The following is a 60,948-nucleotide window of genomic DNA, read 5'->3' on the forward strand; positions in this document are numbered from 1 at the left end:
GCAGTATGCCAGCATATTGGAGGAAACTGAGTCAGACTTAATCGGATGCATGGAATTGAGATGTCCATGGCATCAGGCATATAGGAGGGAGCATAGAAGCCAGGTGTAGAAGTGAGATGGGTGGGATCAATACTTCCAGCCATCTGTACAATATTGTGGGGAAAAATAAAATAAAATATTAAACCAAGAGAATCCAACCTCAACATTTGTCAAAAGCCGTTCTCTCAGCCATACCTTGACTTCATGCATGTCTCCCCTCATGTGACAGTTCAGTGTCTGCTCTTGCATGTATTCCTCTTGTGATTGGATGGCACCTTGGCCAACTGGCATCTGATAACTCAGAATAAAGGCAATTAATGTCTTAAATGATAAGTTCCCATAATCCAAGTCTCATATGGATTTAAAAATTGAGGATAATAAATGATTGCAAAAAATGTGAATACATCTTGACTCAGAATATAATATATAATTATGCAACAATTTCAAATGATACCCCTTTTTTTAACTTAGTATACAATTACTTTTTTGAAAAATCTGAACATATTTAAATACAAGTTAAAGCACAATACAATCTCAAAGACAACTTTTACAAATGTTCCCCTCTTTTTGTTTTTTGGAATATGCTTATCAAAAATAATACTTCTAGAATCAATTTACACTTGCCATGGCAAACAATTTGCTAGGGAAATGCTTTAAAGAGTTTGATCAAATAATCAGTTGAGAAAAAAATAACAGAAACAAACAACTCAGAATATGGGAGCACAATACTCCTAGAATTAACATTGTATTATGAAATCAAAACCATCTTGCAATGTTTCAAAATTAGATAGACAAATGAATAGAAGAAAATACACATGGAACAATAAAAGACAGTGAAATTCAAACTAAGGAAATCTAAATGAATATGAACTTAATATCAATAAGAGTATTATAAAATATAAACTTGATCACATGACTATAAAAAGCTTTTACAAATATTCTCCTTGTTTTAGAAACTAAGTATAAGACACAATCTCAAAAGCATTAAAATCTCTATGAAAATAAACCTATACCATTAATTCCAAAATGTATATGTAATAGCATAGAAATCCTATGTAACCTCTGAACTGACATTAATAATCTGAGTGAATTCAGAACACTCTTGATTCCGATATCTAAAATCCCCAATACTCATATCAATACCTTGCTGCTTACTTCTACATTTCTGTAAAATATATATCCTTCCATGGCAAAAGAAGCAGAGTCTTGAACTATGTTGATGATTGTCATTCTTATTCAGCTTAAGTTTTTCTTCTTTAACCCCTCTATATTGTCTGTCAGTCTTTTCACCATACAAATGCTTTATAAGATTACTAATGAAAGACAAAAGCAGGTTAGCAAAATTATGAACAAAACGAGCATATCTGGAATTTAAAGAGTTTTCTAAGATTGTCTCAAAAGCACAGCCAGGGCGGGGAAGGGCTGAGCCTGAAGCTGCAAATGCAGGTAGAAAAAGTTGAGCATGTGCACCAGATCTCTGGACTTCCCAGGCAGGGGAAGCTATGGGCTTGGCCATAGGAGGAGTAGAGGGTGGAGTCTGGAGAGGGGGGAAGGGACCAGCGCAATTTGAATCAGACTTGATTTTGAACTCAGGCCTGGATTCCTCTTCCCCCACTTTGCCTCCAGGTGCTAGGGGATTAAAAGCTTCTAGAGGGTGGGTCTTTGCCTCCAGGCATGCAAAATTAGAGCAACAATTAGTGTTAGAACTGGGAAAAGCTGCGGGAATCTCTTCAGGTTTCTCTGAAAAAGCATGGTTGGGAGAGGGAGAGAGATTTCCTTGTGTGAGTAAGTTGCTGGCTCTTTTAACAAAAATAAAAAGAAAAATAGAAAATCCACAAAAACAAAGCATTAACATGATCTTATCTCCCATTTGTCTGGTTAAACAGACTAAAATCAAAAATAGGGTAATTAGGGAGTTTAAAAGGTCCATTCGAAAAATTTTAAAGGGAAAACACAGCCAGTGCGCCAGTACTTAGCAGTTTAAAGGGAGAGGGAGGGGAAATTTCTTACCCAACCAGAAGATCAGAAGAAAGTCTTCTGAGGTTTAGCTTTCCTCTTCGTGGTCAGCCATCTGTTAAGGGCTAAAATTCTAGCTAGTCTGTCTAAAATATCTAATGAGTGGTCGCCAATAAATTATAAGCTTTAGCAAGAGTTAGGTTTTTAAGCATTTATTAAGGAGAATAAGAATTTGGTAAAGAAAAAGAAAGGCCTAGATTCCTATCTATTAAAGGGAGAGCACATTTCTAGCTCCGCTCTCCGCCAGAGTCCAAAAGGAAGACCCCCTCCGTCTCCTCCTTCCTCCTCCCACTAGTCCGCGTCACTTCCTGATACCAAAGACTCCTGGTCTTGCCCTCAAAGACCTTCGCTTCATGGGCAGAACTCTTCTACAGTTAGTATCCAGCAGGTGGCGTTATTCCAATCGTTACAAGACACTTGACACTTACTAGCTTGTGTGACCCTGGGCAAGTCACTTAACCCTCATTAACCCCCCAATAATAATAATTGAATATGGTTATTTCCATTGATAAACCTTTTAAATAATCTTTAATGATGTTATATAGATAAGAGATTTCATTGTAAGAAAACCCATAATAAGATGGTGTTCTTTTATACCAAATCAAATTTTTTTTCATTATCAACAAATAATAAGCACAGTAGAATCTTACCATCTACAATTTCCAGTTAATTGTGAAATGGAAAAGATGTAATCTCCTGTTGAATATTAAATCCTACTTTTTTCCTACTAATACACTCATTGAGATACCATTGATTTATATAGATAACTCTCAAATATTTATATATATAGGAGAGTGGGCATGTAGGTCGGTACTTATTGTTTTCTCAATACTCTTTTTGGGGGTATTAATAATGTTAGATTTCCCCCCCACACCTTTGGTATCTTCCTTTTCTTCAGATACCTTCTATAACAGTCCCTTAAAACCTTTATGTTTTTCCTTACCTTGAGCCTAAATCTGTATCTCTGTAACTTCCATCCATTGTCACTGTGGTACTAAGCAAAAAAAAAAAGTCTAATTTGTTTTTTGTATGACAATCCTTTAAATATTTGATGACAGCTTTTATATCCCTCCAATCTTCTCTTCTTTGGACTAAACAATGTCAGTTCTTTCCTTCAATTCCTGTGTGGTAGCATTTCTAGTCCCTTCACCCTTCTGCTTGTCAATGTTCTTTATACATCCAGAAGTGAATATAATGCCTCAAAAATGATTGTGGGACTATCACCTTCCACATGATATGTTGGTTTTATTTTTTTGATTAGCAAAATTGTTATGGTATCACATTTTCTTAACCAATTGTTTTACTATCATTTTTTCTTAGCCTAGCATAGAACAGTGGAGTCAAGTTTTCACCCATAACCACACATAATATGAAAAAATAGGGAAAACCATTTGGAAAATGTCATTAGTTAAGGTAGTTAGGTTAAACTGAATTCCTATAAATTATTTTATTATATCCTTTTGAATAAGACTATAAGAAATAGCTGTTTGTTCCCCAAAACTGTTAGCCCACGGCAGTTTTCATAAGAACGGATATTATCGGGGGCGGCTAGGTTGGCGCAGTGGTAAAGCACCGGCCCTGGATTCAGTAGTACCTGAGTTCAAATCTGGCCTCAGACACTTGACACTTACTAGCTGTGTGACCCTGGGCAAGTCACTTAACCCCCATTGCCCTGCAAAAAAAAAAACAAAAACAAAGAACGGATATTATCGGTGTCTTTGAGATAAATTTCTCAGCTCTGGTTAGAAGCCTTGGGAGCTCAACCTAAATATTAACAATTTAATAAAAGATGAGTTTACTGCCTCTCTTACCAAATAGTTATATTGGCATTCACTGAAGATATACAAAGCCAAATATATATTTTGTTGTCTTATTATATAGGTCTGTTTTTTCTTTAAGCTTTTACAAAAGGATATTTACTGCAAAAATCTACGAAAAATTGAGGTTACAAACATATTCCTCCAATAGCTATAAGGCACTCTCCCATATAGCAGCTCTCCCCTATCCTACCTCAGTCCTTAGGGAGAGCAGACTCGGGGTAATGTAGTGTCTACAAAGCATTTGCCACACCTGTCCTTTTCTATTCTTTTTAGGGGGGGGGGAGGTAGGCAGGGCAATGAGGGTTAAGTGACTTGCCCAGGGTCACACAGCTAGTAAGTGTCAAGTGTTTGAGGTCAGATTTGAACTCGGGTCCTCCTGAATCCAGGGGCTGGTACTCTATCAACTGCACCACCTAGCTGTCCCATGTCCTTTTCTATTTCAACACATTAGTGTAATCTTCCTTATCCCACTCTGTTCACTAACAGTTAATAAAGGCTATCCGAAAAGATAGGCAGAAACAGCTTAATCATGTCTGCAAAGGACTAAAGTTTGTTCTTTATCATGTGAAGCTAACATTTGATATGAAGTATTGTGACTATTAAAAAGCTGTACTATTTAAAAAACCAAATAATTAAAATATTTTATAATAAGTCAAATTTACTGCATAAATCAAAATAGCTAAAGCTATATAATTTTATTCATTGTAAACACGACATAACCTATGATTTCACCACAGTGGTCAGGTCAAAATTCACTTTGCTATCTGAGAAGCAATCTTTACTGAATGTCATGAAGGATGAATACATATAACTTTTATGTAATTTCCCATTACATTATTGTTTTCACTATTTTAAAAAATGGATGAAATATTTAAAATTTGACATAATTTTTCATTAAACTTAGGGTTTAATGTGCACACATTCCTTTACACAACTTCTTTCCTCAAATCTCTAGATCTATTGTCCAATCTTTTTTGATCATATATCCCAATAAGTAAAAACATTTGGAGCATTTATCCCAAATATATATGTGTAAATTATATACATGAATTATTGTATGATATATGCATTATAAAGCATGCAAAAATAAAAATTAGATAAAATAAAGAGGAAATAAATAATATTTTAAAATAATTTTTATTTTATGGAAGTGTGTAATTTAAGATTCTAAATGTGGATTCTAATCTGTTCCCCCAGTTTTGGGGGAAACTGACTAAAATCACTGATAAAACGAGTTTAGGTTTTTAAGGGTTTATTGGAAAATAGAAAGAAAAAGATTGAGAACAGAATTCCAACAGCCTGGCATTCCTATCTTTCCTCAAATTTCCTGTGAAGTCCTCTGCCACCACCACCATCAAGTCAGGAACCCAAAAAGTCCCAGAGCTCTCCGAGCAGGCTCCCTTTCCTCCTTCCTGTCTCCTCCCAGACCATAGGAGGCTCCTCAAGATGATTGGCTGGTAGCCTTGATAGATAGCACCCATGAGCAAACATCATTTCCTGACGCCAAGGAAAAGCCACAATGCCTCTGAGGCATTTTCCTCATGGTGGAGCTTTCCCACAGCAAGTCTCCAGTAGATGGCATCATTCCAATCATTACAGAAGAAAAATCTTTTATGATTGAATATGATAGAATATGATTCATTCATAATTTTTGAAAATATTGATTTACCACCTTATGATAAAACAAGATGAAACTCTGGTTATAAGTTCAGTTTATTTCAATTGCTTTTAATTGCTGTCATTTATAGGTGAGGTCCATAATTTTTGGCAATAGAAAATTAGTTTTTGTCTTGTTCATCATGACAGCTTCAAACTATCATTAGCTAATATCTCAAGGTATGACATATCTTTAAGGTGAGGTTCAAGATTAATTATAGTGAATGTAAATTCCTATTTCAAATATTTTCTTGATAATTAAAAAATTTTGTGGGGGCCAACTTCTTATCAAATCTGATTAGATTTCAATTATGACTTGTGTTAGGAGTAGGTGTCCCTTTCTTGTTTGTTTATAGTTGAATCAGAAATAATATCTCCAATCCATGGAGGAACATCTTTAAGACATGTTTTGATTTTGTTCAGTTAAAGCTAGATAATATAATCTACAAATTTACTTACCCAGGCACTAGTACGTTGCATTATTTCCCAATACCCTGAAAGTGAAGGAAGTTACTGTAAAGCCTTCCTTGTTTTGGAATACTCATTCTTCTCTCAATACCTCAGGTGCCATATATATGACCACCTGACAAATGGACAGAGTGAGGGTGCTGATAACAATCCATACATTAAATGTTATTGAAGTTTAATTCCTTTCTTTTCCTTTTTAGATAAAATAAATAGAAATCCTGGTACTTTCTTACTACTCTCCAAAAGTTCCTCTCCTAAATTTCCTGTCTACATTCATACCACTTACCATTTTATAATTCACTCCTCTGGGCCTCTCTCATTACCATAGTCACATTTATTAGTTCATCAGGGTGACTGGGGTTGGGCTCGACTCCTGTATCAGCACAGCAGCTCCCTCCTTCTGACCTTCCAAGCTGTTCTTGGTGAGAAGATGATTTCAGCACATTCTTCTGTGATTTTTGCTGCTCTGGGCATTTTCCTATGGTATTATTTGGATGTTTTTTGGAGCAATCGTATCATGAGTTTGGGAGTTCACTGCCTTTCCAAGATTTGGGCTTCAACTGACAGCCTTTCCAAGCCAAGAGTGCGTTCCAAGATGGCAACAGCCTGGTGTAATCTTTTCTATAAAGAATGGCAGCAAATGCCCTCTTTTCCTAAAACAGAATAAAGATTTTTATTCCTTCAAAGTGAAATCATGCGGGAAATTTATGTAAATGGTCTGCTTGGCTCCCTTAAAGTTTTTTTTTTTACTAAAAATATTTATAGTATTTCTTTTTGTTGTTCTTGTTGGGGTTTTTTTGTTTGTTTTGTTTTTGCAGGGCAATGAGGGTTAAGTGACTTGCCCAGGGTCACACAGCTAGTAAATGTCAAGTGTCTGAGACCAGATTTGAACTCAGGTCCTCCTGAATCCAGGGCCAGTGCTTTATACACTGTGCCACCTAGCTGCCCCCTCCCTTAAAATTTTGATTAAAGTTCTCTAAAGTCAAGTAAATTTTTCATTGTCCTTTTTTCTATTCCTCTCTGCCCTTGCTATCTTTCCCTCAATTTCACACAAATAAAGAATGCTGCCCCATACTGGGTGGCTCCAATCTTGGGGCAACGAGGTAGCTCAGTGGATATAGTGCCAGTCCTGGATTCAGGAAAACTACTCTTCCCAAATTCAAATCTGGTTTCAGAAACTTACTAGCTGTGTGACCCCAGACAAGCCACCTAACCCTGTTTACCTCAGTTTCTTCACCTGTAAAATAAGCTGGAGAAGGAAATGGTAAATCATTCCAGTGCCTTTGCCAAGAAAACCCCAAATAGAGTCACGAAGGGTCAGACTCTAATGTAGACTTCAGAATATATTAATGTGACTCTCTGTTTCTTGTCTACTTACCACATGGTAAAGAAAAAGAGTTTTGGCTGATTGTTGAGCTGGAACTGTGCATGATGTTTTGTTCCCTGGCTTTGTTCAGGGAGGGAGAGACAGAGAGACAGAGAGAGAGAGAGAGAGAGAGAGAGAGAGAGAGAGAGAGAGATTAATTTGATGAGTTGGTGCCTTTACTAGGGAGTCTCATTTCTGGTTCAAGCAGCCAATCAAAAAGGTCTTTTCTTCATCTCTTATTAAGCAGGAAAGAAAGAGTCAGTGAATATCTGTGCATGCCCCCCACATGGGAGATTGCATCTGGCAGAGCAGGCTGCACATGATCATAACAACTGGGCTCTCATTGGCCAGTCCAGCCAGTGACATGTGGCTCACTGGATTTTAGTTAATTTTCTATTTCTAATAATTTAGAATAAATAGCAGTATATCACCTCCCCAAAGAAGATTATTGCTGTGCTTCCTATGTCTCTTAAGACCTCACTGGAGGGGCAGCTAGGTGGTACAGTGGATAGAGCACTGGCCCTGGAGTCAGGAGGACCTTAGTTCAAATCCAGTCTCAGACACTTGACACTAGCCGTGTGACCCTGGGCAAGGCACTTAACCCTCATTGCCCCACAAAAAAGGAAAAAGAAAAAGAAAAGACCTCACTGGAGATCTTCAAGTAGATAGATCTTGGATGACCATTGCCTGGCACACAGAGAAAAGATTTCTGTTTGATACAAGTTAGATTTTATGGTCTCTGAGAATCTTTTCCAATTCCTAGATTATATGAATTTGTATTCTACATATGACAACAAAGCTTCTGTCAACAAAGTTTGTATCTGGAATGAATCTTTTTTTTTTTGGGGGGGTGAGGCAATTGGGGTTAAGTGACTTGCCCAGGGTCACACAGCTAGTAAGTGTCAAGTGTCCGAGGCCGGATTTGAACTCAGGTACTCCTGAATCCAGGGCCGGTGCTCTATCCACTGCGCCACCTAGCTGCCCTTCCTTGTAGACTTTTACTGATAATACATCACAGTAAATCTTATGTCTTGCTACCAGGTTTGGAAGTAACATTGAGAATGTATTATATATATTATGCAACCAATAGCGCAAAGCCTATTTCCATAAGACTCTCCTCATTGGTGAAGAATGATTACTCAATTACCCCTACTTGAGGGGCAGAGTAGGTGAGAGTTTAAGAGAATAGAAATTCTGGTCCTCTGGCTTCCAGTTCAAGAGAAAGACTCCCTTCAGGTTGTTGAAGGGAGAAAATGTCTATGGGAAGAAGCTGACATGTGGAGGAACCAGTACTGATCACATGTCTGCTGCTGCGAGAGAGACTTTAGGGAATTTCCCTGTGGGAGAGATCTGGGGCTATCTTGGTTGAGCTAAGATATTTCCCTCTCAATAGGAGGGCTCATTCACTCTGTGTTGTTTGGTATATATTCTCATCTGTAAGAGATTCTCTGATTTTTGTTTGCTATTGGCATGGATAAATGAGTTTATTAGTTATGTATGTTCACTGTATAATGGGCATTTGGTGGGAAAAGAGTTGAACCTTGGATATACAGTTTGGGGCAAGACTTCCTCATAAAGGGATAGCAATCAGGAGCTCAGATTGAACCTGAAAGTCATTTCCTCCAGACTAATAATATTTAGGGGAGTTGATATGAACTCTACGCTTCCAAGCTCTCACGAACTCTGTACTTCATGCAAGGGTGGAACATTGAGCAATCATTGTCTACCAGTGAGGACAGTCTTATGTAAATGGGTTTGAAGCCACAGGTTTTTACACACACACACACACACACACACACACACACACACACACACACACACACACACACACACACATATTTTAGTGAGGCAATGGGGGTTAAGTGACTTGCCCAGGGTCACATAGCTAGTAAGCGTCAAGTGTCTGAGGCCAAATTTGAACTCAGGTCCTCCTGAATCCAGGGCCTGTGCTTTATCTACTGTGCCACCTAGCTGCCCCACACAAGTTATATTTTTTAAAAGTAAGTTGTTAAGTATTAAGCAACTTACAGATTCACATACAATTATCTTTGTATTCTCTTCTTCATACTGCATATTAAAATGCTATTTTTTTCCTTTTGGTGTTCAAGTGAATAATTGAAAAAAATTTAAAGAAAAAATGTCCCACTTTAGTTCTCTTCATGAAAGCCATTTAAATTTCTTGGCTTTCCTAGAGAAAAGGGATAGTGTCTTTTGTTTTATGCTGCACTTGACATAGCACTGTCTGAAAACAAGTACCTAATCGAAACTTTGGATAATGATTATGCCCTGTATCATTCTTATTTTGCAAAATTTCTTTTTTCCCACTTAATAGTATTTTATTTTTCCCAATTACATATAAAGATAGTTTTTAACATTCATTTTTAAAAATAGCATTTTATTTGATTTTTTTCCAATTACATGTAAAAATGGTTTTCAACATTCATTTTTGTAAGATTTTGAGTTCCAAATTTTTCTCCCTCCTCCCTTCCAAAGCCAGCAAGCAATCTAATATAGGTTGTACATTACAAACATGTTAAAAATATTTCCACATTAGTCATATCGCAAAAGAAAAATCAGGACAAAAGGGGAAAAAAACACCAGAAAGAATAAAAACAAAAAAAGTGAAAATAGTATGCCTCCATCTGTGTTCAGAGTCCATAGTTCTTTCTCTGGGTGTGGAGAATATTTCCATCATAAGTTTTTTGGAATTGTCTAGGATCATTGTATTGCTGAGAAGAGCTAAGTATCACAGTCGATCATCACACAATGTTGCTGTTACTGGCATAATGTTCTCCTGGTTCTGCTCACTTCACTCAGCATCAGTTCATTCATGTAAGTCTTTCCAGGTTTTTCTGAAATCTCCCTGCTCATCATTTCTTGTAGCACAATAGTATTCCATTATATTCATATACCACAACTTGTTCAGCCATTCCCAACTGATAGGCATCTTTTCAATTTTCAATTCTTCTTCATCACTTTTTATACAAGATTAACTTGTATAAGCCTTGTTCTCATTGTGGGAGAACAGATGAACTCCAGAATCTTGTCCTTAATCATTCTGCCTTAGCATTAGATGTATAGCCCAGCACAAAAAGGATAAGTGAATAAACTGATCAAGAAGCTATGTCTGGGGGCGGCTAGGTGGCGCAGCGGATAAAGCACCGGCCCTGGATTCAGGAATACCTGAGTTCAAATCCAGCCTCAGACACTTGACACTTACTAGCTGTGTGACCCTGGGCAAGTCACTTAACCCCCATTGCCCCGCTTTAAAAAAATTAAAAAAAAAAAAAAGAAGCTATGTCTGAGGCAGCTAGGTGACGCAGTGGATACAGCACAGGCCCTGGAGTCAGGAGGACCTGAGTTCAAATCCAGCCTCAGACACTTGACACTTACTAGCTGTGTGACCCTGGGCAAGTCACTTAACCCCCATTGCCCCGCTTTAAAAAAATTAAAAAAAAAAAAAAGAAGCTATGTCTGAGGCAGCTAGGTGATGCGGTGGATAGAGCACAGGCCCTGGAGTCAGGAGGACCTGAGTTCAAATCCAGCCTCAGACACTTGACACTTACTAGCTGTGTGACCCTGGGCAAGTCACTTAACCCCCATTGCCCCGCTTAAAAAAAATTAAAAAAAAAAAGAAGCTATGTCTGAAGCAGCTAGGTGACGCAGTGGATAGAGCACAGGCCCTGGAGACAGGAGGACCTGAGTTCAAATCCAGCCTCAGACACTTTACATTTACTAGCTGTGTGACCCTGGGCAAGTCACTTAACCACAATTGATTCACCAAAAAAAATGTAATTGAGAAATATTTAACAAAATAAGTGAAAACAATTAAAAATCAGTCAATCAAAGAAGCTATGTCTGACATCTCAGCTGACTCAGGTCTTATAGTCATATGGAAGATTAGACATAGCCATCACCATTGCTCAACAAAGGGTTTTTCGGGGGTTTTTTTTGAGACAGTAGGAGGGCAAGTAGTCTGAGATGGAAAGAGCACTATCTATACTGAAAATCAAGAGACCTGGCTTTTGTGATCATAAGTAGCAGAGTGGAGGTTTTAATCCTAGGTCTTCTAATTTCAAATCCAGTACTTTTCCCACTGTTTCATATTGCCTCTGGACCTGGTTCTGCCACTAACTTGTGGTGTGACCTAGGACAAAGCTCTTAATTTTCCTGAGTTTCAGTTTTCTCATTACAGAATAAAGGAATTGATCCATCTAGTATGGAAAGGAATTGGTATCATCTAGTGTAATGATTGGAATGATGCCATCTACTGGAGACTTGCTGTGGGAAAGCTCTACCATGAGGAAAATGCCTCAGAGGCATTGTGGCTTTTCCTTGGCGTCAGGAAATGATGTTTGCTCATGGGTGCTGTCTATCAAGGCTACCAGCCAAGCAACTTGATGAGCCTTCTGTAACGATTGGAATGACGCCACCTGCTGGAGACTTACTGTAGAAGAGTTCCGCCCATGAAGTGAAGGTCTTTGAGGGCAAGACCAGGAGTCTTTTCTTTGGAAAAGGAAGTGACGTGGGCTAGTGGGAGGAAGAAGGAAGAGACTGGCGCTCAGTCTGGCTCTCTTTCCTTTGGACTCTGGTGGAGAGCGGAGCTAGAAATGTGCTCTCCCTTTAATAGATAGGAATCTAGGCCTTTCTCTCTCTCTTTACCAAATTCTTATTCTCCTTAATAAATGCTTAAAAGTCTAACTCTTGCTAAAGCTTATAATTTATTGGCGACCACTCATTAGATATTTTAGACAGTTTAGCTAGAATTTTAGCCCTTAACACTCCTATGGTCTGGGAGGAGACAGGAAGGAGGAAAGGGAGCCTGTTCGGAGAGCTCTGGGGCTTTTTGGGTTCCTGACTTGATGGTGGTGGCGGCAGAGGACTTCACAGGAAATTTGAGGAAAGATAGGAATGCCAGGCTGTTGAAATTCTGTTCTCAATCTTTTTCTTTCTATTTTCCAATAAACCCTTAAAAGCCTAAACTCGTTTTATCAGTGATTTTAGTCAGTTTCCCCCAAAACTGGGGGAACAGATTAGAATCCACATTTAGAATCTTAAATTACACACTAGTTACAAGTCTATGATTCTTGTTCTTTCTACACTGTCTAGTCAGCTAGTATTCCAAAGAATTTGTGAATTTGTTTTCTATTTTAGTGGAATATATAGATATAGATATCCATATATATGTGTACACATATATGGCTAAAATGGATATACACACACACATACATATATATAGCCTAATACACATATGGCTAAAAAAAATGTACACACATACAAGCATACATATATATATATGTGTGTGTGTGTATGTATATGAGCCTCCCAGATAATAAGGGTAAGTCACATGTAATCATTTTCCATAGAGCTTGAAAACATTGGGAAACCATCAACTTATCATTGTGAAGAGTATTTCTTGGCAAAGTTAATGGATTTGCCATTTTCTTCTCCAGTTTATTTTACAGATGAGGAAACCGAGGCAAACAGGGTGAAGTGACTTGCCCAGGATTTCGCAGCTATTAAATTTCTGAGGCCAGATTTGAACTCAGGAAAATGAGTCTTTCTGACTCCCAAGTCCAGCACTTTATCCGTGGCGATACATATATATGAATGCAAATATATATATATTTAAACCACGGCTATGATTTAATTGGTGAAAGGAACCATCAGTGAAGATCTTTCTGTAAAGATTCAGATGAGCACCTTCAATGCCAATTATAGTTAGTTGAGTGGGGCACGGAGAAATTAAATAGCTTGTTCATAGTATGAGTATGAATCAGAACTTGGGGCTTCTCACACTCCACAGTCAGCCCTCTACTCCATTACAAGTTACCTCTCATATACAAAGTAAATACAAACACCAAACCACATGATATGACACAAATCTCTTGGAGATGCTTGTACTGCAAGCTGATGTCCGGTTCTGCATTAAATAGAAATTGTATATGATTAGTATCTTTTGCCGTGATACTGTTCAGCCTACTGGGTGATCAGTTTGTTTTATTTCTCTCTGTCTCTCTCGCTCTCTCCAAACGCAACTCAAGGGAAACAAAGTTTTAAAAGAAGGCAGTTTTCAGAAAGTTGGACCCCACGGGAATCAAAGTGGCATAACAGAATTAGCACATTGCTTGGGTGAGAATGATCTGAATTTTGAGTCTGGCTCTGAACTGAATTTTGAGTCTGGCTCTGAAATTTACCACCCGTATTACCTTGGGTAACTCACATCCCCTATGTAGATCTTAATTTCCTCATTTGCAAAATACGGGGACTGGGTGAAATAACCGATCAAGTCGCTTACACAGCTAACTTCCTACTCCCGCAAATGTGGAAGTTCAGATAAAATGGGTATGCAACTATATCAAAACGCTCAGTTTCCAAACCTTCCCTTTTCCCCAAGTTCCACCTACAGCGCCCCAAATCACCTCCCAACCCGCATGCGCTGTGGTCAAGGGGCGGAGCCGAAAGGAGAGCAAAGTCTCGAAGGAATTGATTGGCTTCGTTTCTTGGCGGGCCATGACGTGTCCGTGGGTTGTGGTCACGTGGTAGTCCTGGGGCGGGCCCCTAGCATTCTAATCAGTATTTAGTGTCTCGAGCTCGCGGGCCGGCTGCTTTGGTGCTGTCCTGGCCTCTCCTTCCGACGCTGTTTCCGCACGCCTGAGTGTGCGCCGCCGGCCCTGGGCTCCAGTTTCCGGTGAGTGTATGTAGAGGGGAGAACTAGAGGGAGAGGCCGAGGGCGTTTCCCGGCTGCGGAGTGGGAGAACTCTTCTAGAAACCTCTTGTGCTCTTAGCCCATAGCCGCCTGCGAATGGTCGTTGGATGACGGCCTACGTGTCAGGCAGTTTATTTATTTATTTTTAAGGAGGATTCTTTATGGGGGGAAAGGGGAAGTAGTTTAAATGGTTGTAGGTACTGGGAACTGAAGAGACGCGCGAGCGAACCTCGTTGGTTGGTTGGTTTGGTTTTGGCGCGTTGGTCTGTCCGAGCCTCTGATTGGCTGTCTGGAAGCGGCGCGCGGTAGGGCCCTCCCCGAGGGTGGGCTCGCGCGTGCGCTTGCGGCGCCAGCCCCCCCCTCCCCCGAGCATCTATCTCTGTGTCCCTGCCGCTGATCCAACCTTTGGAGGGGCTGTGGTGGAGTTCGGAAGCCTGAGACTCCATTGATGCTTCCTGTTAGCAGCGCAGGAGTGTGTCAGTGTTCTTGGAGGAAGGGCTGGAAGGTAGCATAGGCTCTTAACCAGGGAGCTGTGAACCTGATTTTGGTAACTGTTTTCAAGATCCTTGATTATCTCATTTGAGCATTTAAAGACATGCTTCCGAGGAGGGCTTCGAGAGACTTCCATAGAGGTCCGTGAAGCAAAGTAGGTTAAGAACGCCCGATATTGGTATCCTAGAATGGTAGCCCCGAGGGTCGTGGATCTAGATCTGGAAAGGACCTCAGAGACGAACTCATCCAGTGGGAAACTAGAACCCAGAGACAGAAAAAAGTGACTCAAGTAGTGTCAGAACCGAGCTCTTTAGTCTTCAAGTCCAGTTTAGCCCAGCTGCTTTCTGAGTGGTTCTTATAGAAGGCACCTTTCTTTATCTTGATAATACCGATGGTGGCACTACTTTGATTCACTCACTGAGGCTGTTGACACCTCCTTTGTGCCCAGCATTCCTAAGGGTCCTGTCATTTCATTGAAGGCTGAAGGCCTCAACAAGAGAGGGCTGGGATAAAACCAAAGCAAACTAAACCGAGGCAAGCTACGAACAGCTTCCTTTGTGCCAGAGGAGTGGTGATGAAAACTGGAAATTGAGGGGATCGGGTATTTTGAAAGATCCCTTCTAGATTTTAGATACAGTGTAAAACAGCCAAAGGTGTGGGCTGTAAGGTAAAGAAATTCCGTATAAAATGGGGTCATTGGGGCATTAGATCAAATAGGCTCTTCCTCTTTTGCAGAAATAGACCTGCATTGGAAAAGGAGGAAAGCTCTTTCTACCCAGCAAAGGAAATATTCTTAGTGAAGTAGAAAGTATTATATGTTGGGGAAAGGGGGGGAGGATAGAGGAAATCCTTAGAAATGAGTCTTACTGATGTCCTCTAATTTTCTAGATTTCTTTCCCCATAAACTTTCCCCTAGCTTTGTATCTGTCCTTTCAGTTCATATTCGTTAAACACTGTGGATCACTGAGTATCTTTTCCCCAGATTATAAAGAGCAATCAGACTTGAGCCTGTTATTCTCTAGTATGAGCCAACTTTGGAATACCAGGATTGCTAGAAGTTCTCTTTGTATTGAATTATGACATGGAATCACATTTAATTAATTATGTGTATCTTGGATTCCATGGTGATCATCTTCCTAGACTTTTGAGACTCATTCCTATATGAATTTAAGATTATTATTCCCAAATCTTTGTTTTGTCTGTAGCATATGCTTTTGTTTTAGAAGTAAGTTTTTGTAGTAAAAGCTTTTTAATATGGGTAGGGTAAATAGATATACACCAGAAACTGTTTCTTTTTATTAACTGTCATAAGGCTAGACCTGACAGGTCTGAGAGAGAAAAGAGGAAAATGTCTAGTTGGTAAGAGGATGGTAATTCCACCAAAAATTTCCTTAGGTTGTTTATGGTATTATTTATGTCATGCATGTCTATGAAATGTTATAAATTCAGTCTTCTTAATTTAAACCTATTAAATGTAGACTAGACACTGTTTAGTAGTTTATGCATTTGCTTTAAAATTGTGGGTTAAATTCTTGACATACATTGCTCTTCAGAGTTAGCTTGTTTATGTGGAATACATACTTTTTTTGGTCTATTGTGAATTGCTCTTCAGGTTTTATTGATCAGAAATTTTTCTGACCTTTTTCAGCTTTTTGATGAGTTCCAGAATGAAGCAGACAAAAGAAGGGTCCAAAGGAACTATAACGGTATTTGATAACTTTATCTGTAACTAAGTTGTAGATAAGTTTAGAAGTATTTTATAACAATAGTAACTGATGTTTATATACTTATTTACATGGTCATTTGTTCCTCTGAATAATACTGATATAGGTAATTCGAGTGTCACTCCCATTTTGCAGATGGGACAAAGAAAGGGCCCATAATGTCACAGGTTTTCTGGCGAGGGCTCAGAAATATGGTGAACATTAGGAGAAGATGAGAAGGGAAAAATTACAAGTAAGAGAAAACTGGGTCATCATTTTGTCTACTGCTGATTAAGTTTTCCAATCCAGTTTCACTAAAGCAATTGAAGTAAATCAGATAGAAGCAAGTTATAGGAACTGGAAAGGGGGTTAGTTAAGTTTTGGCCCTTTCTGACAGAAACTGCTTATGTGGGTCAGTGAGAATAGGAACCCAATAATTTTAAAGTCTTATGCAACAAATTAATAGACACCAGTTTTATCAGTTTAGAAAATTAAAAATATGCATTCTTGTGAATATATATATATATATCTAATATAATTCTGGATGATAAATTTTATTTTAGGAACAGTTCAATATGGAGGAAAGACTATTAGACTAGAGGTTCTAATATTAGCTCTGGCATGATCTAGAAGGATAGGAATTTAGCATGTAAAAAGGGAATGGGAGGTAGAGTATTCCCCAGGTATAAGGAACAATATGAGCAAAGGTAGGATTGCATAAAAATGTATTGCATGCTTAGACAGAAAGTGATATACTATATGATACCCTCTACATGGCCTTTAAGGTATTTTGTACTTTAGATTCAGTGTTTCTCATTCCATAGTAGTATTTAATGTGGGTCACCTGGGATATGTGGGAGGTTTCATTTTTTATAAAAGTATAAATTTTCATTTTGGGAAATAGGAAGTAGTTTAATCCTTTCCTTCCCTCCCCTACACCTTCAAAAAATTAATGGAACCGCCTTAGAGGATCTTTCTGAGTATAAAGTATATATGGGGCATGATTTGTTATAACAGCTTAACTTGGATTGTGGTGATTAGAGTTAGAAAAGGGACCATGGGGATGTCCTAGTTCAGTTCTTTAATTTTATAGCTAAAACAACTAAGGTTCACAGAAGGGAAACTACTTGCCCCAAGGTCATAACAGATACTAAGCTGCAGAGTTGTCATTTCAAATACCACCCTCCCACCCCCCTACTCCAAATTTAGCGTTCTCATTCCATTTGGACCTGGGGTTTGCTTGTTTTTCTAAATTCAGGACTATTAAGGGTGTTAATGATATTGAATGGCTTTTAAATCACTTTTCAAACTCAGAACCCATCTCAAATGGGTCAGGTTTCATTATATGTTTTATCTTCACATAAATATACATGAAAGAACAGAGGAGAAATCAGTTTACAGGAATGGACTAAGTGCAATCAACAAACAGCAATGAATACCCTTTGATGGGTTCACTACTTTATTTTATGCATTGAATTAGAGTCAGGACCCTAGAATATACTAGTTAGGAGACCTGGATTCTAGTTTAGCAATGTTACTTAAGTCTCTTTGAGATTTTTCCCCAATCATAAATTATGGGCAGATAAACTTTTGATAATCTTTAAGGTTCCTTGTTATGGCATTTTGTGATATTCTATGAATTGTATAGCATGATGTAGGTAATAACAAGAATCTTAAACATTTCAGTATGATGGTTTAATAATGCACCAGCTTCTTTTGGATGATTTAGAAAGGTTAATTTTTAGTTAGCTAACTGCTTCTAGTATTTTAGCTTTCAAACTTAAGCTTGCTATTGACTAACTCTTGAAATTTATAGTGTATCTGAAATGTTAGTTCCCACAGTAGCTGGCATTTTCAGTTGAATAGTAAGATAATAATCGACTTCAGAAACTTTACCGTGGGAAAGGTGAACTCTTGTCATGTGAAGTACAGTGCAAATCAGTAACTTTCTCACGCTGGTATAGTATCATGTTCTAACTAACCTTGTTTGACTATCCAACATTGTTTGCTATCCCCTGGTGGCAGTATAACTAATGATTTTTTTTTGAAAATAAAAAGCTTTTAGTCCAGGAAATATACAGGATATTTACATTCAACAAGGAAGGTGATGAACACACTGTTCCACAAAACAATGGCTTGGCTGGATCAGTGTGTTTTAACTGTGCCCCAAGCAAGGAAATTCTAGCAGTCTTTTGATTAATGGGTTTGAAGCAAAATTGCTTGTATATTTAGGTAACTCTTGAAAAAGTTTTCTAAATAGAGATTTTAAAAAGGATTTACCTTATTTTATTCAGTAGATAATTCTTTTAATTGTACAATTGGATTTTGTGAAATCAAAAATTTTAAAATACACTAAGGAAATCTTGCTATTATAAATGGGAAATAATAGATATTAAATCATATACTATGAATATGTGAGAAAATCCATAATGAGTCCTTTGTAAAGACAAAACACATAAACAGCCTCTTATACTTATTTCTAATTTGTTCATTGGGTTTTATTTAAAGTGGGATATGTATGTGTTAGGATAGGATTGAGCTCTTTTAAGTTTAAAAAACTTTCTCGCATTTCATAAAACCTATGACTTTAGCCATTTTCTCATGGAGGGAAATATTAGGTTCTTCTACCTCCTTCTTTTACCCCTCTACCACTACTTCCGAGCAATCTATAGCACTATAAATTGAAAGTTTGAAGAGGATGCTGGCTTTAAAAAATGAGAATGTTGCTTATAACTATATTAGAATATCTCAAGCATACCTATTGACTAAGGAAGTATTCTTAATTTGGTTGATTTAGCTTGTGTTTTTAATAGCCATGCAAAGCACATAAATCAGATATGATGCTTTTCTTGTAAGAAATTTAAGGATCATTTCTCTTTGGGGAAAAAGTGTTTTGACAAGACAGTGTCTTGCATATAGTAGGCACTTTAAAAAGTTTGTTGAATTAAATTTAAGATATTGAAAATTCCTTTCATTGAAAGAGTTTCCCAGTATAGAAAGTGAAAATTTCTCACTCATAATTCCAAGAAAAATTGATGAAAAACTTAGGATTTTCTTCTCAAGGATAACATATCAGCACATCAGTTATTTTTTTTTTCTTTTGTGATAGGCATGATACTAATTAGAAATATAGTTATTTAATAGACAATCTATCTCAATTTGTAGGATTATTTCTTGGACAACACAGATGGCAGCCTTATACCAAGACGAACACTCAAGATGATTCAGCCTTCTGCATCTGGTTCTCTAGTTGGAAGAATAAATGAGGTATGTAGTGTTGGGGCAGGATAATGTAAGTAATAGGAGTGTGGTTCTGGTATCTTAGCCTAGAACTATTTATTATTAACAGGGATAGTTGAATAGTAAAACAGTTATTGTTCCTAGAGTAAATACTGTTGACAACCTGGTATGGGAAAATTTGAAATCCTAAATTGAGTCAAACTCTGTAGTTCAAGAGAATATCTTAATAAGCTGTGAACATATCTGTTGTAATGATTGGAATAACGCCACCTGCTGGAGACTTACTGTAGAAGAGTTCCGCCCATGAAGCGAAGGTCTTTGAGGGCAAGACTGGGAGTCTTTTCTTTGGCGTCAGGAAGTGACACTGGCTAGTGGGAGGAGGAAGGAAGAGACTGGGGCTCAGTCTCACTCTCTTTCCTTTGGACTCTGGTGGAGAGCGGAGCTAGAAATGCGCTCTCCCTTTAACAGATAGGAATCTAGGCCTTTCTCTCTTTACCAAATTCTTATTTTCCTTAATAAATGCTTAAAAGTCTAACTCTTGTTAAAGCTTATAATTTATTGGCGACCACTCATTAAATATTTTAGACAGTTTAGCTAGAATTTTAGCCCTTAACACTATTAATTTTTTTATCCAGTTGAGAGTTGAAGAAAGTATTAAATAGTACTTTAATAAACATAGTAGGTCGCATTTATATAGTACTTTATACTTTACAGCATAACTTCCTAAAAGCAGTTGGAGTATTATTGTGTCCGTTTTTCCGACGAGAAAATTGAGGCTCAGGAAATTTAAATAGCTTGTCCGTGTTCATGCCAGGTAATAAATGGTAGGGCTAATATTTAAACCTAGATACAATCTCTGCATCTGGTGCTCTTTCCTGGCATACCCATACTTGGGCTTTTTTTGTCCTTTGAGATTCTTATCCATGTCCACCCATAAATCCTAGAAATGGGAATGGTCTGACACTCTGGAGCTCTTTCTCCTGCGTCTTTTAACATTTTTGAGAATACTGGGAGAGCCATTGTTAGCTTTTGTTTATGATATATGACCATCTGCCTCTTTTTAAAAGTTCATGATATATGATGGCTTACATGCAAGTCATGTTTAGTAATGTGTTGTGACCTACATATGCCCAGTATATTACTCCATTGCAGGGTAACCTGCAATATTTTTTTTCTTTGTGTCTTTGTCAAGCATTTTATTTTTAAATATTTTGATTTTTGAGTTACATGTAAAAAGAATTTTTAATATTGGTTTTTAAAAATTTTGCATTCCAGATTCTTTCATGTTCCGTTCCCCACCCCCACCCCCTTAAGAAGGCAAGCAGTTTGATATAGGTTATATATGTAGAATCATGCAAAACAATGCTGTGTTGTCATGTTGTGAAGGAAAACACTGGCAAAAACTAGAAAAATAAAGTTTTTAAAAATATGTTTCCATATTCTGACTCCATCAGTTTTTTCTCTGGAGGTAGATAGCATTTTTTTGTTTGTTTGTTTTTGTTTTTTTTGTTTTTAGTGAGGCAGTTGGGGTTAAGTGACTTGCCCAGGGTCACACAGCTAGTAAGTGTTAAGTGTCTGAGGCCAGATTTGAACTCAGGTTCTCCTGACTCCAGGGCCGGTGCTCTATCCACTGTGCCACCTAGCTGCCCCTCGGTAGATAGCATTTTTCATCATAAGTCTTTCAGAAAATGCCTTGGATCATTGTATTGCTGAGAATAGCTAAGTTATTCATAATTCATTATTTTGTACAGTGTTGCTATTACTGGGTCACCTGCAATTTCAATTCTTTATAGATCATGCTGTTCCATGACATGGCCATATAGTATTCTCTTTTTTTGGGGGGGGGGGGAGAGCAATGGGGGTTAAGTGACTTATCCAGGGTCACACAGCTAGTAAGTGTCAAGTGTCTGAGGCCAGATTTGAACTCAGGTCCTTCAGAATCCAGGGCCAGTGCTTTATCCACTGCTATCTCCTATATGGTATTCTTTTTTTGTTTGTTTGTTTGTTTGTTTTTTTATTTTTTTAGTGAGGCAATTGGGGTTAAGTGACTTGCCCAGGGTCACACAGCTAGTAAGTGTTAAGTGTCTGAGGCCAGATTTGAACCCAGGTACTCCTGACTCCAGGGCCGGTGCTCTATCCACTGCGCCACCTAGGTGCCCCCTATGGTATTTATAGATTATTATATAGCATCTGTGGGAAAATATTGATGTTGAAAGGGGTAGGTTTTTGTGTGGGATATAACTGAAAGGAAATTTGTAGCTAAGATATAAACCATACATCTGTAGTAACTATTGCAGATAATGTGGATCACATTTAATTTTATTTAATAGAATTTAAAATGGCTTTGTATTCATAGAATTGTAGACACACTAAACATGTGTATTAATCAATACTTAAGGGTTAGGAGCTTAACACTAGAAGGTTAAGTTCTTTGTTTTGAGTTAGAACATAGCTAAAAGACTACCTACTATTTCTGGTTTTCATATCCATTCAATCAAAATTTGTAATTGTTACCTAAAATTTCGGTCACCTTCTATCAAGGCTGTATCCAAAAGGAATCTTTTGAATGACCAACTAACCTCCAAATCTTCTAACACTGATGCTGTTATAAACCCTGAGCATAGTGAAAATGAAAACCTTGAAGGAGTCTCTCAAGAAGCTTTTGATCTCATGATTAAAGGTATGTAAATATTTGTTGCTTATATATTATTATAATGTCACCCCATCAGAGCTTTTCCCAGATGCCTATCATGAGTCCTGTCATGTCTTCCAGTTTAGGTAAAAAGGATCTTCCTGAGTTCTTTGTGTTGCTGTTAAAATGTCGGTTGGACTAAACTTCTCCCTACTCCTCTGTGGGTTGCCAGTATACTTCCGTTGCTTATTCTTTAATTATGAAGCCTATAGTGTGAATTGAATGATTATCATAGGTATTTTGCTTTTATATTTATGTGATAACATTTTTCACTTATATGTTAAAAACAGCAATATGCACTTTGTTGTTATATAACGTATAACACTTAGGCAAAAAGTAAGCCCTTTTGATTAACAAGATTTAAATAGGAGGAAAACATACTTAAATTGTGTGATGTCAATATAGCATTAGAATATTGGCTCTTTAAGGGTAAAGACTAGCTTGCTTTCTTGTATTTATATTTCTAGCACTCAGTACAGAGCCTGTCACATAATAAGCACCTAGCTTAATGTTTTATCTATGGCACCAAGTTATACTGATAGTCTGTAGTTTAATATATTTTCTTAAAAATTTATTTGGAGGTTGATTTACAGTAGTAATAAATTAAGAATGGAAAGATAAATTTGAAGTATAAAGGGGAAGGGGCGAGTGAGCAACAGAATGAAAAAAGTTATTGAATAAGAGTAGTAATCCCAGAAATTGAAAACCACAGTACTGAACTTTATCTGAGTAACAAGGGAGAGTCGATAAACTACAAAACAGATATTTTAATTATGGAAGTATCAACAGCTTATAATAGATGAAATAAATTAAGTGAATTTTTTTTCCTTTTTAATAGTAGACTTGTCGTTTCTTTAGTATAGGCAACTCTTCTGCCAATCAAGATTGCTACATTCTCTGCATTTTGTAATTTTAAGAGTTTGATGTGACACTTGAGGTTAAGTGCCTTGCCTAGGGTTAAGTACCAGGCCCACAGAGCTTGTTAATGTGTCTAAGGTAGGGCAGCTGGTGGATAGAGCACTGGGTCTGGAATTAAAGACCTGAGTTCAAATATGAGCACCAACACTTATTAGCTGTGTGGCTTTGGGCAAGTCATTTAACTTTTGTCTGCCAAGGTTTCTTCAGCTGTAAAATGGTAATATAAAGTGCTTAATGCATTGTCTAGCACTTGATAGGTCCTAGCTTATATAACAAAGATTGAACCCAGTCTTTCCCAATTCTGAGGTTAGTTACGCTATATACTTTATAGCCATACTGTATATACCATGCCTCTCTATCTCCATGGAACTTATTCGTAGTAATAAAATAGGCAGACTGATTAGATTCTAATAGATTTTTCCATATGTGATATAGAGTTGACAACCATTTGAGATAGAAATACTCTTGGACCTAGGTTTACTTGTGTGTTTCAAGAATCAAAATGATTTATATTAACTTCCATAATAAGATTTAAGATAATTTTAAGATGTATTTTTAATCACTACAGAAAACCCTTCTTCTCAGTATTGGAAAGAAGTGGCAGAAAAACGGAGGAAGGCTCTTTATGAAGTACTACAAGAAAATGAGAAAGTATGCATTCCATTCTAGTCACTTTCTTTCACAACCTTTCCTTCCCCCCGTGCTTTTCCCTCTAACCTTGCAGAATGTTTCTGGATTGCCCAGGTGCTGTTTGCTTAGGAAAAAAACAACATGTTGATTAGCTTGAGCAAAGTATAATGAAGAAAGTAAATTGATTAAAAGAATTATTGCATATAGTATAGCTCTTATGGTGAGTGATATATGTAACTATGGACAATGGGGAAGAAGGAGAAGTTTTGATATGATCCACCCTATAGCTACATGTTGGTAGAGTGAAGTAACTGGCTTTTGCCACAAAATGAATATATCCATTATTTGGAATTTTCTTTACTTTTAAAATTTTTTTTAAATTTTTAATTATTAATTTATGGGATAAAACAAGCATTTCCATAATATAGTACTTTTTTTTTTTTTTGCGGGGCAATGGGGTTTAAGTGACTTTCCCAGGGTCACACAGCTAATAAGTGTCAAGTGTCTGAGGCCGGATTTGAACTCAGGTACTCCTGAATCCAGGGCCGGTGCTTTATCCACTGCGCCACCTAGCTGCCCCCCTAGTACAATTTTTTAAAAAAGATGATTGCACATGAAAATGCAAAAATCCACCATGTACAGCCTGCTATATACAAGTTACCTTGTAAATTTCTATTCCCCCTGCGCCCCCCCCCCCAAAAAAAAAAAAACCAACCCAAACCCAAACCAAAAAAAGGGACAGCTTGGTGGTGCAGTGGATAAAACACCAGCCCTGGATTCAGGGCAACCTGAGTTCAAATTTGGCCTCAGACACTTGACACTTATTAGCTGTGTGACCCTGGGCAAGTCACTTAACCTTCACTGCCCCACCAAAAAAACAAAACCAAATTTCTACACCCCTTTTTTTCTTCCTTGCCCCCTTACCCATCCTAGAGATTAGTTCTATATTATTTAATATTTAATCTACCTGGATGTTAAACTGCTATCTTAAACTTGCCATGTCCCAAACTATTACTACATCATCTATCCTTCCCTAACATTTCTGTGTCTTCTAACTACCTTCCTCCCAGTTACACAAACTTTAAAATTCAGGTCATTTTTGACCTCTAGCTTTGATCCTTCCCTTCCCTCCTCCATCCAATTACTTATCAAGTCCCATTGATTCTGCCTGTTAAATATCTCTTGTATCCCTACCATTCATTCCGATTGTAACTATATGGTTTGGGCCCTCATTTCTTCTCACCTAAAATATTGCAATATCCTTTTGAATTCTTATCTTCTCTATCTTCTATCCATCTCTAATCCATCCTTTGCATCATTATCCAAATAATCTTTTTTCTTTAGGTTTGTGGGGGTTTTTTGCCTTTTACTAAACTCATTTTTCCTACTCCCTTTGAATCCTCCCTTCTAACAAAGAAAAAACACAACTGCTTCTGATAGCATTTGCAACATTTTGTTCTCACAGTCCTCCACCTCTCTATCAAGAGAGAAATGTATTTCATTATGTTCTTTGAGACCAAGATTGTTCATTGCATTTAGTCTGAGTTTTTTCTGCCTTTCTGTATTGTTCTCATTTACAGTTTTACAGTTGTGTATATTGTTCTCTTGATTCTGCTTCCCACGTAATCTTCGTAATATGTACCACCCTGTTACTTCCTCACTTGTCTGTCCAAAGTATTTCACTGACTCTCCATTCTTTTTCCCAAAAGTACTACAAGAGACTTGTTGGCTTGGTATTCAAAGCCCTCCATAATCTTGCTGTCGGCAAGCTTTCCAACCTCTGTTTTAGCCAGGCTCTGTAATTTTTCATCCTCATTATCCTTCCCTCTTCAATCTCCATGGACCTTTACTCACACTATCCACTATTCTGTACTGGACAACCCCTAGTCTTTCTCTATCTTTCAAAGCCCCTCCCTCCCTTCCTTCAAGGTTCAAACCCCAGGTACTTTTTCTGAAGCCTTTCCTGGTATCCCTTTCCCTTCATCCTCCAAGTTTACAGTGTTCAAATTTCTTGGGACTTTTTCCAAGCCTATTATTATAGTTATTTGTGTGCAAATGTAGGCTGCCTCCTTTCACTTCATTAGCTTTCAAGCTTTTTGGGAACATGTGCTTTGTCACATAATAGATGTTTAATACATATTTTTGCCTTGAATTAAATTCCTTTCATGAAATAGACAGTTTGTAAAATTGTATTTGTATTTTTAGCTACATAAAGAAATTGAACAGAAGGACAATGAAATTGCCCGCCTAAAAGAAGAAAATAAGGAACTGGCTGAACTAGCAGAACATGTGCAATATATGGCAGATATGATAGAAGTAAGCATTTTTAGTATTCATAAGACAAAAAATTACTTTCAGAAATTTGATGTTGATTTTTGTTGTATTAGAGGTTTACTTTTGTGATAACCTAGTTTTAGTTACATGTAAATTCTAAAAATAGATTTAACCTCTAAACTTGAAAATACTTTTTAAAAAAACTATGGAATGTCTGATTGTTACAGGAATTTTTATTTACTAATTTGAATAAGAACCAAAATAGTGTGGTTTTTAATATTATAAAACTACTCAGTGGTTGTTTTTTAATCCAGAAAATATTGATGCTTTTAGTCCCATTCTTTGAGGCTTCCAATATTATACCTGTTTTGTTGGCATTTTCAAAACAATTGTTCTAGTGAAAATTCAGTAGAAATAACAGCTCCATTTTAGGCCCAAGATTCATACAAACTGGCAAAAAATCTGCTTTGCCTATGCAAACTTTGAAATTGCTACTTTAAATTTAAGAGTTTTTAGTTAAAAAAAAGTTTATAGTAAAATCTATTGTCTGTTTTGGTAGGGTATAAATATTGAACTATTTCCAAGTGTTAGTTACTGGATAAATCTAAAGATTTATTATAACATAATTCTTTAACATGGATCCTGAATGTGTTTATAAAGAGGACCCAATATATCAATATACATTTTTTGCATATTATCAAATATGCAAAAACATTAAAGATTTTGTGCTGAAATAATTTTTGTACTTTTTAGAGGTTAACTGGACAGTCTCTAGAAAACTTTGAACCACTAAACAATCCAACATTTGAGGATTCTGATTCTGGAGGTGAAGAAGTAGGCAGAGATTCTGAAGAACATCCCCAGATTGACACATGATGAAAGAAATGCTTCTTTATCTTCAGATGGATGACCACATATATAAATATTTTATGTTCAACTTGGGAAATAACACTGCCAAAGTTTACCTCCACTTCAGTTACATCTTTTGGTTACTTTTCTAAATTAGTGAATGCCTTGAACATTTGGCTCTTTTTAAAATTGATACTTAGTGGAAGAGAATTAACTGTATTCTGCAAACTGTTATAGTTTGCTTTTGGACACTTGTATTAAAATACAAATACTGTGTATTTTTAATCTTGTGATAATTTATGTAAATAGCATCTTTTCAATTGAGTCTGGAATGACTTACATATACTTGATAAATAAACTTCAATCTCCCATCAAGAAAAACATTGCTTGTGTATCTTATTTGTAACTGGGGTTCATGAATGTTTGGGAAGGGTGAATATTACTGTTACCTCATTTTCTACTTATGTTTTATATTTCAGTCAATATTCAGTGCTTCATTATGTATTCTTTGAGGAAATATAAAATATAAGAAGCTCTTGCCTTTAAGGAAATTATAATCTGGTTTGAGATGCATAAAATAAACCCATGGAAAGACTTTAACATAATCTTTTAGTAACATAAACCATGCTTTAAAAAAAACTATAAAAATTGAAATTTAGGGGCAGCTAGGTGGCGCAGTGGATAGAGCACCAGCCCTGGAGTCAGGAGTACCTGAGTTCAAATCTGGCCTCAGACCCTTAACACTTACTAGCTGTGTGACCCTGAGCAAGTCACTTAACCCCAATTGCCTTACTAAAAAAAAAAATTGAAATTAAAAAAATAACCATCATTATTTTTCTTTATAATAATGTTTATAGGTTTCCTCTGAGTAGTTAGCTCCCCTAGTATATTGTTAAATTTGATGTAAACCAAATCACTTCAGGAATATCTATTGTATAAAGCAAATTATTGGAATAATACAAATTATATTGACACTGAAGGGCTAAGATTTATGGGGTGCTTTTAAAATTTTTTTGCCAAACTTATGAGTTTTCATTGGTACAGTGAATTCCTGATAAGGAAATACTTCAAACGTAGATGGGCACAGACTTTTTTTTTTTTTTTTGATGAGGCAATTGGGGTTAAGTGACTTGCCCAGGGTCACACAGCCAGTAAGTGTTAAGTGTCTGAGGCCAGATTTGAACTCAGGTCCTCCTGACTCCAGGGCTGGTGCTCTATCCACTGCGCCATCTAGCTGCCCCGGCACAGACTTTTATAGTCTTAACTTGTCTGGAAGCCCAGGGTCACTTAGTAGTGTATCAAAGTGGGAGGACTTGAACCTAGTTCTGATTGGGTCTTGCTCTATCCACTATGCCAATGCTCTTTTTTGGGGGGGGGGAGGGGAGCGTGGGGCAATGGGGGTTAAGTGATTTGCCCAGGATGACACAGCTAGTGTCAAGTGTCTGAGGCCAGATTTGAACTCAGCTCCTCCTGAATCCAGGGCTGGTGTTTTATCCACTGCACCACCTAGCTGCCCCCCAATGCTCTTTTTGTGTTAATCATAGGCAATGAGTTCCCCTTTTCCTAAAGGCCTTCAAGTAAATGCTGGATGACCACTTGTCAGATAACCAAGAATCTCCCTTCTACAATATCACTATCAGTTGCCCAAGGTGATTAAAAAAGTCTTTCCAAACCCTTAGATTGTGTGATTTCTTTAATGAGTGACCTTTCAGAAAGGAAGGACAAGGATGAGAAAAATGGTAGTTAAAAGGTACAGATCTAAGGTTTTTTTGTTTTTTTTTTTTAATAAGTTGTGTCTGACACTGTGATCCCAGTTGGGGTTTTCTTGGCAAAGACTTTGGAGTGGAGATGCGGAAACAGGCAAAGCATTAAGTTATATATGCCCAGCGTCACACAGCTAGACGCTATGAGGCAGGATTTGAACTTGGGTCCTCCTGACTCCAGGGCTGGTGCGCTCTCCACTGTACCATCTGGCTGAAAGACATGGAAGGTTTACAACATTGGAGGACCCTATAGCTCAATAATATGGTTAGTGAGATATGGGGTAGGAAAATAGATCTGAAAGGGCTCGAACACAGTAGGGTGGGGTGAATTGTTTACCAATCTCAAAAGAGCTGCTGTAAGTTCTTGAATAAATCTGTGAAGTGAAAATAGCGTTTGAAAAGTCAGTTTTCTAGCGATTTTTATGTTTAGTCTGAGTCGAACATTTATTGAGTACCTACAGTAGGCACTGTGCTAAGCACTGGGATACAAAGAAAGATCTAACACAGTCCCCACCCTCAAGAAGCTCACAATCTAGGTTACCCAGTGAGATGAAATACTACACACCCTGGGGAGAGAAATGGTCTAAGAAGGTGAGAGTTTCAGTATTGAGTTTCTAGAGTTCATAAAGTCCAGGAAAGCAGCTAGGTAGAAAATGAAATGGATTCTCTGAGATCCTTCCTAAAATAGTGGAGGATAAAAGAGGAAGTCCCTTATTAGGAGGTCCCTGTAATCAGTCAGAGGGAGGGGGCCCAGGGGTGTAAGGGGTGTTGAGGAGGCAGGAAATGTGTTAAAACGTTGTCAGATCCCCAGGCCAATGCTGGGGATCAAATGATAGGGAATAGGAAATTACTACGAGAGCTGCAGTTGCACAGTGAAATGTGCATTTTTTTTCCGGTATATATAGGAGTAAATGTTACCTTGCAACCCCTTATTGCATATAGTCGTAGCAGGCCCAGACCCAACAACCTTGAATTATTCCCTACCCCAGGTTACTTAGAGCACATCTGGCCCACTGATAACCTGGTACATACAACTGGGGAAAAACCCAGTCATCCTAGTACACATAATGAATGAGACCAATTCACCCCCACTTCCCTTTCACAAGTGTTTATGTGACTTCTAACCTAGATGGAGAAGTGTACAGCTGAAGTAACAGCTTTATCTTTCATTGAGGTCAGTTCCCACAGGCCGGAGGAGCGAGCTTGGTTCATGGCTTTATCACTATTTCAAGATGAAATCCCCCCCATCAGCTGACCTTGCATGTGAAATCTCCACAAGGAGTGAGTGTAGGAGCTAGAAAAGCTGACTTCTGGGAAATAATTACAAGTCGGAAAAAACAAAGCTTGACACAGATGACGGGACCTACAAATCACAAGCCAGGAGAGGATTTGAGCTGTTCCACCTCATTCACAGGCCAGTAATTCAGCTGTTATTCTCTACAGGTAGGTTGGATGGAAATAGAATTTGGAGCAGAATTAGTAATGGTTTGTAGTAATGTAAAGAAACTGCTCTGGGGAGGTAGCTCTTTGCATGTAGAAAGCTCAAGCAATACAAAAGAAATAGCAAGAGTTGATCATGCAAAATGAATGGGGGGGGAGGGAGGCGGAAAATTGATGAAGTACGTCTGGGAATGAATGGATAGCAGTAGAGAATTGGGAAGGGGTGACAGGATACTGAACATGATTTTATTTTTTAGCTAAGTTTAGATGTCAGAACATTTATGTACATCGCATTTATATAGTGCTATTACAAATCATTTTTAAAGACTTAATGTTCTCTTCACAAAAACCTTGTCAGGTAAGTAGTGTAAACTCCCCTATTTTCCAGATGAGGTAAGATCACATTGCTAGTGTTAATGAATGAACCAGGAAAGCATTTCCTGATGCCTAGTCTAGTGCATCCTGGAAACCAGATGAAGACACTATCTGAATAAACATAATAGTTGAGATGAATAAATGACTTCACTAGGGAAAAGAGCAAAGAGCCAAGGCTAAGGTTCAGACCTTAGGGGAAACTAATGCGAAGTGATGATGGCTTAATAGAGTATCTAGGGAAATTGAAAAACAAATAGAATTTTGGAAAGAATTGAAAGGACTTTAGCCAATGAATGGGCCTTAGAGATCTCCTAATTCAACCTCTAATGTTACAGATTAGGAAATGAAGGTCCAAGAGAGGTCAAGGGATATAGAAGACAGAGGAGGAGTGGGGGAAGCCAAGGTAATTGAGGTTTTGACCCTGGATTACTGGTAAAACAGAAGTATCAGGAATTTGGGAGTGGTTAAGTAGGGCAGGGGTGTGGAGTGGATCAGTTTGGTATGGGACATAATGTCCTGGATGGAGCCAGAGAGGGCTAGAGGTAATTTGTAGGAGCTGAAAAAGAAAACAATGAGAATTGTCAGCATGGAAGCACTTGGAATGACATGAGAAAAGTTTTACTTCCCCAAAGGCTCAGCTCTTTTCCCTCTCTATCTCTCAATGAATCTATCTCTCTATCTCTTAATGACACGGAGAAGAAAAGAACTCTAAAGGGGATGGCATATAAAATTATTTTATTCAGTGTTTCCCCCCTTCTCTCCTGTTCTCTCCCAACAGCGTATGATTGTTACAGGAAAAGACCCACTAAACTCCCATGCTTCAAAATGTCATATTATGTAAATTGCTCTTGGTGTGACCTATATTTTCAAATTTAATCTAATTTTTAAAAGAGTATTTTATTTTTTGCAATTACATGTAAAGATAATGTTTTTTTTTTTTTGGTGAGGCAATTGGGGTTAAGTGACTTGCCCAGGGTCACACAGCTAGTGTCAAGTGTCTGAGGCCGGATTTGAACTCTGGTACTCCTGAATCCAGGGCCGGTGCTTTATCCTAAAGATAATTTTTAACATTCATTTTTTTCTTTACCAGACTTTAATTTTTTTCCAATTACATGTAATGAGAGTTTTCAAAATTCACTTTTGTAAGATTTTGAGTTGCAAACTTTTCTCCCACCCTCCCTTCCCTTCCCCCTCCCAAAGCCAGCAAGCAATCTGATTGATATAGGTTATACATTACAATCATGTTAAACATTTCCACATTAGTCATGTTGTAAGAGAAGAATCAGAACAAAAGGAAAAAAAAGCAAAAGAAAGAAGATACAACAACTAAAAAGACAACAGGTAAGTGAAAATAGTGTCCTTCAATCTGCATTCAGACTCCATAGTTCTTTTTCTGCATGAGGAGAGCATTTTCTGTCATGAGTCTTTTGGCAATGTCTTGCATCATTGTATTGCTGAGAAGAGATAAGTCTATCACAGTTGATCATCACACAATGTTGTTGATACTGTGTACTATGTTCTCTTGGTTCTGCTCATTTCACTCAGCATCAATTCATGTAAGTCCAGGTTTTTCTGAAAAAATCTGCCTGCTTATTTCTTGCAGCACAATAGCATTCCATTACATTCATATACCACAACTTGTTTAGCCATCCCCCAATTAATGGGCATCCCCTCGATTTCCAATTCTTTGTCACTGACCTGTATTTTAATACAATCAGGCCCCAATTTCTGAATGGGTTGTCAAAATTGTACTTGTAACACAGGTGCTATAAGTGAAGTGAAGTTCCCAGGCCACTTCACAGAAAGTCATGATAATGGAGCTGAATCATGGCGCTGGTCTAGACCATTTGGAGAGCAGGGGGCAGAGCTTCCTTCTTTTTGGAGGTCAAGTGTTCCGGTGTGTGTTTAGGGGAGCAGAGAAGAAAGGGACAAACTGCCTGCCTGATAGTTGTCAAGGTTCTAGAAACAGGAAGAAAGCTGGAAATTATAGCTTGGTGCAGAGGAAAGACCATTAGAGCAGAGTCGAAGAACCTACCTGTGACTGCTGCTAAATCACTTGATCTTTTTGGGCTCCTTTCACTTTTCTTATCAGTAAAATGAGAGGATTGGACAAGATAATGCATCCAGTCAATGATCCTTCTAGGTTTGCTATCTTACAAATTAACATTATTTTTTTTTCTTCAAGGGTCCTTAGCATTTAATCACTTATAATTCTCAAGATACTAACCTAGTTATTCTTTTTTTTTTTTCAGTGAGGCAATTGGGGTTAAGTGACTTGCCCAGGGTCACACAGCTAGTAAGTGTTAAGTGTCTGAGGCCGGATTTGAACTCGGGTCCTCCTGACTCCAGGGCCGGTGCTCTATCTACTGTGCCACCTAGCTGCTCCTAACCTAGTTATTCTTGATTCTGAATGCTATTTTCCATAGAAAATTATAAGAGAGGGGCTCTTCTATGAAGTGAATCAGGTAGACAACTAGATAGATAAGGCATCTATAAAGTGCTTACTCTAGGTCAGGCATTGTGCTGAGCATCATATATGGCAGTAAATTAAATTCCACAAACATGTATTAAGCATCTATAGTATGCTAATCACTGTGCTAAGTGGGTGGAGTTACAAACTTTAGATAAAACACCCTCATTGGAAAGGATATTGAGAACAAATTTGGACTCCCACTCCCTTCTCCTTCCTTAAGGAAACCAATTAAACAGAGCCAATGTGTGTTTCAGGAGGTTGGTTATCTCCCCCCCAAAGACTAAATGAAAGCCTTGCAACATCATAAGGAGAATTGAATGTCAAAACTAAAAAGAACCTTAGAAGTCAATGTAGTTCAACCACCTCTGATTAAACTCAGAGGATACTCTTCTGTTGAGGATGCTGGGTGGCACAGTGGCTAAGAGTCAGGAAGATCTGAGTTCAAAGCCAGCCTCAGACTCTTACTAGCTGTGTGACTGGACAAGTCACTTAACCTCTGCCTCAGTTTCCTCATCTGCAAAATGGAGATACTAATACCACTGACCTCTAGGGTTGTTATGAAGATCAAATGAGAAAATATTTGTAAAAATTAGTTAACCTCAGTGCCTGACACATAGTAGAAACTATAGAGATGCTTATTCCCTTCCTTTCCCTTCATGTTACAGATTAGCAACCCGAGGCCCAGAAAGGTTCAATGACTTGCCCAAGCTCACACAGATATACCTTTCCTTTGATGACACCCATACTTTGTGTTTTATTTAAAAGTTTCATTCTAATATTGTTTACTGTCTTGTTGAAACTCAAGAGAGGTCATGTGAAGGAAGTACTGGACAATAAAAGTATGGAGAACTGGATTTGTATCTCTCCCAGGTGCCAACTGTCTTCTTAGACTTACCATATATGTTACCAAGGAGAAGACTATAAAATGGAAATAATATTTTTTGTACCAACTCACAGGCTTTTATGGAATGCACAGCATAAATTTTGTTTTGTTTTGGTTTTTTGGTGAGGCAATTGGGGTTAAGTGACTTGCCCAGGGTCACACAACTACTAAGTGTCAAGGGTCTGAGGCTGGATTTGAACTCAGGTCCTCCTGAATCCAGGGCTAGTGATTTATCCACTGCACCCTCTAGCTGCCCCCTGATATGTTTTTCTTATATAGTTTCCAAAGAACTCCTTTTATCAGCAGCATATAAAATCAAAGTGTTTCCTGAAGCTATTTCAATAAGCAGAATCTGCTAGATGTCATACAGGACAGAGAAGCTGGAGGTAAATTGGATTTTTTTCCATTCATAAGGTTTATTATGAAATGGATTGATGTTTGCTTATGATGATTGAGAGGTATGACCCTTGAGAAGAGTTGAGAAAATGCACTTCTCTCCCTTCTTTGCATGAATTTATGCAAAGTCTTTAAGAACCTAGAACCATCACCCCACCACAAGACATTAAAAAGGACTTTATCTTTCAGAACCACTTCCAGTGATCTCAAACTCTCCAGTCCTCCAGGTCTACTTGTGAGTGGTTTTCCCTCTGTCCCCCTGAACTACCATTAGCCTCTCCTTTGAAGGGATCACTTGGTCAGCAGTACAATGTCAGTCAGATATTGCATTTACTTGCTCTTTCTTCACTGTTCCTCAAATAATTATGTTGCTTTAAGTAGTCTTAAACTGCATACCATTCCAGAGCTTAAAGCCCCAACAGGGCATGGAGGTAATCCATGCTCCTACAAATCAAGATTCACTCATTAGTGTCCAAGGACTCAAAGCTCAGACCCAAGGGTTTACTATTCAGAACCATCCTTACTCAATTTTACTGGTTTCACAACTATGTCTCCCCATCCCAGTATTTTATCACTAACTCCCAATTACTTACCATCACTATCCAGCTCTTCATCTATGATCCTTTGACCCAATTCTCATTTCTGCTGCCTCCCATCACTAATCTCCATGTAAACCAAATTTCTTCAGCCACAAGACAACTTTTCAATCATGCTCCTTTCTACACACACACACACACACACACACACACACACACACACACTCCATGTTCTATAACAAATCGATTCAATTCAGTAAGCATTAAGTGCCCAGATTCCCTACTACCATACAGGACAATGATTACATTCATCTATTTATCCATTTATTTGTTTACTCATTTATTTATTTACTTATTCATTCGTTTGTTTGTTCATTCATTCATTCATTCATCCATCCATCCATCCATCCATTTACTTACTCAGCCATTCATTCATTCATTTGTTCACTCATCCATTTATTTATTAATTTCATTTATCTATTCATTCATTCATTTATCTATTAATTAATTAATTCGATTACATTGTTAAGAAGATATTTTGTTATCCTCTTAAACTCTGGGTACTAGGATCCCCCTTGTTTTCCACATACAGCTTTCCTTCTTTTGAATCCAGTGTCCTTTTCAAATCTTAACATTTTAGTGGAAGTCTAGAATGTTGGGTTTTCAAAGTTAGTATTGGAATTTTATGTACATATATGTACACAACAAAGTTTTGTCCTACCTCATGTGGAGCAGCTAGGTCGCACAGTGAATAGAGCACTGGCCCTGAAGTTGGGAGAACCTAAATTCAAATCTCACCTTAGACACTTATTAGTTGTGTGACCCTGGGCAACTTAGTTAACCCCAATTGCCTTAAACATCTGGGACCATCTCCAGTCGTCCTGATATATATCTTGAAACTGGACCCAGATGACTCTGGAGGAGAATGTGAGGTTGGTGACCTTGCACAGCCCTCCCTCACTTAAATTCAATTCACTGCAAGTCATGACATCACCTCCCGATGTCATGATGCTCTTCGAGAATGAAGAACAAACAAGAAGCTTCTTCAGAGCAGGAGCCATTCTTTTTCTTTATCTTTTGCATTTACTACAGTGGTTGGCAGAGTAAGAACCTGATAAATGCTAGTTTATCAGTTAGTTTGTCTAAACTCAGGAGAAGAGGGAGTTGTATAGTCATAGGGTATATCTTCTGATTTTATTCCATTTTTTGTTGAAGTTTTGCAAAGGATGTTACAGTTAAGGATGCCTATTTATTTGTACTTGTACAAATTAAAGGAGGTCACATGCTTTGGTTAAGAGATAGAAGATTCAGGGAGAAGACACAATTTTCTGGTAGGCTGGGACTTACAGCTATTTTCATTATGTAAATAATGAACACAATCACTAGGCAAGTGAAGTTATCTGGGAGATAGAATGTTGTCCATTGAGACAAGTGCTGATGCCACGGATAGAGCACTGGGACTGGAGTTTAAATTCAGCCATAGACACTTACTAGCTATGTGATCCTAAACAAGTCACTTAACCTCTGTCTGCCTCAGTTTTCTCACCTGTAAACTGGGGAAAATAATAACAACTTGCAGGGTTGTTATGAGGATCAAATGAGAAAATATTTGTAAATTGCTTAGTACAGTGGCTGGCAAATAGGTGATTAAAGAATGCTTCCCCCCCACCCCCCTCCTTCTTTTTGAGAGCTTGTCTCCCTGGACCTCCCTCTGGATTGAGATAGCACATATGATAAACAGGGTGAATTTGGAACTTTGCAGAGTCTTGTCATTTTGGTGACTAGACTCAGGTTATTAGCAATGCCACCTAGTGGTTACATGTGTGTATGTCATCTTTATACTTGGGTATATTGTATATACATATACATATATATACCAGTTATATATGTGTATATACACACACATTAGTAGTCAGTTCACCAACTGATTTCCCTAAGAATATAGAGGAATGTGTATGTTAGTAATTGAATATGTGTTCTCTCTCAGTGCTTTAAATTTAGTAAATACTAAAAATGTTTGTTGACTTGAATACAATACACCTTTTGAAAAATAGCGGAAAAGCAGATGTATAATCTGACATTTTTAGCAACAACATTTTCCAGTTGCCTAGCCATTGTAGCAACTGAAAAACCTTCTGCAACTCTACAAGTAAAGAAACTGAAGAATAACATTATATCTATTTTTATTACTTCCCTCTGCCACCAATATTATACAAGACAAGAATAAGAGCACTATTGTCTAGGTGGGGAACTATATTTCTGTGACTCCAGTTTCCTTTAAATAGCCTAACTAATCCCTGTGGTACCCCATCAGGAAGAACAAGACTTCAGCAAAATTCTCAGGCCATCCCTGCCAATTCTCACTTGCCAGGATTTGGAGTAAATACTTCAAATGTTCATATTCCCCAAGATCTCGAATGGCTGGAATGTTGTTACAAATAATGACAGTAAGAAGATAGCAAGACCAGAATTTAACAGGCAGTTCGGACTCCTTAGAATGGGGATTCTCAGGCATTTCTTCTAGAAAAGACACAAGTAGGGGAATAATGTTTATGATTTTGATTTTCTTTTGGCCAGCAATGTTTATGTAGCACCAAGATGACATGCTCTCCAGTAGCAAGACCTTAACATGAGGAGGAATATTGCCTTTCTGCAAGATTGAAACTACATCATGCATGTAATCGGACACCCATTTTGCTGCCATTGGTCCTCCTGAAAAACAAAAACAAACAATTGTGTTTCTAATTTTTTTCTTTTGCTTAATTAACTAGCTAGTTACCCTAACAGGTTCTTCTAACCACCTAAGGGCTGGATCCCCTTCTATTCCCAATGGCTAAGTGCTTTAAAATGAAAGCCTAGAAAACTTTTAGTTGTTGGATAGCTCTTATAGATGTAGGGTTGTTGAATAGATGACTGTCAGTAAATTTAGTAGCACTTGAAGATTTCTTCAGTTTACCTCTATTCAAATTGGAAACTGGCTGAAAAAGGTAATGGAATCTAATGGAATAAATTAGAACTGTACCATAAGGAATATAAAGAATTAAGAGAAACATGAGAAGACTTGTATGAAGGGATACAGCGTGAGAAAGCAGAGCAAGAGACAACAAATCTAAAGCCAAACACAACAAAGATGGTACCCTATTATCGAGGTTAAAATACACACCCTTCCTTTCTGTTAACTGATAAATGACAAAAGTAGGAAATGACATGTACCATTAGTTATTATTATGTTATTAGACAGGACATGGCAGAATCATCATTGTTATTTTGAATTAGTTTTTTTTTTCTTTTTCCTGTTAGGTCTTGTTGGTAATATATAGAAAGGCAGATGATGTTATACAGTTGTTTTATATCGTTTCACATTGTTGAAGTTATAAATTGCTTTAATTCATTTAGTTGACTTTCTAAGTAAACTATGTCATATGCAAAAGCATTGATTTTGTATCCCCTTTGCTTATGTTTATTCTCTTTTTTTGTTTGTTTTTTTTTTGGGTTTTTTTTGCAGGGCAATGGGGGTTAAGTGACTTGCCCAGGGTCACACAGCTAGTAAGTGTCAAGTGTCTGAGGCCAGATTTGAACTCAGGTACTCCTGAATCCAGGGCCAGTGCTTTATCCACTGAGCCACCTAGTCGCCCCCTATGTTTATTCTCTTGATTTCTTTTTCTTGTCTTATTGCTATAGCTAGCAGAACTATTGCAAATAATGGTGGTGACAATAGACATACTCATATTACCCCTGATCTTATTAGAGAGGCTTTGAGTATTTGTTAATTGCAAATAATTCTAGCTCTTGGCATTAGTAGATACTATTTTCCATAGGAAGGAATTGTTCATGCATTCCTATGATTTTTAATGGCTTAAACATAAATGGTTATTGTAATTTTGTCAAATACTTTTTCTGTATCTATTAATAAAATCTTATGATTTTATTATTTTTATTATTAATATCATCTGATATGCTTGTAGATTTTAAAATATTGAATTAAAACTGTATTTTTCATATAAATTCAACCTGGTCATAGTGTATAAATATTAAGTATGATGTTGCATTTTCTCTGGCTATCCCCAATGTCTGGAATGCTCTCCCTCCTTAGTTTTACCAACTGACTTCCTTGGCTTCCTTTAAGACCCCAATAAAACCCCCCCACCTTTTACTGATGCAACCCCTCTTAATTCTAGTGCCTTTCTTCTATTAATTATTTCCCATACATTCCGTATATAGCTTGCTTCATGTGTGTGTGTGTGTGTGTGTGTGTGTATTGTCTGCACCATTAATATTATATTATAATATTGATATTATAAACTCCATGAGGACAGGGATTGCCTTTTGCTTCTTTTTTGCATCTCCAGCACTTAGCACAGTGCCTTAATACAGAGTAGGCTTTTAATAAATGTTTATTGATTGATTACTGTAACCTCTTAGTTAATGTTTTATTCAATGTTTTTATTTCAATATTCATTAGGGTTATTGGACTATAGTTTTCTTTTTCTGCTTTATCTCTCTCCTTGGTTTGGGTATTGTCAACAGGTAATCACAAAATCATGAGATTTATATGAAAACCAGATTTATTACAAGAGGAATGAACATGCATGGGAACCCAACTAGTTCTCAGTTTTTACAGAAGTTTACACTTTTATAATAGCAAGACAAAGGGAGGAGGGAATATAAGGAAGGGGAATAATATGGGAAAGGGAAGAGTGCAACAAAGGTGTAGGACACCAAAACCACTCCTCACAGGGAGGAGTAGGGCAATGGCAAAACCCACATTCTTTTCCCTTGAAAATTGCTAAACTAAGAAGATAGGAGGGTCTCCTTTTCTTCAGAAGACCACAGTTGCACAAGCAGTATCCCAGGGAGACACAGACAGCTGATGCCTGTCTTGCCTCCCAAGGACACACAGGGAGTCCACCCTGGGGTACAACAAATTATGTCAGTTCAGGAGGAGCTTCATCCTTGACATAGGGCATTTTGTATGCTCTGAGTACAGTTGTCTGGGACATATGGCAGCTCAGCAAGACAAATTCAGGGGACCCCTTAATAATCATGAAGATATTGGTTTTATAGAAGGAATTTGGTATATGATCCCTTTTTCCCTTATTTTGGTAAACATTTTATGCAATATTGGAATTAATTTTTCTTTGAATTTTTGATGGAATTTATTTGTAAATCCATCTAATGTTGAGGTTTTTTTCTTTGCAAGTTCCATTATTGCTTAATTTCTTTTTATGAGAGGAAATATGAAAGGACTTAGCATTTATTCAGTACCTACTATGTGTCAGGCACTGTGCTAAGTGCTTTGTGCTAAGTGCTTTTTTTTTTTTTTAACAACTATCTCTCTCATTTGATTCTTACAACAACTTGACAACTTGACAAGGCAGGTGCTTTTATTTATCTCCATTTTTACAGTTGAAAAAATTGAGTTTAAGTGACTTGCCCATGGTCACACAGCTAATAAGTATCTGAGGTTGGAGTTGAACTCAGGTCTTCTTGACTCTGGGCCCAGTACTCTATCTCCTGTAACACAAGCTTATGAAATTAGGTTATTTAAATTTTCTCTCTTGTTCTATGAATCTGGATTTAGCATATTTTGGTAAATACTCATGCATTTAATTTAAATTTATTGCCTTTTTTGGTGTATAATTGGGCAAAATAGTTTCTAATCTCTTTTACTTCCTTTTCCTTTGTTGTGAATTTTCCTTGTTCAGTTTTTAATATTAACAATTTGGTTTTCCTATTTAAAAAAAATCAGCATTATGCTAAGAACTTTGCAATTATTATCTTATTTGATACTCACAACAATCTCGGGAGGTAGATGCTATTATTAGCCCCATTTTATAGATGAGGAAACAGGCAAATAGGACTTAAGTGCTTTGCCCAACATCATACAGGTAGTAAGTGTCTGAAGCTGGATTTGAACTCAGTTCTTCCTGACTCTAAGCCTGACACCCTATGCACAGTGCCACCTAGAACATAATTGGCACATAAAGATTTACCTAGCTTAGCACATGACCCATTTTTATAAGTTTCATGAAAAACTGGTGAATGTATATTTTCCTTTTTAGTTCAATTTAGTAATCACTAGAGATCTATCATATCTAACTTAAAAAAAATATTTATCCAGGGCCTTAACTTCTTTCTTACTTTTTTTTTTGTTAGATTTTTGTAAGTCTGAAAGAGGCATTTTTAGGGGGTCCAAACTGTTATAGTCTTGCTTTCTATTTCTTCCTAGAATTTGATTAACTTTTTCATGAAGTACTTAGATACTATGCCACTTGACATATATATTAAATATGTTATTATTTCATTATATAGTATGAATAAAATGCTTTGTGAAGGGGCCCAAGCCAGCCTGCCTTCATTCTCCCCCTGACCCATTTCCTGACTTTCTGGACCTCAAAATCATGCCTCTGCTGCTCTGGTATCTTGCAACTTCCTTCAGAACCTGAACATTCCTCATCCTGGAATATAGTACTATTCCATAAGCCTCCATTTTATGAAGGGGCCCAGACTAGCCTGGCTTCATTTCCCTCCTGACCCTTTTCATGACTTTCTGGACTTCAGTATCATGTCCACATGCAGGGTACCTTCATCCATCCCTTCCTCCCTCTACCCCACACCTTTCCTTTTCATCTCCCTTTAATGTGTTATCTTTTTTTTTTTTATTGTTTCAACCTTACTTTCTTTTTTTTTAATGTATGAGGTATTTTATTTTTTCCATTACATGTAAAGATAGTTCTCAACTTTTGTTTATACATGCTTTACAATTTCAGATTTTTCTCCCTCCCCCCCTCCCTCCCCCCTCCCCCCCCTCCCCTAGACAGCAGGTAATCTGATATAGGTTATATCTATATATCTCTATACATATAGATATAGATATAGATATAGATATATATATACACACACATATATATACACATAATAACATTAATCTTATTTCTGCATTAATCCTGTTACAAGAGAAAGAATCAGAGCAGTGATGCAAAACCTCAAAATAGAAAGAAAAAAAAAACCAACAGCACCCAAAACAAAAGAAATAATATGGTTCAATCAGCATCTATACTCCACAGTTCTTTCTTTCTTTTTTTTTTTTCTTGGATTTGGAGATCCTCTTCTATCATGAGTTCCCTGGAACTCTTCTGTACCATTGCATTGGTGAGAAGAATATAGTCCATCACAGTAGGTCAACACTCAATGTTGATGATACTGTGTACAATGTTCTTCTGGTTCTGCTCATCTCACTCATCATCAGCTCACGTAAGACCCTCCAGGTTTCTCTGAACTCTTCCTGCTCATCATTTCTTACAGCACAATAGTATTCCATTGTATTCATATACCACAACTTGTCCAGCCATTCCCCAATTGATGGGCACCCCCTCATCTTCCAATTCCTTGCTACCACGTAAAGAGCAGCTATAAATATTTTTGTACATGTGGGTCCCTTTCCCCCTTCCATGATTTCTTTGGGCAAAAGACCTAAAAGTGGGATTGCTGGGTCAAAGGGTATGCACAGCTTTATTGCCCTTTGGGCATAATTCCAAATTGCTCTCCAGAATGGTTGGATCAGCTCACAGCTCCACCAACAATGCATTAGTGTTCCAATTTTCCCACAGCCTCTCCAACATTTATTATCTTCCTTTTTTGTCATTTTAGCCAATCTGATAGGTGTCAGGTGGTACCTCAGAGTTGTTTTAATTTGCATCTCTCTAATCATTAGAGATTTAGAGCATTTTTTCATATGGGAATAGATAGCTTTGGTTTCTTCATCAGAAAACTGCCTGTTCATATCCTTTGACCATTTCTCAATTGGGGAATGACTTGGATTCTTATAAATTTGATTTAATTCCCTATATATTTTAGAGATGAGGCCTTTATCAGAAGCACTGGCCTCAAAAATTGTTTCCCAGCTTTCTGCCTCCCTTCCAATTTTGGATGCATTGCTTCTGTTTGTACAAAAATTTTTTAATTTAATATAATCAAAATCATCCATTTTGCCTTTTATAATATACTCTATCTCTTGTTTGGTCAAAAACTGTTTTCCTTTCCAAAGATCTGATAGGTACACTATTCCTTTCTCTCCTAATTTACCTATGGTATCACCTCTTATGTCTAAATCATGTATCCATTTTAACCTTATTTTAGTATAAGGTGTAAGATGTTGGTCTATGCCTAATTTCTGCCATACTATCTTCCAGTTTTCCCAGCAGTTTTTGTCAAATACTGAGTTCCTATTCCAGAAGCTGGAGTCTTTGGGTTTATCAAACACTACATTACTAGTGTCATTTACTACTGCATTTCCTGAGCCTAGCCTATTCCATTGATCTACCACTCTATTTTTTAGCCAGTACCAGATAGTTTTGATGACTGCCGCTTTATAGTAAAGCTCCAGGTTTGGTACCGCTAACCCACCTTCCTGTGAATTTTTTTTCATTATTTCCCTGGATATTCTTGATTTTTTGTTTTTCCAGATGAATTTTGTTATTATTTTTTCTAGCTGTATAAAATAATTTTTAGGTAGTCTGATTGGTATGGCACTGAATAAGTAAATTAATTTAGGTAGTATTGTCATTTTTACTATATTAGCTCTGCCTATCCATGAGCAATTGATATCTTTCCAATTATTTATATCTGATTTGATTTGTGTGAAGAGTGTTTGGTAGTTGTGTTCATAGAGTTCCTGGGTTTGTCTTGGCAAGTAGACTCCCAAGTATTTTATATTATCTACTGTTACTTTAAATGGAATTTCTCTTTCTATCTCTTGCTGCTGGACTTTGTTGGTCATGTATAGAAATGCTGATGATTTATGTGGATTTATTTTATATCCTGCTACTTTGCTAAAGTTGTTAATTGTTTCAAGTAATTTTTGACTTGATTCTCGAGGATTCCTTAAGTATACCATCATATCATCTCCAAAAAGTGATAGTTTTGTTTCCTCCTTGCCTATTCTAATTCCTTTAATTCCCTTCTCTTCTCTGATTGCTAAAGCTAACATTTCTAGAACAATATTAAATAATAGGGGTGATAATGGACATCCCTGTTTCACCCCTGATCTTATTGGGAAGGCCTCTAATTTATCTCCATTGCATATAATACTTGCTGATGGCTTTAGGTAGATACTGTTTATTATTCTAAGGAAAGCTCCCCCTATTCCTAAACTCTCTAGTGTTTTTATTAGGAATGGGTGCTGTACTTTGTCAAAAGCTTTCTCTGCATCTATTGAGATAATCATATGATTTTGGTTGGTTTTCTTATTGATGTGGTTGATTATGTTAATAGTTTTCCTAATGTTGAACCAGCCCTGCATTCCTGGTATAAATCCCACCTGGTCATAGTGTATTATCCTGGTGATCACTTGCTGTAATCTCCTTGCTAATATCTTATTTAAGATTTTAGCATCAATATTCATTAGGGAGATTGGTCTATAATTTTCTTTCTCTGTTTTTGCTTTGCCTGGTTTTGGTATCACCACCATATTTGTGTCATAAAACGAATTTGGTAGAACTCCTTCTTCACCTATTTTTCCAAATAATTTGTATAATATTGGAATTAATTGTTCTTTAAATGTTTGGTAAAATTCACCCGTAAACCCATCTGGCCCTGGGGATTTTTTCTTAGGGAGTTCATTAATAGCTAGTTCAATTTCTTTTTCTAATATGGGTTTATTTAAGGATTTTATTTCCTCTTCAGTTAACCTGGGCAGTTTGTATCTTTGTAAATATTCATCCATTTTATTTAGATTGTCAAATTTATTGGCATACAGTTGGGCAAAATATTTCCTAATTATTGCTTTAATTTCCACTTCATTGGTGGTAACATCACCCTTTTCATTTTTGATACTGGTAATTTGGTTTTCTTCTTTCTTTTTTTAAATCAAATTAACCAATACTTTATCTATTTTATTGGTTTTTTCATAAAACCAGCTCTTAGTTTTATTGATTAATTCTATAGTTTTTTTGCTTTCAATCTTATTAATTTCTCCTTTAATTTTCAGGATCTCTAATTTAGTGTCTAATTGGGGATTTCTAATTTGTTCTTTTTCTAACTTTTTAAGTTGCATGCCCAATTCATTAATCTCCTCTTTCTCTTTTTTATTCATGTAAGCATTTAGAGCTATAAATTTTCCCCTAAGCACTGCTTTGGCTGCATTCCATAGATTTGGGTATGTTGTCTCATTATTGTCATTCTCTTGGATAAAGTTATTGATTGTTTCTATGATTTCTTGTTTGGCCCATTCATTCTTTAGAATGAAATTATTTAGTTTCCAATTGATTTTCATTCTACTTTTCCCTGGCTCTTTCTTACATGTAATTTTTATTGCATCATGATCTGAGAAGGATGCATTTACTATTTCTGCCTTTCTACATTTGACTATGATGTTTTTGTGCCCTAATACATGGTCAATTTTTGAAAATGTGCCATGTACTGCTGAGAAAAAGGTATATTCCTTTCTATCCCCATTCAATTTTCTCCAGACATCTATCATGTCTAACTTTTCTAGTAATCTATTCACCTCTTTCACTTCTTTCTTATTTATTTTTTGGCTAGATTTATCTAATTCTGAGAGGGGGAGATTCAGATCCCCCACTAGTATAGTATTACTATCTAATTCCTCTTGTAACTCATTTAACTTCTCCTCTAAGAACTTGGATGCTATACCACTTGGCGCATACATATTCAATATTGATATTACTTCATTATCTATAGTACCTTTAAGTAAGATGTAATTTCCTTCCTTATCTCTTTTAATGAGATCTATTTTTGCCTGAACTTTGTCTGAGATAAGGATTGCTACCCCTGCCTTTTTTACTTTAGCTGAGGCATAATATATTCTGCTCCAGCCTTTTACCTTTACTCTGTGTGTATCTCTCTGCTTCAAATGTGTTTCTTGTAAACAGCATATTGTAGGGTTCTGGTTTTTAATCCACTCTGCAATTCGCTTCCGTTTTATAGCAGAGTTCATCCCATTCACATTCACAGTTATTATTACTGACTATCTATTCCCCTCCATTCTATTTACCCCCTTTGTACTTTTCCCCCCCTCTTTCACCCTATTCCTCCTCACCGAGGTTTTACTTCTTACCCCTGCCTCCCCCGATCTGCCCTCCCTTTTTATCACCCCCCTCTCTTTTCTTTACCCTTTTCTCCCTTGCTTTTGTCCTTCCTTCTATCAGTCCCCCCCTTTCCCTTCCCCTTTTGTTTCCCTAAAGAATGAGTTAAGTTTCTTTATCCCAATGAACGTATATGTTATTCCCTCTTTGAGTCAAATCTAATGAGAATAGGGTTGAAACCATGTTCCCCCCTCCTTTCTTTCCCTCTATTGTAATAGGTTTTTTTCCACCTCTTCATATGATATAATTCATCCCATTCCACCTCCCCTTTCCTCTCCTCCCCATAGACTCCCTTTTTATCCCCTTAATTCTTTTGTATCATCACATCAAAGACAATTTATATTTATACCCTCTATATAAAGTCCTTCTCTCTGCCCAAATACATTTACAGTTCTTAAGAGTTATGAGTATTATCTTCCTGTGTAGAGATATAAACAGTTTAACCTAATAGGGTAACTTTTTTTTCCCCCTCTGTTTACCTTTTTAAACTTCTCTTGAGTCTTGTATGTTGAGATCAAATTTTCTATTCAGTTCTGGTCTTTTCACCAGGAAAGATTGAAAGTCCCCAATGTCATTAAATGTCCATCTTTTCCCCTGAAAGAAGATGCACATTTTTGCTGGGTAATAGATTCTCGGCTGCAATCCAAGCTCCTTTGCTTTCCAGAATATCATATTCCAAGCCTTGTGGTCCTTTAATGTTGAAGCTGCCAGGTCCTGAGCAATCCTGACTGTGGCTCCATGATATTTAAATTGCTTCTTTCTGGCTGCTTGGAGTATTTTCTCCTTCACCTGATAACTCTGGAATTTGGCTACAATATTCCTTGGAGTTTTCCTTTTGGGGTCTCTTTCAGGAGGTGATCGGTGGATTCTTTCAATGATGATTTTATCCTCTGATTCTATGATATCAGGGCAGTTCTCCTTAATAATTTCCTGGAATATGGTATCTAGATTCTTTTTCTGGTCATGGCTTTCAGGCAGTCCAATGATTCTCAAATTGTCTCTCCTTGATCTGTTTTCCAGATCAGTTGTCTTTCCAATGAGGTATTTCACATTTTCTTCTATTTTTTCATTTTTTTTTATTCTGCTTGACTGATTCTTGGTGTCTCATGGATTCCTTATCTTCCAACTGTCCCACTTTAATTTTTAAGGCATTGTTTTCTTCAGTGAGATTATGCACCTTTTTTTCCATTTGGCTAAGTGAATTTTTTAAGGTATTGTTTTCTTCAGTGAGATTATGCACCTTTTTTTCCATTTGGCCAAGTGAATTTCTTAAGGTATTGTTTTCTTCAGTGAGATTATGCAGCTTTTTTTCCATTTGGCCAAATGAATTTTTTAAGGCTTTGTTTTCTTCAGCTTCCTTTTCCAAGCTGCTGATTCTTTTTTCATAGTTTTTTTGTTTTGCTTTCATTTCTCTCCCCATTTTTTCTTCTACCTCTTGCAATTGATTTTTAAAATCCTTTTTGAGCTCTTCCAGGAAGGCTTTTTGTTCTTGCAACCAATTCACCTTCCCTTGTGAGGCTTCAGATGTAGCCAATTTGAGGCTATTGTCCTCATCTGAGTTTGTGTTGGCTTCTTCCCTATTGATACAGAAGCTCTCAATGGAGAGGGCTCTTTTTTGCTTCTTACTCATTATTGCAGCCTATTTATTTATTCTTTAAGTTGAGGTCTGCTCTGGGGGCACCAGGGTCCCTGTTTTGGGCTTCTTGTGCAGGTGTATAGGTGCTGTGTGACCGGGCTTTTACTCTGAGGCCTTTATGGTGTGTGGAGATCCCCCGCCCTGCACTTCCTGTCTGATTGTGCTCGGCCAGCCAGGCGCCAGACCCCCGCGTCTGATCCCGCCGTTCGTGGCCCTCTCGGCCGGTGCAGGTAGGTTTTTCCACTGTCCTTCTTGGCCACCAGATTTTTGAACCAGGTTCCGGGAGCCTCAGTTGTCTGGCTGTGGCCCCGCAGCTCCTGCTGACTTGCCCCGACCCCCTTGGCGCTGGGTTGCTGCCCTGCGCTGGGCCTCCCTTTTGCCCGAGTCAGACCGACCTTTTCCTGAAGTCTTCTAAATTATCTCTGGTTGGAGGACTGTGTCTCTCTGTCTCTTTGCAGGTTCTGTAGTTTCAGAATCCGTCCAGAGGCTTGATTTAATGTTCGTTTTGAGGGAACAGAAGGAGAGCTCAGGCAGCTTGCTGCTTCCTCTCCGCCATCTTGGCTCCGCCTAATGTGTTATCTTACTCCATTAGAACATAAACTCCTTGGTGCAGTGGATAGAGCACTGGCCTTGGAGTCAGGAGGACCTGAGTTCAAATCTAGCCTCAGACACTTAACACTTACTGGCTGTGTGGCCCTGGGCAAGTCACTTAGCTCCAATCATCTCACCAAAAAGAAAGAACATAAACTCCTTGAGGGAAGGGACTGACTTTCTTCTTGTTTGTATTTGTAGCCCTGATACTAAACAGCACCTGGAATATAGTATTTTCTAAATGTCTGTTTCCTTCCTTCCCTCCTAATGAGATTGGGAAAGTGAAGGGAATAAACATTTATATACTGCCTCCCGTGTGTCGTGTACTGTGCTAAATTATCCTTACAAATATGGTTTCATATAATTTCTCATGCAACCTCGAAAGGTAGGTGCTGTTATTTTTCCCATTAACAGTTGAGGAATCTGAGGCAAAGAGAGGTTAAGTCACTTGCTCAGGGTCATACAGCTAGGAAGTGTCTGAGGCTAGATTTGAACTCAGGTTTTCCTGGCTTTAGCCCTAATGTGCTATTATACCATTAGTTGCACCCTATCTCTTTTTATTTGTTTAAATTTTGTTTCTTTTTTTAAATTATTTTTGTGGGGCAATGAGGGTCAAGTGACTTGCCCAGGGTCACACAGCTATTAAGTGTCAAGTGTCTGAGACCAGATTTGAACTCAGGTCTTCCTGAATCCAGGGCTGGTGCTCTATCCGCTGTGCCACCTAGCTGCCCCCCATCCTATCTCTTTTAAGCATGTCTATTTTTCTTATTGCCTTGTCTGGAATCATGATCGGTACCCCTACTTTTTTGAATTCAGGAAGATTTGGATTTAAGTCACTCCTCAAACACTTAAAGCCCTATGACCTTGTTCAGGCAAATCTTTTGAACTCCCTTGGCCTCAGTTTCCTCATCTATAAAATGAGGTGGATTTACTTGATGGCTTCAAAGTTCCCTTCAAGATCTAAATCTATGATTCTATTTTGAGTTGTAATTATTTGTGCGTATATATGTAGATATATATATATATATATATATATATATATATATATATCTCAGATCTTCCATATCAGATTAATTCCTTTAAAAAAGGGAATGAGTCATCTCTATGCATAGCACAACACAGGGCATCAAGTTCCTGATAAATATTTATTGAATTAAAAATGAAATGGAATTGAATTCAATCGGTAAGGCCAAGCCTAACAATAAGACAGTGGAAAAGGTCATAGTGCTAGAGTCAGAAGACCCAGAGTCATCCCACTTCTGCCTTGGATGTATCAATTGGATACATCACTGTCCTCTGTCATTTACTACCTGTGTGACTTTGGGAAAATCACTTATCTCCTCTGTGCCCCAGTTTCCTCATCTGTAAAATGAAGGCATTGAGCATAGCCTTTAAGGTCCTTTCTAGTTAGAAATTTATGATCCTATCTTTCTATGATCCCCATATAAAGTAGACCCATTTATAGTCTTGGCTTCCTAGCTGCATACTTTTTTTTCCCATTGCCATTTCCTCTACAATTAATCTGCCTCCCACATTAACTCTGATGGAATGCTTTATCTAGGAGGGCTCATATTAACCTGGCAATTTCATATGTTGGAGAGCAAAGCAGAGAAAGTTAATGAATGCTAATACTGGCTGCCTGGGGAAGGCATACAAAAAGTAGGCAAAAGTGACATATGCTACCCCTAAGACCCAGCCCACACAACCATTCAGGGTTCTTTCAGGCCAAGCAGCTTTTGTTTCTTCCTTTGAAGTCTCCTCCACATATCCCGCCCTGCCCTAAAGTGCATCGTTTTATAGTACATTTCTGGAATGAATTGTCTCATAAGCTGAAAGGAGACCTTTTAGAGCTATGGGAGGCTTTGAGTCAGAGTCTCCTTTATGAGAAGCCAAATGGACTTGGGGCTTGTGAAGATGTGGCTTGGATAGGAAGGTTTGGGAACTTATTTACCTTGAGGAGCTCTCTAAAGGTAGATAGTGTTTGGCAGGTCAACCCTGAGCCTCCATAGAGTCCTTTTCATCAAATAAATAAGCAGATAAGGAAGATCATTGTCCTATTGATCTCACTATGGCCCATCCTAATATAATGATATTTCTCTGAAATATGTTGTGAGAACTGCAAAATTTACTGAGAACTGATTCCCCACCCAGTCCCCTCTTTCCCAGGCAAATAAATTGCCTGGGGCTGACTGTCTTTGTCGTTTCCAGACTCTTTTTTAAATTTTATTTTTTAGCGGGGCAATGGGGGTTAAGTGACTTGCCCAGGGTCACACAGCTAGTAAGTGTCAAGTGTCTGAGCCCATATTTGAACTCAGGTACTCCTGAATCCAGGGCTGGTGCTTTATCCACTGTGCCACCTAGCTGCCCCATTACCAGACAGACTTATGGACCTTTCCCCAAGCATTGATGGATTTATGGACCTTTCCCCAAGCAACTTATCCCCTCCAAATGTCCCCCACCTTACTCCCAGGATTTTATGTTATTATGTAAAAAGGGTCCACCTACATTAAGTAGTTTCTATTCAGAGTCAGTAACGCCTATTTCTTTTGTCAAAGGTTCATTTACATCAATTAGCTATATGACACTCTGGAGCAATTTTTTGGTTCCCTTTTGTTCTGTTACGCCATTAAAAACCCTGTTCTATGTTCCCATCTTTGGGTATTCCTAGCTTCCGAGCTTTGCGATACCACGAGCTATAGTTTCTCTGCCCCTATTAAAGACCTTATTTCTCCTATATTGATTGTTTCCTTAATTTCCAGGTTAACATATCAGGGTTCTTTCCAGGATTTGAAGACTCTGTGCCCAGCCAGCCACCGTTTTTGACCTCTGGATGCTTGGCGCCTGCAGCAATCGTTTGTGTTTCAGTCTGGACTCAAATTCGGAGGCCTGGCTTGGGTAAGGGTCTCTGAAATTCAGAACTCGCGTCCTTTTCGCTTGAGTTCCGAAAAGCTCTTTGGTCGGGGGTCTGGTTATGTCCATAGATGATTTTTGTAATGGGTCCGTTCTGACAGGTCCCCCAAAAGGGGATGGCTGCAGGTTTTTATGGACCATGTGTGGCCACTCCGATAAGTCCTGGAAAGGACGGCTGCCGGGTTTTGTTTTCAAATCATGTACCACATGATTGTAAGTGCTAGCAGAATTCAAGTCTGACCCACAACACTGATGGCCACAGTAGGGTCACTCTTTTTTGAGTTTGGTCTTGATTCTGCCAGCTAAAGGCCCTGAGTGGGACTTTGCTTTTTTTTCTTTCTCCTTTTTCAATGACATTTTGAATCAATTAAGCGAGAATCTGAATCTGAACCCTCCATTTAAACAAAAAAGGGAGGAAATAGGATTTTTGATAGGACATTTTGTCTCTCAGAAAAACTTCTAAAAAAAAAAAGACCAATTGATCTGACTCAAATTAATAGGTCTTTGAGGATAGAGGAGGACTTAATTTGTGCATACTAAGTTATCTCAAGAATATTTACCATTATTGTTTTTGTGTCTGTCTTTGTAGAATGCTATTTGTGTTAAAATATCCTATATGTGTATGTGTGTCCCTTGCTATTCAAGCTGAGTCCTTTATCTTGCACTCTGTTAGCAATCCTCTTTGCCACTCAAAGTAGAATTGTCAGAAAGGTAATTTACACAGAGGCAGTTAGACTATAGCTTGATTTAATTTTTACCTGTTTTTAAGAAAGTTGTTCAAACTTTAGTTGAGAATTGATCTTCAATATTAGTTTAAATGCAGGTTTTATGAATCCCAAAATCAAGGTAAATCAGGTTCTTTTTAAATTTGGGGAACTTTCTGGCTTCTCAAGTCACCAGTGTTTATCACCAGGTAAAAATGAGTTTATTGATAATAATCTGATATTGAAATGCTTATAGATGGGCTTCAGATAAATTGAGAATTTTACTATTTGGTAATAGTTCCAGTTGTAACTGAATTTATTCATCTTATTTTAAGTGAAATATGTCTTCTAATAAGATGTGTGGGATTTAAAGTCACAGTTTATTTTGCATTCAGATAAAAGTTTAAAAAATTTGGATCTGGAAATTTAATTGCATGATCTTAAAGCAAGTTACTTTAGCTTGTCAATCTGTAATATGGATATTTGATCATTATGAGTGTTCTTTTGGGCTATAAATTGTCAATTGTTATAATTGGCATATAAATTGCAACTGTTAAAAGAATGTCAAATACTTGAAACTGTTTGCTTAGAAATGCAGTATTACTGTGAATTTACAAAGAGGTGGTCTCAAAGTTTGGGTTCAAGTTTTCCCTCTGGGATACTCCCTATCTAGGTATAATGAATGTTTGACTCTGGGAAAAATAATTGACTTCTAGGTGTTAATAGGAAGAACAAATTTTAAAATTCTGAAGACTAGAGGTTTCCCTTATATGCCAGAGAAACTTCTTCCATTTAGCAGTGGTGCTATTTCATAGCTTTTCTCTATAACTGTTAAGCAGTTACTATTGAAATCACACATTAATAATGATATGGTAGTTAAAAACGACTTTGTTAAACTTTTACTGTTTTCTTTCTTCAAGCTTCACAGATATTTCAAGTTTTCATACCCCTAGCAATTCAAATATTATGATGGCCTTGTATGTTTAATAACTTTTAATTGATAGATCTTAAGTTTCATTTCAAAATAGGATGTTCAACTGTAATTTGTTTTAATATCTGGTGTTTTTGTTAAAAACATTTATGTCATTTTAACCTTTTTCTTTCCCTTAATATTCTATGTCATTGCCAGGATTACAAACTTCCATAGCATTCATCTACCTTTAAATGTTGTTCTATTTATATTAATGGTATTTTTAGGGAAAAAGTGTGAATTATCAGAGCCAACCTTAATAAGGTTTGGCTATTTTTTTTTTTTTTGCTGCAAGATATGATTACTGCTACAATTAATTTTTAATGAAAATGTAAAAAGATGTGCCTCTCCACCTTCTAGGCCATGACTTTCACCAGATATAGAACTCTATTTAATTCTCTCCCCACAATGATATCCAGCTCTCCCTCTTTCTGAAAAGCTCTCTATTTTCCCCCATACCCTGACAACTCCTGTCTTAATCTGCTCTTCCCCACCCATGGCAGATGTCCCATCCTCCCCATGGGCGTTTAACTCTTCTGAAATTGGAAAGGTTCTTAATGTCTCTCCAATCCAGATTCAGTTGGATCCCTCTAAACCTCTTCCTTGAATCTCACTCTTTTCAGAGGCAATTAGTAGCATTAGGCTTCTTATTAAGGACTACCTATCCTTTGGTCTTTTAGCTCCCCGCAATTGCTCTTTCTTGCTCAAGACCTGAGCAGTGAATGTTCCTGTGATTCCTAGAGCATCTGTGGTCCCTAATGCTTATACTCTCCTGAATATAATTCCCCCTGATTCCACTCTTTTCACCTTTGATTTCTCTAGTGCCTTTTTCAGTGGGTCCTTTTATTGTAAATTTTGTCAGTTTTTACTTTGTACTTTAACTTTACCTGGGAAGGCCTGCAGTACAGTTGGGCTGTTCTGCCTCAGAGTTTAAAAGCAGAACTAGCTGACCTTAAGTTTCCTAGGGGCTCCACCCTCTCCAGTATGTGGATGAGTTACTCCTTTGCTCCCTGGATCTCCAGTTTTCTAAAGCTGACTCCATGTTTCTCACCCCATGCCATAAAGGATCTTGCTCTCAGGTTTTAAGTTTTTAGGACATCTGACACTAGTCTCTGTCTTGAAGGATTAGATATCTCTCTACTATCCAAAACTGAGATAGAAAACCCAGATTATTCCTGGTACATGGATGGTTCCTGTCTCAAATGACGCTGGGTATGCTATCACTGCCACAAAAGAGGTCATTGACCCCTTTGGTGCTAAGTTTGAAGCCCTGACTCGAGCTTGCAAATTAGCAAAAGGAAAACTAATGAATATTTTTACATGGATAGCAGGTAATATGTTGGGGATTTGGGGGTGTTATGGAAATATAAAGGGTTCCTGATATCTTCTGGCAGACCTACATATCTAGAGATTGCTTGACTCCCTCTTGTTGCTAGCAGCAGTGATTGTTAAAATCCCATGAAGATTGTCCCCATGCCCTTAGTGACCTGCATGCCAAGCAGGCCATTCAGAAAACCCCACTCCCTATTAGTCTATCATCCATTACATCCTCTGGATCTGGCTCCAACTTAATATTGACCCCAGCAAAGCTTGCTGTGGTCCAAAGGACCATGTCCAATCCCATCCAAGACAGGCAAAAAGTAGAAGAGTGTAAAAAGGATAAAAACTCTGGGCTCTATTATGGGTCAAATGGATGCCCAATCCTCCCCAACTTTTTCCATTGGCCTATGATGGAATACCTTCACTCTTTAAGTCACTGGAGTCCTGACAAACTGCTTAGTTTAGTCTGCAAATTTTGGCGGTAAAATTGACATGACTTGCATGTGACATTTATCTACAATGTCCTAGCAAGTCCTTAAAACCTCCCCTAGGAAATTTCCTTCAAATCTGGCAGATTGATTTGATTGAATTTCCACCTTTTTCTAGTTATAAGTTTGTATTATGGTTTGCATGTTCTCCCATTGGGTAGAAGCTTTCCCTTATAGGAAAGCTACTGTAACAATTATAGCCAAGTGCTTATCAGAAAATATTTTTCCACTTGGGGAATTCCTAATAAAGTTCACACTGATTGAGGTACTTTACTTCCTGGCCAGTACTTCAACATTTAGACTGTGCTTACCACCCCCAAACCTCAGGTTTGGTAGAACTTATCATTGGGATCATTAAGGTTCAGTTTGGAAAGTTTATGGATGATTTGACTCTACCATGGCCAAAAGCCCTTCCCTAGTTCTTCTGAATCCTGGGAAACCCCTTTTGGTAAACACTCTTTTTCATATTTTGAAATAATCTCTGGGTGTCCTATGCCTCTTTTCTCCCTTAAGTGACTCCCTCTCCATCAAGGCCTCCCTTCTGTCCTATTGTAAGGGGCTCACACAAACTCTTCATCATCTTAATCATCTTGTCTCTCAGTCATTTTCTAGTGGCTCAACCCTAATTAAGTCTAACCTACAGCTGGAACCTGGAGATTGGGTCTATTGGAAAAGGCACCTGCTCAAGGATTCCTTACAGCCCAGATGGAAAGGCCCCCACCAAGTCCTGCTGACCAACCCCTCTGCCGCAAAGCTGAAAGGGATAGATAGCTGGATCCATTTATCACATCTAAAGAAGGCTCCAATTCCTAAATGGACTTCCAGACACACCAGGGATACTAAACTTCATCTGACCAGGAACAAGAAGCAGACGACATCAGTGTAGACTGCTGTCCCAAGGTATCTGGACATGGCTTGAGAATCCTGTTTCATGCCGCAACACTATTTTTGGTCATCAATGAATTCTGGAATTCCTCTTGACCAAGAGGAGGGAATGAGAACTGCAAAGTTGTGTCTGAGGCTGGATTCAAACTCAGGCCCTCCTGAATCCAGGGCCAGTGCTCCATCCACTGTGCCACCTAGCTGCCCCTATTATTTCTTTTGTCAAAGGTTCATTTACATTAATTAGCTATATGTCACTCAGGAGCAATCTTTTGGTTCCCTTTTGTTCTGTTACCCCATTAAAAATCCTGTCCTCTGTTCCCATCTTTGGGTATTCCTAGCTTCCGAGCTTTGTGATACCATGAGCTATAGTTCCTCTGCCCCGATTAAAGACCTTATTTCTCCTATATTGATTATTTCCTTAATTTCCAGGTTAACAGTTGTGAATAAGAGATAGTTCTTTGAGTAATATTGAGTGATAATGAAAGTGATACAAAAGTTATTTATTTAAAAAAAAGAATACTTTCCTTGTAAAATCCGCAAGACTTCTTTAAGAAGAATGTACCTTGGGGCAGCTAGGTGGCACAGTGGATAGAATAGTGGCTCTGGAATCAGAAGGACCTGAGTTCAGATCCAGCCTCAGACACTTGACACTTACTGGTTGTGTGACCCTGGGCAAGTCATTTAACAAGAATGTACCTTATTGCCAGTTACTCAATAAACATTTATTAAGAACTACTATAGGTAGCAGCTAGGTGGCGCAGTGGATAAAGCACCAGCCCTGGATTCAGGAGTACCTGAGTTCAAATCTGGCCTCAGACACTTGACACTTACCAGCTGTGTGACCCTGGGCAAGTCACTTAACCCCCACTGCCCCGAAAAAAAAAAAAGAACTACTATACACTAAGCAGCTAGGTGGCATAGTGGAATAGTATTGGGTATGTAGTGAAGAGGATTTCAGTTCAAATCTACTTATTAGCTGTGTAACCCTGAGCAAGTCATTTAACCCCCTTTGCCTCAGTTCTTCATCTATAAAATGAGCTGGAGAAAGAAATGGCCAACCACTCCAGTATCTCTGTCAAGAAAACCCCGAATAAGGTACTGGAGGGTTGGACATGACTGAAACAACTCAACAACAATAACAACTATAATCTAGATACTATGTTAAGCACTGGGGATACAAAGTAAGGTTAAAGAACAACCCCTGCTCCCAAGGGGATCATAGTCCAAAGGAGGAGAGAATATATAAACAACTATGTGCAAGTGAGTTATATACAGGATAAATTGGAAATAATCAACAGAAGGAAGGCACTAGAATTAAGCGCAATTGAGAGTTAGAAGATGGGATTGAATTTTTTTTTATTATAATTTTAGGGTTTTTTTTCAGTCAGAAAAAACATCTCCCTTTTCTTCCTCTCACTCCAATCCTTCTCAATAGATTGAAAATGAAAGAAAACTTAAACCCCTGCTACAAAGGAAGTGGAGCTAAGAATAAAAAAAAAATAGTTAGCTTATGGAAGATGTGGTACAGCAGAAATATCCAGTGAAGCCTGAAGTCTCTTAGAGTAAGAGTTTTCTTGGGCATCTCTTCAGCAGCGAGTCCCTGAACCTTTCCCTATTTTTAAGTGAATCTGATAGAATTTGTATTCATTTGTACATGGGAAGCTCAGAAGGATTTTAGTCCTTGACTTTTCCCTGTTGTTTATTTTCTCCTTATGGTTTAATTAAATGCTATTTATTTTATATCTTGCCTAGTCTGTTAGTACAATAGGCACTAGGTGGGGATACTTAGTTGTATATTACCTCTACAGTGAGGCCAAGTAATATGTAATTCCAGAGTTAAATACAAAAACATTATACTAAGATATCTTCCCAAAGTTTTCATCATTTCTACTTTGCCACTTGGTTCTTTGATAATGGCCAGAATTAGATCCAGAATAAACCATCTTCCCGCTTAATACTTCTGCCTTCTGAAAGATAAAAATTGTTAGGGGCAGCTAGGTGGTACAGTAAATTTGAGTTCAAATTCAGCCTTAGACACTTGACACTTAACTAACTGTGTCACCCTGGGCAAGTCACTTAACCCTCATTGCCACGCCAAAAAAAAAATAAAAAGAAAAGAAAAAAAAAGATAAAATTGTTAGCAGGAAACATTTTTTAAAATATCAGCTTTTTTGGTTTGGGTGGAAAGAGACCTCTTACCAGTGTCCTTTATTTCGATTATATCCCTTGGGCAACTTAGCTTTATGGTTGGTAGAAAGTCATCCATTTTCTCTCCTGGAAAGAAGGCTTATAATATACTCCTACGACAATATTTCCCCTATCTCCTCTTCCTCTATCATACAAATGTTCTCCCCCATTTTTCCCCTCAGTGTTGCCAGGTTTCCAGCCAGTCACACATCACATCACCGTCCTGTTACTTGCTCCCTTTGAACTAGGTAAATCAAGAATTGACTATAAAATACCTACTTGCAGAGAAGTCATGCATTTGCAAAATAATATATTGAACTTCAGGGGTTGGAATTTAAAATGACAACATGCTCTTAATGAAGGATTATTTTCAATATATTGTACCACACACAATTTTTTTAAAGCTAAAGAAGTTACATTGTTTAATGGAATATTAAACACAAGGCTATGATGCATAAATGCACAGTACCAAATAACAATGCCCCAACTAATGTCCTTTAGTACTAGAATCATTAATCATTATACATTACAGTTATTTCTTCCACATGGCAGGGGTTGAAGGGTACAGCGCCCCTGAAGATCCGGAAAATCCATGTAAAATTTTTTGGCCCTCCCTTCATACCAGAGAAGAAGAAATTGTATATATTTATGGTATTAAATTTTGCTGTTATACAATATTATACACATATTTTATGCATTTCTGAGTTTTTACTTTTTCTGTGTTGTCTGCTTACCTTCAAGTGTTGTCTGCATCTTCCACAAAACTCCCCCCCAAATTTCCATTTGATTTCTTAGGCTGACCCACAATATATTGAAATCTTGATGGGGAAAGTCATGATATGGAAGGGATAACGTTATAACCAAAATTATTACTACACTATAACCAAACTCCACTTTAAAGTCATGATAACTTTATAACGTGCCCAATTAACAATTTATATCACTTATACCACTGGTCTTATGAAACTAACTTTAAGACACCCTCATTTTATACTGTATTTGATGAAAGATTTTCAGATCCATTTGACCATGTCAGTTACGATATGTTTATAAAGAAAAATGAGAACAAATCTTTTAGAATAAGCTTTTTGGTCAGTACCTGTGAAAGCCAACAGACCCAATTTATGGGCAGCTTGAGCTCTCTTCTCAATGGGCAGAGTTTTATTCTTCAACTGATAGCCAAGTATTGCGATTTTTTCTTTGTGAAAAATGCTTTCAGCTACATTGCTGTTCTTTTCTTTCACCTTAGGCATGCCAATATTTTTAAAGACAGAAAACATCTTTGTGAATATGCCAATCACCACTTCCAAACAGCGTTGGCAAATATTTTTTTCCTTAGCCATTGGTCAGCAGCTGACTAGTTTCATATATACCATATATAGCAGTAAAGTCAGTTAATGGTCAAGAATTCTGTGTTGATCACTTAGCAACACTGTAGAATGGAATAAACCAATAAGGGGACAAGGAAGGGAACAAGCATTTATATAGCACCTACTATGTGTTAGGCACTGTGCTAAGCTCATTACAGATATAATCTTATTTGATCTTTGCAACAACTCTGTCAGGTGTTATTATGATTCCCATTTTACAGTTGAGGAAAAACGGAGGTTAAGGGACTTGTCCAGGCTCACATAGCTAGTAAGTATCTGAGGTTGGATTTGAACTTAGGTCTTCCTGTCTCCATTATAGAGCCCAGAGCTCTATTCACTATCACCTAGCTACCTCTGGAAGAAAATAAATAAGAGGGGGGGGGCAGGTAGGAGGCACAGTGGATAAAGCACCGGCCCTGGATCCAGGAGGACCTGAGTTCACATCTGGCCTCAGACACTTGACACTTACTAGTTGTGTGATCCTGGGCAAGTCACTTAACCCTCATTGCCCTGCCAAAAAAAGGAAAAAAAGGGAAAATAATAGTATATAAACACCTCACCTAACATTTAAGACCCTCTTTGATATAGCTCAGAACTATCACTCCAGTTTCCTACTCGACATTACCCTAATAAAAAGCTCCATTCCAGCCAAATTAAACTAATCACTGTTTCTGAAACATACTAGGCTCATTCCTGAGCCTGCATGGTGTATAGGAAAGAATCGGACTTGAGGTCAAGTTCAGTGCTGGAGGGTTAGGTCCAAATCTTGCTTCTGACATTTATTAGCAGTATGATCATGGAGCAAGTCCCTTAATCTCTTTGATCCTCATCCACCTCATGTATCAAAAGGTGATTTTAGGACCCAGGATTATTGTGGGACAAAAATGACCATATTATGTAGGTGGTACAGTGGATAGTCAGGAAGACCTACCTGACTTTCAGTCTGGCTTCAGACACTTATTGGCTGTGTGACCTGTGGCAAGCCACTTAACCATCTGCCTCAGTTTTCTCATCTGTAAAATGGGGATAATAGTAGCATCCATCTTGAAAAGTTGTTGTGAAGATCAAAAAAGTTAACACACATAAAGTGCTTTAAAAGCCATAAAATCCAATATTAATGCTAACTATTGTTGCTGTTGTCACAATCGCTACTAAAAGCAATATGAAATCAGATATTATTTTTAAAGCACTTTTCTTTACAAGGCACTATATAAATGCTAAAAGGTCTAGTAATGGTATCATTGTATAATTGGGTATTTCCAGCTGGATGAATGTCTAAGGGGAATCTTAAAAGCAATACATCTAAACTGTTTTTTTTTTTTTTGCAAATACATCTAAATTTAACCCAAATCTTCTTCTCCTCTTCAAATCTCTCTCTCTCTCTCTCTCTCTCCCCCCCCCCCCAGGGTTAAGTGACTTGTCTAGGGTCACATAGCTAGTAAGTGCTTGAGGCTGAATTTGAACTTAGGTCCTCATGACTTTACCACTGGAGCTCCATCCACTGTGCCACCTAGCTGACCCCCCATTTCTGTTGAGGGCATCATTATCCTTCCAGTCTCCCAGATTGATACCCTCATTATTATCCTGAATTCTTCACTGTCTGCCACTCTCCAAGCCTTATTTCAGTCCCTCATCATCTCTCACCTAGATTATTGAAACAACCTCCTGATTGGTCCCCTGACTTTAAGTCCTTCATCATCACTTCAGTCCATTCTACACATTACCGATGAAGTAATTTTCTTTGGCAGTGCACCTAGAACACCATATGACTCCCTTAGTTAGCACCAGTGGTGGCTAAGTTATAAAGGGCTTTAAAAGCCAAACAAAGGAGTTCAAATTTCATCAACCAATCAAAAATTATTGTGGCAGCTAGGTGGCGCAGTGGATAGAGCACTGGCCCTGAAGTCAGGAGAACCTGAGTTCAAATCTGGCCTCAGACACATAACACTTACTAGCTGTGCGACCCTGGGCAAGTCACTTAACCCCAATTGCCTCACTAAAAAAAAAAAAAAATATTGTGATTGGGGAGGCAGCTAGGTGGCGC

The 60,948-nt window shown here is 37.8% G+C and overlaps 2 protein-coding genes across 2 annotated transcripts; one reads left to right on the plus strand and one right to left on the minus strand.

The window, feature by feature from the left end:
- Nucleotides 1–13,921: 13,921 nt before the first annotated feature.
- GMNN (geminin DNA replication inhibitor) lies at nucleotides 13,922–27,236 on the plus strand. Its single transcript, XM_043976362.1, is given in 8 exon segments — nucleotides 13,922–14,056; nucleotides 16,215–16,272; nucleotides 19,435–19,536; nucleotides 22,051–22,189; nucleotides 23,688–23,770; nucleotides 25,955–26,065; nucleotides 26,777–26,895; nucleotides 26,897–27,236. Coding segments are annotated over 7 exon segments (642 nt in total). The 5' UTR covers nucleotides 13,922–14,056; nucleotides 16,215–16,221; the 3' UTR covers nucleotides 26,934–27,236.
- A 9,792-nt stretch (nucleotides 27,237–37,028) lies between these two features.
- Nucleotides 37,029–58,877, minus strand: ARMH2 (armadillo like helical domain containing 2). The gene is made up of 2 exons (XM_043981641.1): nucleotides 58,634–58,877; nucleotides 37,029–37,450 (listed from the first exon to the last, which is right to left on the minus strand). Exons 1-2 carry the CDS (start codon nucleotides 58,875–58,877, stop codon nucleotides 37,029–37,031), a joined length of 666 nt encoding a protein of 221 aa, XP_043837576.1.
- Between the last annotated feature and the right edge of the window lie 2,071 nt (nucleotides 58,878–60,948).

The sequence above is a fragment of the Dromiciops gliroides genome, chromosome 1, assembly GCF_019393635.1.
Source record: "Dromiciops gliroides isolate mDroGli1 chromosome 1, mDroGli1.pri, whole genome shotgun sequence".
Lineage (NCBI taxonomy): Eukaryota > Metazoa > Chordata > Mammalia > Microbiotheria > Microbiotheriidae > Dromiciops > Dromiciops gliroides.

Excerpts from the sequence above, each read along its gene's own strand:
- ARMH2 (XM_043981641.1), bottom strand. The coding sequence starts at position 58,877 with ATGGCTAAGGAAAAAAATATTTGCCAACGCTGTTTGGAAGTGGTGATT. Across the intron at positions 37,451-58,633 it reads GGGTCTGTTGGCTTTCACAG|GAGGACCAATGGCAGCAAAA; the intron begins GTACTGACCAAA and ends TTTGTTTTTCAG.